The sequence below is a fragment of the Notothenia rossii genome, assembly GCF_949606895.1.
Source record: "Notothenia rossii genome assembly, chromosome: 3".
Taxonomy (NCBI): Eukaryota; Metazoa; Chordata; class Actinopteri; order Perciformes; family Nototheniidae; genus Notothenia; species Notothenia rossii.
In genome coordinates this window covers 43,641,877-43,713,965 of record NC_136901.1, presented here as the reverse complement: position 1 = coordinate 43,713,965, position 72,089 = coordinate 43,641,877, and the positions used below count along the sequence as shown (strand labels likewise).

General features: G+C 40.0%; 3 protein-coding genes and 2 long non-coding RNA genes across 8 annotated transcripts; 1 reads left to right on the top strand and 4 right to left on the bottom strand.

Annotated features, from left to right (window-relative positions):
* Positions 1–23,248: 23,248 nt before the first annotated feature.
* Positions 23,249–30,359, bottom strand: LOC307033295 (low affinity immunoglobulin gamma Fc region receptor III-like). Its single transcript, XM_079671695.1, has 11 exons — positions 29,631–30,359; positions 29,007–29,045; positions 28,636–28,899; positions 27,871–28,119; positions 27,194–27,442; positions 26,619–26,735; positions 26,083–26,133; positions 25,733–25,807; positions 24,710–24,753; positions 24,254–24,305; positions 23,249–23,403 (listed from the first exon to the last, which is right to left on the bottom strand). Exons 1-10 carry the CDS (start codon positions 29,659–29,661, stop codon positions 24,288–24,290), a joined length of 1,137 nt encoding a protein of 378 aa, XP_079527821.1. The 5' UTR covers positions 29,662–30,359; the 3' UTR covers positions 23,249–23,403; positions 24,254–24,287.
* Positions 30,360–32,349: 1,990 nt separating this feature from the next.
* LOC307031051 (uncharacterized protein) lies at positions 32,350–52,550 on the bottom strand. 4 transcript variants are annotated; one of them, XM_079667784.1, is made up of 14 exons: positions 52,360–52,550; positions 51,544–51,646; positions 43,847–44,188; positions 39,592–39,885; positions 39,380–39,499; positions 39,151–39,284; positions 38,736–38,819; positions 38,549–38,653; positions 38,189–38,224; positions 37,789–37,881; positions 37,505–37,624; positions 34,984–35,130; positions 34,668–34,775; positions 32,350–33,303 (listed from the first exon to the last, which is right to left on the bottom strand). In XM_079667784.1, exons 1-14 carry the CDS (start codon positions 52,396–52,398, stop codon positions 33,145–33,147), a joined length of 1,884 nt encoding a protein of 627 aa, XP_079523910.1. In that variant the 5' UTR covers positions 52,399–52,550; the 3' UTR covers positions 32,350–33,144. The 4 variants fall into 4 exon arrangements, with proteins under 4 accessions (XP_079523910.1, XP_079523908.1, XP_079523909.1 ...); XM_079667782.1 differs by having other exon boundaries at positions 37,789–37,888; positions 38,190–38,224; XM_079667783.1 differs by having other exon boundaries at positions 37,789–37,884; positions 52,360–52,548.
* Positions 52,551–52,613: 63 nt separating this feature from the next.
* Positions 52,614–60,900, top strand: LOC307031053. The gene is made up of 4 exons (XR_013805859.1): positions 52,614–52,704; positions 57,872–58,008; positions 59,167–59,229; positions 59,712–60,900. It is a non-coding gene; the product is annotated as an uncharacterized lncRNA (long non-coding RNA).
* Positions 53,711–55,741, bottom strand: LOC307031054. Its single transcript, XR_013805860.1, has 2 exons — positions 54,448–55,741; positions 53,711–54,216 (listed from the first exon to the last, which is right to left on the bottom strand). It is a non-coding gene; the product is annotated as an uncharacterized lncRNA (long non-coding RNA).
* Positions 60,511–64,999, bottom strand: LOC307031052 (low affinity immunoglobulin gamma Fc region receptor II-like). Its single transcript, XM_079667786.1, has 7 exons — positions 64,698–64,999; positions 63,846–63,908; positions 63,220–63,258; positions 62,850–63,119; positions 61,907–62,155; positions 61,230–61,478; positions 60,511–61,145 (listed from the first exon to the last, which is right to left on the bottom strand). Exons 5-7 carry the CDS (start codon positions 62,115–62,117, stop codon positions 61,012–61,014), a joined length of 594 nt encoding a protein of 197 aa, XP_079523912.1. The 5' UTR covers positions 62,118–62,155; positions 62,850–63,119; positions 63,220–63,258; positions 63,846–63,908; positions 64,698–64,999; the 3' UTR covers positions 60,511–61,011.
* Positions 65,000–72,089: the final 7,090 nt, after the last annotated feature.

The window sequence follows — 72,089 nt, the reverse complement described above, 5'->3', positions numbered from 1 at the left end:
TGTACGGTTTCTCTCCAGTGTGAATATGACAATGTTTTTTGAGATCACCTGATGTAGCGAACGTTTTCCCACACACTTCCCAGCAGTAGGGTTCCTCTCCTGTATGAATGCGCTGATGAGATGAATGGCTGCGTTTCTGAGCAAAGGTTTTCCCATATTGCTCACAGCTGTATGCTTTCTCTCCGATGTGAATACGATAATGAGCCTTAAGTTCACCTGGAGTATGGAACATTTTCCCACACTGGTCACAGCTGTACGGTTTCTCTCCTGTGTGAACAGGATGATGGATTGTGAGTTCATTTGATGTAGTGAATGTTTTCCCACACTCTTCACACCAGTATGGTTTCTCTCCACTATGAATATGATGATGGATGTGAGATTACCTGATTGAGTAAACGTTTTCCCACACTCTTCACACCTGTATGGTTTCACCCCTGTGTGAATACGATGATGGCTCTTAAAATGACTTGATGTCGTGAATTACTTGTCACACTGGTCACAGCTGAACGGTTTCTCTCCTGTGTGAACAAGATGATGGATTGTGAGTTCATTTGATGTAGTGAATGTTTTCCCGCACTCTTCACACCAGTATGGTTTCTCTCCTGTGTGAATACGATGATGGCTCTAAAGATGACTTGATGTAGTGAATGACTAGTCACACTGGTCACATCTGAATGGTTTCTCTCCAGTGTGGATTTGCTGGTGGGTTTGAAGGTGATATTGTTGAGAAAACGTATTCCCACACAGGTCACAGCTGTATGGTTTCTCTCCAGTATGAATGCGCTGATGAGATGAAAGGTGAACTTTCCAAGCAAAGGTTTTCCCACACTGGTCACAGCTGTACGGTTTCTCTCCAGTGTGAATGCGCTGATGAATCTTTAAAGTATTAGATGTTGAGAACGATTTGTTACACTGGTCACAGGTGTGACATTTCTCTCCAGTGTGAATATGACAATGTTTTTTGAGATCACCTGATGTAGCGAACGTTTTCCCACAACCTTCACAGCAGTAGGGTTTCTCTCCTGTATGAATGCGCTGATGAGATGAATGGCTGCGTTTCTGAGCAAAGGTTTTCCCATATTGCTCACAGCTGTATGCTTTCTCTCCGGTGTGAATACGATAATGAGCCTTAAGTTCACCTGGAGTATGGAAAATGTTCCCACACTGGTCACAGCTGTACGGTTTCTCTCCAGTATGAATACGATGATGGACTGTGAGGTTACCTGATTTAGTGAAAGTTTTCCCACACTCTTCACAGCTGTGTGGTTTCTCTTCAGTATGAATATGTTGATGAGATGAAAGGTGAGCTTTCTGAGCAAAGGTTTTCCCACACTGGTCACAGCTGTACGGTTTCTCTCCAGTGTGAATGCGCTGATGAATCTTTAAAGTATTCGATGTTGAGAAGGATTTGTTACACTGGTCACAGATGTGAGGTTCGGTTTGCTTTCTTCTTCTCCGTTCCTAAACTATACAGCAAGAGACAAATAGTCAGTGAGACACCATCATGCAGAGATCTACAAAAATAAAACAAGTCTATTTCATTTCATATGACCAAATCATACTTAATCAAATTTGATTATGTTTTTTTTTATTTCAAATAAGAAATGTGACCTTGTTCCTTAATTTTGACTTTCTTAATATTTTTTTATTTATTAATTTATTTCTGAATTTAATTTAAATTGGACTTTTCTCCACATTTCCCTCAGATGTTTTTAATCTGATTTTTCACATTTTGCAGAAGTAATTGATTTTTTCCGGAATTCTGACTAATTCTTTTGACTTTTTTCGTAATATTGTATATTTTCTCATAATACTTGCTTCTCTCATGATTTTGACTTTTTCCCCATAACACATTTTGGTAAGACTTTATATTAATGCACACAAATTAACCATCAACTAGTTGTTAATTAACATGCATATTAGCAGTATATTGGCTCTTTATTAGTCATTATAAAACACTTATTAATGCCTTTTTCTGCATGACCATATTCTACAAGTAATAAGCCATTAGTTGAGTGTTTTTGCTCAATAACCCTCTAATTAGTGCTTATTTATTGCAAGTAAGGAAGTTGTTGTACATGAGTTGTGGTCTTAATATGCTCTGCCCAATATGGGCCTAATAAGGCAGTAGTACCACAAGAATAGGTTCATAATATGAAACTTTTCCTGATATCGTTGCAGCATTGAACGTTGATAGTGTTATTTATATAATATTTGTAGAAAATTATTAAAATCACATCAGAGACAGGAGAAAACCACAATTTGGTTTAGATTTTTCGAAACATATCTGCGTGCAATTGTATTACTTTAATCCAATAGTAGGCTTTGCTTAATGACTACGCTCAGCTTTGTGCACGCTGTTTGCTGTTATTGCACTTTCTTGATGAATTCTGTTCTTTATTTACAATATTGAGATATAAACATTTGTTTTCTTTGTCAGCATATTTTTGCCACATTGTACCCCTTGATATCTTACATAATAAAAGTGTCACATTCATGAAACCTGCTCCAACAGTTGTGCCGAATTATGCACCCCCCGCCGTAAACTGCACCCCTCCAAAATAGATGTTTCTATGAATCCCACCCTCAAGCATTTTTGAGGGTATAGTTGTAGTACCAATCAATGGAGCAAGTTTCATGTATTGCATTACATTACATGTCACTTGTTAGACGCTTTTATCCAAAGCGACTTACATACTCAATACTGTGGGCAATCCCCACAGGAGCCATTTGAGGTGAAGTGTCTTGCCCAGGGACACAACGACATGCTGACTGTAGTGGGGTTTGAACCTGTGACCTCCTGATCCGAACACCAAGGCTCTATCAACTGCGCCACACACCTCCCATGTATGTGACCCTTTTATTATGTAAGATAGCAAGGGGTGCATAACGTGACAAAAATATGCTGACAAAGACTATGTAACATTTTTAAACATATATTTTGATTATTATATGACAAATATGTAAAAATAAACAATACATTTTAAAGCACGTGTATACAGACAGGACGTCACAATTAAATAAAAACATTTATTAAATAAAAAGATAACTGAAAAATAAGTGACGAATGCAAAATCCAGGATTGGACACCCCATGTTTCAATATGTATTGTGTGTTATACTGATAATAACGACACACTTTGGCCGTTTCTCAATGTCGAGTATACCTGCTGCAGAGCCACTATTTCAAGTATACTGCATCATCGAGTGGCGCCGAATGCTGGGCATTTAACATGCATTTAAAGCTATAGTCCCTTTCTCAACAATTTATTTCAGTTAATGGAAAAAGTATTTGGATAATAATGAAATGATGGCAAACTATTTGTACCATGTCCACCCTGTCATGGGAAGGCTTGCTGACAGGGTGGACAATGGTAAATAGTTTGCCATAATTTCATTATTATCTGAAAGTTACGGCCGCCGCCTCCTCTCTGCCCATTAACCTTTCTGTGTGTGTGTGTGTGTGTGTGTGTCTGCGTCTATTATGTATAAAAAGAATAAAAAAGTATTATGTATATTCAGCTGTGCCGTTGCCCGGACGCCATTGGCTGCCGGCTTCCTGTCCCTCATGCAGGGCCCAACTCTCTGGCCGTTTCTCAAGTATACTACGTCATCGAGTGGCGCCGAAGGACTGTTTAAATGCCCAGCATTCGGCGCCACTCGATGATGCAGTATACTTGAAATAGTGGCTCTGCAGCAGCTTTACTCAACATTGGGAAACGGCCTCTGTGTATCTAAAACACAGAGAGTCGGCAGCCAATGGCGTCTTTGCAACGGTGTTACAGTATAACTTGAGTCATGACAACTGGTGTCATTCTATTATTTTAGACATGGGCATGGCCTTTGTCGAATAACCAAGAAATACACATTTCGATCGCTTATTCTGTTGTTTACATTCATCTTTTGGTATTTGGCTCCAAAGGAACCCTTTGATGCACATTCAGTCCCAGTGTGTGAGGTTGTGGTTGCGATGCCGATGTCCGGACGCGTACAGTGAGGACTACAAAAAGACACGTGAGGTGACTGGGGATGTCCGTTCAAAACATTGGAAGCTTGAATAAATCATTTAAACCAGTTATTTTTGCCAGACTTATTACTGAATATCATTCTTAATGTGATACCAAGTCCATCTGAGACCTGTTTACACCTTCAGACAGCCTCCAAGTGAAGCACACGTTGTTTAATCACAGTTTGGAAGCAGCGTGGAGAAGTCTTCAGCTGTGAAGAGCTCCGCCCAGGATAAATTGTGATACGACTTCTGTGGCTTGTTCGTGTTAGCAGTCTTATATTTTTGCCATATATCAATATCGTTATTAATATGATGTCGAGTCGATTTGAGACCACATCAGAGAGGCCAGTGATGAGCAACGTCCCTCTTGACTGAGCTGCAATGATTGTCGAGACATTTGAACCGGAGAACCCTCGTCCACGTCAGGGATACTCCAACCTCCAATCAGGGCCTTCATGGATGGGCTGACTGTCACCACCATCTCAGTGCATGGAAGCATGTGATTCCTGCAAGGAATAGGAACTGATTGGCTGTGGAAACATAAGGTTTAAGCCTGGAAGGTTAGGGTCGCTGGTGTTGAAGATGGGAGAAGTCATGGACAGGTTCTGTCTCAGCATTTAATGGATAAAACATGAGTCCAGGAAACCTGTAGGAGCACCAGCTGCACCTGAAGTCCCTGGTGGAGGAGTTGAATGTCACTCGGGCCAGAAAGGTTGTGCTTTACAGGGACTGTGGGGCAACCACTACAAAGCTCTTGTGCACTGGGCATGACTGGAATGAAGAGGAGGAGAGCCACCAAGAACATCACTGAGGCAGCAGAGAAAGAATCAAGAGGGCTCTGGGTCAGGAAAAAGGTCTATAGGAGAAGCAAGACGACTTGAACAAATCAAGTCGTCATCGATCAACAATGCTGTCGTCTGGGTGAGCGGGTCTTTTTTTTAAAGGCCCAGACTGCAGCGAGCCGTTTAGTGGAGAAAGTGAATACTGCTGAATACACATACTTTGCAGAGATGCTGTATGCGAAACCAATGTGAGTTTGGAAAATTGCACAGTATTTTTCTATTTTAGTAGACCTCAACAATGGAATTATGATCAGTGGAAATGGCGATGAAATGGGACCTTTAAAATAATCTTTATTTGTATACCTAGTGACCTGTGTATTCATTCTATGGTGCTCATACTCCAACCCAGTCTCACGGCATTTTGTGTAATAGTCACAACATTTAATCTATTGATCGTGTTCACCAACACAATTTTCCCTTTTTTTTCGTGTCACACAGAACGATTTGAAAAGCAATGTATTTCTATTGGTAGTATGTTTCGTGCCTACAGCACGTATTTTTGTCCGTTCGGGTCTTGGAAGACTCCGCTCTGGGGTTCATAAAAACATGTTCTTACTCAATATCAAGCCACGATTATTGTTTTTATTTTAAACCGTATAATGTCTGACTCTTTTTGTCGTCTGTGAGGAAAAGAAATGGGGCTCAGAGCCTCAAATTACTGAAATCTGTACTTTTTTAAATCTTTTTTTCCTTCTAATTTGTTATTTTTTTCTAAATAATACACTGTTATTTACTCAGCAATAACACACAATTATCCTTGTTTCTATTTATTTGTTTGATTCCATAATGTCGGGCTTTTTTGGCGTCCATCAGGAACTGAATTTCAAAATACAAATAACCGGAAACAGACGTAGGCCTATAAGCATGGATGTATAATAAGAACTGGATACAGCGTGGGAGGCGGGGCCTGATTCATTCCTATGAGAGCTGCTCATAGGTGCTGCTCACGAAGACCAGACACCAAAAGGTGTCTGGTCTTCGTCAAACTGAAAGAGACTTTTTGTTTCCGGGTTTCTTCTGCTGTGTCGCACTGATTGGGTGCGACAGGCCATGTGTTGGTCTCTCCCAATAAAATGACCTCTGGGGGAAAGCACGCACACACCTCCTTCTGTGTTTTTAATATGAAAGCCTGTGTTTTCCTTGGGTTCGATCTCTTTTTTCTTCAGGCTGACCAGAGAGTAAGACAGGAGAAAGAGCAGGAAGTACTTCCTTTGTATTTGTATTGTTACCTTGTATCATTAAAACAAGATGATTGTTTAACTTGTATTCTGGTGTTTCTTAATCCCTTCCTTTGTACAAATTTACCCAGCTTACCAAACGACACGCGGAGACGAGGTTGGTTTTAAACATCTTCCTAATCTCCAACAACATTAAGCACGTCAATTTGTAAACGTAACAGCACCGCGCGTTCATAACAGCATGGTACTGGATTGTTATATGATGGATTTTGATATTAACGAGGCGGCCGCTTCAGTTAGCTGCTAGCGGCTAGCTAGTAATTATGCTAATTTACACATACATCATTATGTACTTTTATATTACGCTGATGTAACAGGATTTAGTGATATCCAAGCAACAGACCTTAATTTAGCATGATACTTGTGTGGGTTGTACATTAAACCACTTATATATATATATATTAGGGATGTAACGATATATCGAATGTTGCGATATCGCGGTAAATAGATGTCTCAATACTGTCGTGAGACTCACAAAATATACCGCGAAAAAGAAAAAATGTATAATTTTTTTTTTAAACCTTTATTCAACCAGATGGTCCCATTGAGATCATCGATCTCTTTTTCAAGGGAGACCTGTCCAACATGTAGGTTACAACATGAACATAAAACAACAGATAACACAAAAGGACATCGTATTTACAGGGCTACGTGTACATACCTAGAGACATTGACAAGCACCAACAGTATAGTATATCTCGCCCTGTCAATAAGCCTCACCTTCTTGGCAAAAACTGTATTGTTTTTGAAGTGGTGGAGAGACAATGCACAGTTTTACCCACTGCTGTCACCCATGGCCAAAGCATATCTCTCTGTCCCACCAACATCAGTACCAAGCAAGAGAGTTTTTTCCACAGCAGGGGATATTGTAAACGCCCAAACATCCCAGCTTCTACCTGGAAATGTGGACATGCTCATATTCCTAAAAGATAACCTTGATGATGCTGAGTGAGTGAGTTAGAGTTGAGTTAATTGAAAAACTAAAGTGAAACTTGATTTATTCTATTGCAGGGTCTGATTATTATATTGTTGACACTTTAAAATACTACTATCCTACTAAAATACTGTAAAAATCAGATGTATTATTTAATTAAAAAATTAAAAAATTCACATTTTTTTCCTTTATTTTTCAATATCGCGATAAATATCGTACCGTGGACTTTTTATCGCGATATTATCGTACCGTGAGTTTTTGGTATCGTTACATCCCTAATATATATATATGTATGTATATATATATAGATGTATGTATATATATGTATATACATATATATACCTATATATATATATATAGATATATATATATATATATTAGGGCTGCCAAGTTAACGCAAAAAAAAATTAACGCCACTAATTATTTTAACGCGATTAACGCATGTGTATTTTTTTTCCTCGGCCGCAACGTAGTTTCAGAGCGCATCGAGTTTAAAATACCCTCTACAAGCTGATGCTGACAGCCCCGCTCCTGCCGCCCGCTTGTGGCAGACCACACTTCCACGCTCACCGGCAGGCACCGACTGGCCATTGGGAGGACCGGGAGGGTGTGTGTATGTGTGGCGCGAGAGAGAGACCTTACGTGTATTGTTGTTGTTGTTAGCATCTGGTGCTAGCTAGCTGCGCTAACGGATATAAGGAGCTGTTTAAATGAAAACAGAGGAGCGACATTTCGCCACAACTGCGCCGAGCACTTGACTTTATGCAGGTGGCCAGACAGTGGGACATTGTACGAAAAGTCAGCACACTCAGCACGGATAGTGCGCGCAACATGATTGCAGCGTCCAGGCAGCTCCCGTTCGAGCATATGCCTTGAGTTTCACATAGCTCCAACGATCCATCACACACACACACACACACACACACACACACACACACACACACACACACACACACACACACACACACACACACACACACACACATACACACATACACACACACACACTAACACACACACACACACACACACACACACACACACACACACACACACACACACACACACACACACACACACACACCATTTGTATTGTATTATTGTATGATAGAGGTTCCAGGTTGAATTGAGGAGAATATTTGTAATGTTCAGAGGTTGTTGCGTTTAATATTCATGAGAATATTTGTAATTGTTCAAATGATAATAAGTATTAGCATAAAGCATATTTGTCCACTCATATGTTGATAAGAGTATTACAAACTTGAAAAATATTCCTCTTAGGTACATTTAGAACAGATCAAAAATGTGCGATTAATTTGCGATTAATCGCGATTAACTATGGACAATCATGCGATTAATCGCGATTAAATATTTTAATCGACTGACAGCCTAGGGCTGTCAAGCGATTTAAAATTTAAACCAGATTAATCACAGCTTAAAAATTTCTTAATCATGATTAATCACCATTTGAACTATGTCCAAAATATGTCATTTCTTTATGTATAGGCCTATTGTTGTGGGAATGGAAAGATAAATGAAAGAAGGCGGATATATCCATTTAACATGAAACAACAACGTAGTGCATTATTCTATGTTTTGGTTCATATTTGTTTCTGTTTTTGTATGTTTATTATAACATTGTTCTGTGTGTCAAAATGAAAGGCAGCCCACACACCTATCAATCATCAAACCGTGGGGTCTTATTTCAGTGTTGATTTCTATCGATGTATACAGAGATGTACTACAGCAAACGTATTTTCCGTCGGGACTTCCTGCAACAACACCACGCCGTTATCTTGATTCTGATTGGCCAGAAGACATTATCAAAGATGTTCTATTGAAAAGACGATCACTATGTGACAAAAGTTTTCAAAACCGTTTCTAGTCTTCGGTATTTTCAGACAAGTGGCTACTGAAATCAAGTTGAGAGACGCTCCGTCAGATTACCAAATTGTTCAGAAATTATTTTCAGTTCAACTCTGTTGAATATTCAACCCAAATCTTCCTAGAGCTGGATGTACATTTTGTATATTTATATTGTATTTTCTTCTGTTAACTCTGCTCTGAGTATTTGGTCTTATTTAACTTTTCATATCTGTGTAATTTTCCTAAAAGATAAAGGACTTTGTGTTATTTGTTTTCATTTATTTAGTGAAGTTTTACTTGAAAATATTTCCGTTGAACCTCCATAACTTTCTAAGCCATTAAAGTCCACACATTTATATTTATATATTTATTTGACAGGGACAGTGCACATTGATTGACATTTCTGTAAATGCGCCAGAGTTAGCCAACAGGATATTTTTCATCTGTAGTCCCTGGACAGATGTTGAAAGTCATCTTAAAAACAAAAATTCACTTCAAATAACAGGTAAATACAATCAGTAAAACAACATTCAACAGAGATGCTTATATTATGATAAAAGCATATATAAAAACATAAAAACTAAACTAAAATACATATTCACAAAGCACGCAGATAGCAACAGGTCAAGGCACATGTGCAACCAGAACGTTGTAAAGTGCAGATTGTGTCAGTGTTAACAGAGCTGATTTTCCACTAACCATGTTTTTAAGTTAGATTTAAATAAACTGCTGGTGTTTTGTTCTCTAATCTTTACTGGGATTGAGTTCCACTGTTGTGCAGCTTTAAAAGAAAAAGAAGATTGGCTGAATGAGCTCTTCCTTAATGGAACAACGCAGTCACCTCTTGTTGCAGCTCTTGTTGACCTAGTTACAGGTGTGCGTATGGTGATAAAATGTCTGAGCGGAGGTGAGGTAAGGCCGTGTATTATTTTGTACATGAGGCAAGCATTTGCATATCTCATTACATTTTCCCAGCACAAGTTATATTTTGTGAGTATTGGGCAATGATAAGAATGAACTGATTTCTTATCTACTATTTTAAGTGTTTGTTTGTACAATGATTCCAGGGGTTTAAGAGTGGTTGTACAGGCATGTGACCAGGTTGTTAAGCAGTAGGTGATATGAGATAGAACCATAGAGTGCATGTACATCAGAGCCGCCTCGGTTGATATGCAGTTCCTGGTAAACCTCAAATTGAATAGACTGAATTTGACCCTGTTGCAAACCTTTTTCACCTGAGCCTTAATAATTCAGTCTTGAATCAATTAAGACCCCCAGGTATTTGTACTGTGAGTCCACCTGTAGCCTCTCCCCGGACACAAACACATCTGGCTCAACGCAGGAGGACTTGGTTTTGGTGAAGAACATACATACAGTTTTACTGACATTTAATTGCGGACAGCATTGCTCAAACCAAGCTGTTACATGAACCATCTTGTTCGTCAGTTCATTAGCCACTTGTGTCAGACTTCCTCCGTGAACATAAATTACAGAATCATCAGCATACATTTGGATGTTTGTGTCAGGACATATCGATGGTAAGTCGTTTATATACAATGAAAATAACAATGGACCCAGAATTGACCCTTGTGGGACACCTGTGGACAGCTGGAGGTAAGATGATTGATTATTCTGTACTCTGACATACTGAGAACGGTTGAACAAATAAGATTCTATCCATTTAAGTGTTAGTGTGGAAAGTTAATGCTGGATAGCATATGAGTTTGTTGTGATTAACAGTGTCAAAGGCCTTCTTTAAGTCGAGAAACACTGCTCCTACAACACCACCTTTATCCATTTTGGATTTGATTTGTTCTGTGAAGAAACAGTTGGCTGTATCTGTAGAGTATTTGGAAACACGAGTTGTGTTTAAGATGCCCTATTGTGTTTTTTGGGAGGTTTTCACTTTCCTGATATATAGAAGTTATGGCATGTGAATGGTCTGCAAAGGTTAAAAAAAACTCCCTCCAGTGGCACACATTAACAGTGTGACAGGAAAGAGAGGAGTCGAGCTGGTTGTCACTACCCAATCTGCACCCTGCCCGATCTGCAGTGCACATGTGCGAGATGGTCCGCCATATTGGACAACTCCATACGGTGTGAGTGGGCCGTCTCCTATCAATGACGTCACGCATTGTACGCATTGTACGCATTGAGATTAGCTGTACGGTCATTTACCCAGGGGTGCTCGGGGGCAAATCACATCTACAGATCATGACGAACCGAATTGAAGTATTCCTATACTCCTAGCGTGTGGAAATGTTTGCGAAAAACATGTAAAAAAACATGAAAACGGAGCAATGGCTGTACGCCATTGGCTGTACGGCAACTCAAGAGGACCATCATACACGGTCAAATTCCGAACATTTAAACATAGCCTACACTTCATTCTTTACTTTGTCCGTTATTATATGTAGAAGATATTACTTTTTTCTCCGTCATGTTGTTTCCATAGCAACAACTTCAAACAAGAAGTTAACCTAAATTACATTTAAGATACTGTAACGAAAGTAACAAAAACAATGTAAAATCCTTTTCCGTTTCGCAGAACACAAATTGGGTTATTTACATAATTATGTATACACTGTCGATTGTTATTTTTGGGGGACACGCGACACATCAAATCACATCTATAGACCAAGACGAAGCGAATGGAAGTACTCCCTAGCGTGTGAAAATGTTTGTGAAAAACGTCTGCAAAGTCTCAGAAAACGGAGCAGTGGCTGCAATGCTAGCTTTGCGGCTAGCGGTTAGCATTTTCAATGAAAATATACATCGAAACATCATGTTTCATTAAAAACAAGGCCCCACTGATCATCTACTCTCTGAGACAATTCCAGGGATGCCTGACTTGAGTTTCTAGCACCAGGGAAAGTGGACAAAAGTGCTTGGCTTTTGGGCATGAAAATTCAGGAAACTCCCCTGAGTATTGTTAGAAATTAAAATCAATGTTTTAATGGGGAAATGTAGTTTAAACATGCCGTCAGTTTTAATGCTCTTTTATACTGAAAAACCAGAAATTCTTGTGCACAAGCAGTTAAGCTTTTATTCTGAAAATCCTTCATCTCCGGTTAGCATTTAGCATGTGGCTAATATACGATTTCCTGAAGAGGTGAATTTAGTAGCGAAATGAGAGAGTGGTGCAAACCGAAGCCTACTGACTTAACACTACAACTATAGATGTCGAGATACTACCATGCTGAATATTAAATGAAGGTACAGTTTATTTGAATACATTATTTACAGACGAGAGTAGCATGTGACAACATCCGGAATGACCGGAAACCAAACGAGCCGAGAAGTATTGTTTAGAGTATTGATTACAGCGTTTAGAATGTGTTAAATGAAAAGTGATGAAAGAGAATATGAGGAGAAACGGCGTGTTAAGCATATATTGAATGTGAAAAGAACCTATCCTCTGTTTAAATGCAATAACGGACATTGGAGACGAGGCGAGCCGGCTGGCGGGGAGGAGCCAGCAGAGGATATATAAACAGCACCGGAGGAGAGATCCAGTCTCTTCTCTTCCCTATCGAGGAGGGCCAGATCACAGCTGTTTGTCTGACTGAACAATATTCTGTCTGTAACACTACCGCGCCTTTTTTAATTAAAGTACCCAATTGAACTTTCACAGAGACTCCATTTAGTCTCCTATTTTAAAGCTTCTCTCCTGGACGGGAGAATAACGAGCACAGTTAACAATCTGGTGACCCTGACGTGATCTCGCTGACCGAGGAGAGAAAACCAACCGGCTGTTTCCTGGAGACGCTTGCAGCCATTCGACACACAAGAGCTCAAATCAATCGGTAAGAAGATGCCTGTTATGACAAAGATTCTTCACTAGTTAAACTAGGCAAAGTTAGATTTGTGTGTTTGACGGCAGCCGGCTGATCCCGAAAATAGCTGTGCATTTTAATGTTAAAACAACCCAAATTGATAAAATAATCACTCTAAAACCACGAGGCGTTGTTTTGTCACAAGCAGGGTGAGTTCACACTTTCTTTTGTTCCATTAACCCTGCATGCTATTAACCACGTGTGGGTGTTGAATTTTAAATATATAGTGTGTGGACATTGTACTTCGGATAGGTGCCTTGCTGCTTTCACATGGGTGTCTCTTGTTACGTTAATAGTTATTTAGCCTATGACGTAAGGGTATATAGCCCATTTAACGATTTTTTGTTAAGATCTGGAGACATAGCGAATCGGTTAAGGGCCGAGTAAGTGAAAACCAGCGGGGCATAGTGAATCAACTAAGGGTTAAGACCGAAGTCAGTGCTTTAAAGAAAGTCCTTTTCAAGAAAGGCTTGGTTAAGGTCTAAGCCTTAATCAGTGGTTAAAACTGTTCTGTTTAAAAAAAGATATTGCGGGTGGGTTACGGTAATCGGAGTTACAGCAGCAGTGCAGTAATAAGACGACGGTCTATTATCAGTGGCTGATAGGTCTCCATATTAGTCCCAGTTTGGCGTGTCCAAATAGCAACAGTTAACCATAGTCGACTATAAAGTCAAATATTACGTGAACAGGTTTATAGCTAGTGCGTAAGGGTTCCTAACTTTAAGTGATGATATTAATAAGATAAAGCCCATAGTCGACTATAAAGTCAAATATTACGTGAACAGGTTTATAGCTAGTGCGTAAGGGTTCCTAACTTGAAGTGATGATATCAATAAGATAAAGTCCATTTTTTTCATAGTAAGCTAGATAGAAATGTTGTTATTTTAAACTAAGTGTTTTTTTGGCTTGGATTTCAGGGTTTATAATACCACACCAGTGGTTTACTTTGTTACGGTTCCTTTAAAGATCACCTCGCCATTGTTTAAACTCCCACCTGAGAGCCGCATGGACAAATCTCTTTGTCTACAGGTCAGAGTGCGAAATAATCGGGTGCCATCTTGTTTACACCCCACATGTGGAAAAACAAAGACAGGGCAATCGCCATTTCGTGAAATGCAAATTCAATTTGCTCCTTTTGCTTTGAATTTGCATTTACACAGAGCATCCACCAATTAGAAGTAGCAGAGTAGAACATTTAGCAGACTATTTTTGTAATTATGAGAAGGATACAGATTACAAGTGATGTTGTTCCCCCACACAGAAAACTATTGTGTCCAAACAACTAGTGAGGTCAAGATGTGACGGAGCGACAGAGACTGGCCCAACATTTTCCAGCCAGTACATAGATAGACCCCGTCAGAAGACCGGGGCTGTGTTTAAAGGGGAACTTCATTTATTCTTAGCCAGAAGTGCAGTTTTTAATCAAACAATTATGTGATTTATGGAGTCAGATTACATTTTTCTCATAAACACAATTTTATAATCGGTCTGAAGTATCTGTTTTAAGGCATGAGCCGCAGATTAAATAACATAACACTGATGAAGAAGTTGTAGGGTTTTTACAACAGTTTCAAGAATCAGTCTTTATTTATTTATTCTTGAGTAACTTTACTGATTTATAGTGTAGTGCGTAAGGCAATATCTCATTATGAGTGAGGAGCACCAGCCCTTCATGCAGGTCACCCTCTGTGAGAATAGTTCATATTTTCCCTCCAGTTTGGAGACAGATTATTTTATCATATGTTAGTTCAGCAGTGTCAACCAATCCTCTAATCCTAGAGTTATTGAGACGCATTAGCGACACCAGGGGTATTGTTTTTCGCAGCAACGATGATGCATAATGCCATGACAAAAGCCATTATTGAAACAAAGCCATTATTGAAACAAGTAAACTATTAGAAGTGCTAATGGGAAATGTTTTGTGAATATGCATTTATGCCATCAGAAAGCCATACATCATATGATATTTTTGTACCCCTTGTGGGTACACGGGGAAGTTATATTTATTTAATGCAACGTTATGGGTTTTACATGTCCTGTTCAGAATAGGGTAATCATTGCAATATTAATTGAGCACTTTATGCTCAAAGGAGGGAGTGTCATGATTATACAGATATGTTGATTTCAGTGACGTAGTTAATAAATAATAACATGTAGTTGACAATAGGTCTCATAACAACAAGAGGTATGCCAAAGCTTGGGCCTTCTCCAAGGAGGGAGTGGTCCAGTTTTAGATATTAGACAAATAGAAGTGGATGAATATGTCAGAACTCTGAGTAATATTATGCAAGTTTTGTCTACACAGCAGGCTAGGAAAACTACAGAGATACCAGACGAGACACCAGAAGAGACTCCTGTTCGGCCAGGTGATTGGGTGAGGGTGAAAGTTCACAAAAGACAGTGGGCTCATCCCCGGTGGACGGAAGCGTGAAAGGTTGTAACAAACTTCACACACGCTCCGGTTTAAAGGTAAAGAAAAAGGAGCAAATTGACACCACCTCACACATTGTCACCCTTCACTGGCGACTTCCAGAACATTATTGGGAGTTAGGACTGATTTGGCAGAGCTGGAACAAAACAATAAATAGAAATAAGATAAAGATAGAAACAGCTCAAAAGACAAATTGTCTATAGATTTTTATAGATTGTACATTAATGTGAAAACCTATTTTTTTTGTTTTACATCTGAAAAAGAGTCCAATTTTTTGTATGTTATTTTTGGACTCATTATTTAAATTCTGTAACAGACACAACCAGGTTTAAAATAGAGATGATGACGAGAACAAAGCCAAACCAATTGTCGGGTCCCCTAGGGATAAGAGTCAGAATAGCATTGTTGATTGTGCTCATTACACTTGGCACCTTTCTGGTTGGATGGGGAGTACAATATCAAGTAAAACATGGAACCATTAGTTCACTCATAGGGAATGCCCACATCACTAACAAGACTCCAGCTGCGTTTCACAGACTTTCACTTATCCTCAGAGCCAAAAGATCAGCTGAGCAACAAGAGGAGGAGTTAGAAATACTCGTTCCCAAACAAGAGGCGGTTATAATCAAGATGATTCACCCCCCTATATGCAGTTCTTGTATCAAATAATGAGATGGGTTTAAGTGATCGGGATATGTAAGTGATGGGGATTTACAGATTAGGGGAATCACTAAATGCACTGGATCCATGTTTTAGTCTGTACCAGAAACACCCCCTGTTAAGTTTATGAACAACCGACCGGTGACCTGAGTAAAATTATTGAAAATGATTACAGTTGAAACAGGCTACTAACCCAAAAGTATAGCTTTGTACGTACAAACTCTATGAACAAAATTTCCTAGCAGACAGTGGCGACATTGCAGATATGTCCAGTTACTTATGTTCTAAATAACAGTGAGATTTAAAGTGATGGAGAAAATATGGAGACGTTCCTTTATAGTGTGTGAAATATGTGGTGCTTGAAGCAACTAGGTATTTAAATTTATGGAAGAAAGTGGTTTCCTGAAGAGTTAATTGGAGTAAACATGTTACAGTGGGTGAAAACAATGTTTAGTGATATGGTACAATTATTAGAAAACATTAACTGGGCTTAGATGACATTTAACATCAAAGAAAGATAGTATGGTTAGGAAAATAGAGTGGGAAAGATTGGATTTATTTTACCTCAGTGTGTTAACTATAGATAATGCGTCCCGAGATCTCTCTCTCTCTATCTCTCCGCCTGTCAGAACGCTACGACCCCAACTTCCAAGCAGACAAAAGACCTCACCACGGAAGACTCCTCCTCCTCCTCCTCCATCGAACAGACAGAGAAGCAGAGCTGAACTATCTCCACCTGAGGAATCCAGAACTACAGGTGACATAAAAAGGCACACTCTCATCGGTCCCCCACAGGACATGAAGTTCCAAGCTGAGCCACAAGATTTGGACATAAGAGCAGAGTGTGGGACATGAGAGCAGAATACGCCCTCCATGCAACAAAGTAGAGACTGTAAAGGAGGAGATGAAAAGCAAAGCAGTTGGGACACTGAAAAGAGTTACAGCGGAAGGATCCAAGAGTGGATGGACTGAGGAGAAGGTGGACAGGACGGAGGAGTTGGCATGGTCCGGCAGAACGTGAGGGGGTCGTGGCTTGACAACCAGAGTGGGAGAGAAGGAAAACGGGAGTGAGTGAGTTTACACATAAACACACTTATTCACCAACGAGAAATACGTAAAGAAAAAGGTTTATTAGCCATGAATTAATCAATTGGTGAATTTATAAAGAAAAAAGAGGAAACTATTAAATAACCCTAAAAACACACTAAGGGTAGAACATATTATTCAATCTTTTCATCATATGAACAAATTATTCTTTAAGAGTATTTTTTATTCATGTGTGAATTTGGGTAAGATTTAATTTGTTACTTTATTTGTATGGAAAATGTTAAAGGTAGAGCTAGTACCAAGCCAAAGATAGTATTCCAATCTAGAGTATTGATTTCTCCATTGTAGCATGGTTATTACCTCAGGAGGGAAGATTAGGGTGGAAATAACAGTTGTTTTTTGTCCAAGATGTAGAGTTTTAAAAAGACAAAAGAGAGATTGCACATTTTAATTAAAAAAAACTAATATAATTGGGAGTAATACATGGGGGGCCTTGGATCACTCATTGTGATGGTGCATATTTTACAACAAATATCGTTCAGGGAGAAGGGGTCGCTCGACCCACCCTGCAGATGTTTTAAATCTTACTTGCAGCTTCAGAGGGAGCGCACGGCACCAGAGTATGAGTTTTAAAAGACAAGCGCCACCAGCTCCTAAAGGTCATCCATTCAATCAGTGATGACCTGACTTTTAGAGATGTTATTTAAAAGGAGAAACATATCTGCCATAGGTGTAAATTCCTGAATTGAACTGCAAACCATTAATGAAATGACTTCTGTTTTAAAGTTCTTGTTAAAGGAGGGAGTAATTATCACATGCTCTAGCACCCAAGGTTCTGTTAAAGGGGTTAGCATAGCTATTTAAGTAGACCATAATTGAAAATAAATTAGTATAATGAGTTATTGATATTCCACTGGTTCTCACACCATTTCAGGGACTTTATCTCTGCATTAGAACAGACCACCTAAAGGTAATGAGAAGGAACTTTTAAGTGATGAAACTCTACAACTGTTGTAACTGACCAAAATCTTCTCCCAGAAATGACTGTCTAGCATGCCGTACCCCAGAGTAGAACGTACCGATTGATCACGACGGCCCCTTCTAGAGAACATATTACTTTCATACCTTAAATGGTATGAAAGGAGGGAGGGTACATTTCTCATGAGGAGATAATTACAAATGCTAGCAGAACAAGACGACCAACCCCCGTATTCAGATGTTGATGACAATGATGAGTTAGTTTAAATGATATGGATGTTCGGAGATGAGATTGATCAATGAATGTCCAGCTGATGTGATTCTTTACATTATGAAATCATGTGAAGAAGTGAGCAAAATAAAATGCTAAAATGGAGTGAATCCATTTCAATTTACTTTACACTATTCCAAGATAGTTTATTTTTATTTTTCAATTTACTAGGCCAATCCAAGATATTTTATTTTATTCTTTATTACTTTATACTATTCTAATATGGTGGATCTCATGTTGTAAAAATCATTGCTATTCTAAAATGGTTTGTTTCTTTTCACTTTGTAAAAACAAGTGCCTTAACACTGAGCGTGGTATGAGAACGGTTTCTGTGAAAGGAGGGAGGAAGAAATGTTCTGATACCAAGCCATTGCTGCTATTTTGAAGAATGATATTGAATGTAAACACTAGAAGTTATGCACAAGGGAAAACTTTTATGTTTGAACACAGACAAGAATTTATTTTGTATTTTTGTAAAGCTGGCTGTAAAACCATTCCATTTGATTGTATGTTTGTTAATATGTAATATGCAAATTTGAGATGAAGAACTCATTGATTTCAGTATTATACACACCTTTTAGGTGTGTAAGGAGGGACTGTTAGAAATTAAAATCAATGTTTTAATGGGGAAATGTAGTTTAAACATGCCGTCAGTTTTAATGCTCTTTTATACTGAAAAACCAGAAATTCTTGTGCACAAGCAGTTAAGCTTTTATTCTGAAAATCCTTCATCTCCGGTTAGCATTTAGCATGTGGCTAATATACGATTTCCTGAAGAGGTGAATTTAGTAGCGAAATGAGAGAGTGGTGCAAACCGAAGCCTACTGACTTAACACTACAACTATAGATGTCGAGATACTACCATGCTGAATATTAAATGAAGGTACAGTTTATTTGAATACATTATTTACAGAAGAGAGTAGCATGTGACAACATCCGGAATGACCGGAAACCAAACGAGCCGAGAAGTATTGTTTAGAGTATTGATTACAGCGTTTAGAATGTGTTAAATGAAAAGTGATGAAAGAGAATATGAGGAGAAACGGCGTGTTAAGCATATATTGAATGTGAAAAGAACCTATCCTCTGTTTAAATGCAATAACGGACATTGGAGACGAGGCGAGCCGGCTGGCGGGGAGGAGCCAGCAGAGGATATATAAACAGCACCGGAGGAGAGATCCAGTCTCTTCTCTTCCCTATCGAGGAGGGCCAGATCACAGCTGTTTGTCTGACTGAACAATATTCTGTCTGTAACACTACCGCGCCTTTTTTAATTAAAGTACCCAATTGAACTTTCACAGAGACTCCATTTAGTCTCCTATTTTAAAGCTTCTCTCCTGGACGGGAGAATAACGAGCACAGTTAACAGTATTTGATTACATATCTCAACTTTGGAGAGGAGTTGGGGGACAAACGACACATCAAATCACATCCCCACATCAAGCCGAAGCTAATTAGAACATTATTGACTGCCTAGCCTGCGGGGAAATTAATGTGCCCTATCACCATAAGAGTGAGAGTGAAAACAGCTTAACGGAAGGCTTTTTTCCGTTTAAAGCCGTAACGTTACACATTATGAGTAGCAGCGGTTCCAACGCCAATCACAATGTGTGACGTCATTGACGTCGTGACATCATTGGTAAGAGACGGACCCTGAACACATATGGTACCGACACCGGCAACTCTAATGGGATATTTGACGTCTAGACGGCTGCCCGATTTGCATCGTGTATGCGAGTCATAAATGTCTCAAATATCTATACAAATATCTTTTGTTATTTTATTTGAAATAAAATGAAGGACAATAAAAGGAGTTATTAAATAATAGTGAAGTCACGTTGTAATAACAATAAGTAATCTCTCTCGTTCAGATTAATATTGTCGGGTTTTTTGAGTGTTCTTTTTCTGCTTTTCCAAAACGCCACTGTGTCAAGTGTCCTATTAGAGTTGCCATATGCAGTTGTCAAATAAGGCGGACCATCTCGCACATGCACAGTGCAGATAGGGCAGGGATGCAGATCGGGTAGTGACACTGGGGTTGTGGTTGGATAATCCAAAAATCAGCTCCTAAATTCTAACACTATCGTCTATTCCTTGACTTCTGAGTGAAACGTCACGGGTTTAAGGGATAGTGGATAGGAGAATTCAAAAGGACTTAGGAGCAGAGACTGCGGTACTTTAGAGAATCCGACTGCACTTTCACTATCCAACGTGTTTATGATGCGCCAGCGGACGTCATGAATGTGCGTCTGCTGCTGTGGGGAAACTATGGAAACTACAGTTTTCTATACAGCGGACTACAACATGGATGTTTAATAAGAACGAAGGACTACTGTGAACTCATCTAGAGACTATGCACCGTGCTCTGATGTTGTTGTTTTATGCTTTATGAACGTGGACAACAGAGAAACATATTCTTCATGACCAAAGTTGGAATTTAATTAAAAAAGGAAAGTGGAAACGTCCGGTCCACATTAATACAAATGATCCCAATACGTATGATTGTATGAAAATATCTTAAAATCAGTACAAATGTATTTATTATAAATAACATCTATCACTTTGTATATCACCATTCAAACATCTTTTAAAAGTTGAACAAACCCCACACAGCTCAGTAAATGTGAAATGTTGACTTTATTTGATAATTTCAGTAAAAACTAACGTTCATGTTTCTCTTTTTTATTATAATACTGATGAACGTTAAAAAAAAAAGCACTTTGGCAACTTACCACATACGTTTTAAAATGCTTAATAAGCACCGTAACTTTCATGATATAATTTCTCCGTCATAATCGGTTGTTTCCGTGAACGGCCGACTGTTGTGTGACGGCAAATGCCGCGGCTGCAAGGTATTGTGGGGCAGCATTTTCTCCTCTCATTTCGGTAAGGGAGGTCCAGTGGTTCCTAAGCTAAAGGAGGTTATAAAGGAAGTTTGAAACCTCCTTTCCTATCATCTAGAGCAGTGGTTCTCAACCTTTTTCCACCAAGTACCACCTGAGAAAATAGTTGGCTCTCCAAGTACCACCATATGACCAATGTTAAAATACAGTCTATGCAAAGTTCATGCAGGACTCGGAGGCAAATGTATTCATAATAACATTATTTATTGTGCTCTCTCTCTCTCTCTCTCTCACTCACTCACACACCACAAATGAGAATATAAAGAACAAAATAATAACTTATTCTCACACAACAAATGTCAACTGTAGACAGACACATGTCATTTCCTGGACCTATACCAAAGTGTGAATGTAGGCCTCCTGCAACAACCCACATCGTAACAGAAAATGTCCTATTGGGAATTCAGTTCCACAATAATAATGAAGCCTCCAGGAGCAGATGAGCCTAAGGGCAAATAGCTCATCTTCAGTCTGCTGATGTTTGCTATTGCCATTTCTGTGGCGGCAAAGTAAAAATATAAAAAAATAAAAATAAGAAAAAAGATAACAATTAAGGACAAGTGTGCTTTTTCAGCTTTTGACCTCTCTCGAATTCTTTGAGCAAATGCCTTCTTCCTGAGTCACTTCTCTCCTCCATCACAGCGGCTGTGCAAATCACTTTTGCGTTGCTTGCGGAGCCTGCGCTTGTGCTCGGTTGATGACTGTCCTCCTCCTCATTCACTTGTTCACTTTCACTGGTAATATTCTCCTCTGTACCTCTCTTCCGAATACCTCCCGTTTTGAGTCACGGTTTTAACATCATTCAGCTTTCTTCTTTCTTTAGCTTGCTTGCAACGTTTGCTAATCGTTCACGGGTAGTATGGTCGTCATTAGCAACGCTAGAAATACACAAAAAAAATGTTTTCGTTTCTAAATAAAAAAATAACAATAGCCTATTAGAACTAATTTAAACCACAGTTTCAATTATCTCAAGCTTATTTTCATTCGTTGTAGTATTTTGATAGTATGATTTATTTTTTAATTAATGTTATTCAATCAAGCCTCAAACTGATGGCACTTGTACCTATAGCCTGTTTTAAATTGAAGTTGTCTGAGGTCCTTACCATCAGCTGCTCTTGCAGTAATAATAGTGCACCTTAATGTCCAAAATGTGCACAATGTAGTGACTGCTTTTCGTCTTTTTGTTTACTTAGTTGTGTTTCCTGTATTTTTTATGTCTGTGTAATGTGTAAAGGTTAAAGGTGGGGTAGGTAAGTTTGAGAAACCGGCTCGAGATACACTTTTTGTTATATTCCATGGAATGCTCTTAATATTCCGATAGCAATGAATATCTTCAGTGCTTTGACTAAAAATAGTCTGACGTCAGTGACGAGGAGCTCCGCCTATATGGCCAACTCTCCACCAATCATGGGAAGGAGAGGTTGCCTGGCATGGTAACAGCATGGTAACATGACGCTCGTAACTCGGCCCCCTCCTTTGCAGGGGGGCGTGGTCAGCTGCAGCGCATGTAAAGACAGGGTGGAGGAGAGGAAAATAGAGCGAAATGAGGAATGGCTAAAATGCATGATCTGTTTGGTATTTAAAAAAAAAAAGTATAAATATACCTTATATAGGTATGGCCCTACAATATATTATTCAAATATAGCATGATAGGTCTCCTTTAAGTAAAAAAAATATATATATATATTCTTTTTAAATATTTGTTTTTAAAATATTTGTTATATGTCAGATTCCTCCACGTACCACTAGCGGGAGCTGGCGTACCACCAGTGGTACGCGTACCACAGGTTGAGAACCACTGATCTAGATAATTTGAACGGAACTTATCATGGCTGCCACTGAGGGACTTCCGGGTCATTTCACTCCGTTAGGAAGGTTCTTAAGCTAAATGGACTATTCGACTTCAGCCTGGTTTTACTCTGCAGGCTGATGAGGGGAAGTGGAAACAGGTGAGCAGGTGAACCAGGGTCATGTGACTGCACTCTGAGAAGTTCAACATGACTGAGAGTGTGGAGACATCTGGTGGACAGAGGGAGGATAACAAATAATGCAGGTTTATTGTGTCATATTTAATATCCATATTCAGCTCCTCTGCAACCTGCAGTCAGTTAACAAACACTGCAGACAATAAATACACAAATTATGCAAATACAATAGATTGAAAACGGCTGAATTTACTATAATTACTATTATTATTGGACAACATTTGTCACAGTGACATACATCTGGTTTCTCTTTCAGGATGAAAAGAACAGAGTTTCTTTAATCAATGCAGATGCAGTTTAAGATAGAAGCCTTTATTGTAATTTCAATTACAAATACAATGAAATTACGAGTGCCCGTACGAGCAGTGCTTAAAATACGCACACATAAACAACACATTCACAAACTATTTAAAAAAGAGACAAGCAACAAAAGACAAAAACAAGAAAAAGAGGAAAAGACAGTTTAAGAACTTTAGTGAACGATTATGGCAGTTCAATAATATGATAAGATAAAAATAATATGTGGCAGTATAAAAGTAGATGTGTGAAAATGACCAGAGGTTTTGATTTCATGATGTGGGTTGCAGAGTCTGTGTGTGTGTGTGTGTGTGTGTGTGTGTGTGTGTGTGTGTGTGTGTGTGTGTGTGTGTGTGTGTGTGTGTGTGTGTGTGTGTGTGTGTGTGTGTGTGTGTGTGTGTGTGTGTGTGTGTGTGTGTGTGTGTGTGTGTGTGTGTGTGTGTGTGTGTGTGTGTGTGTGTGTGTGTGTGTGTTAAGCTCAGAGTGTGTATGGCTTTGGGAAAGAAACTGTTTAGTATGTGAATATGCTCTCTATGGCAGAGCGGTAAAACCTCGTTCAATTATGTGATGAGTTAAAGCAATATTTACAATTACAATGAATCTGAAAACAGTGACACAAAAATAGACTGTGACACGTTTTATAGTTCATGTGTCCTCACAGTCACCTTCACACTTTCACAGGACAGTAAATATAAAACATTTTTAACCACAGACTCAGCGCGATGCAGAAACACCTTTAACTCAGCAGTAAACGACAGCGAGAGTATTTAGAATCAGCCGTGTGTCTGAGAGATGGAACAAGTCGGTTTAACTGTGAAACCACAAGAAACTTTCATATCTTAAAACATAAATGAGCATTTCACTTTGACAACTAACCACTACATTTGTTCTTCTTCAAAGAAGGAACTATTTATTTATAATACTTTATAAACAAATATCAGTGCATTCTTAATTCACCTTTTCATTTAGGTACACCGTGTGAAACAGTTTTTCAAAACTCCATCTTCACCTGTAAAACAAATACAGAACAAATAGGATAGGGGTATTGTAGAGGTAGGCTTTGTTAAAATGTTATATATGTTTTTATATAATTTACGGTTAAGCACGATTATAAATATTTCTAAAGAATAATAATAATCAAGAATAATAATGAGGAATGGTACAAAATCAAATTTTAAGTTGAATGCATGACTCCAGTAAATGGTATGTATGTTAGAAGGTTACCCTTTTGTTCTATATATAATATATAGTTAAACCAACATGTATATAGTTTTATAAAGTCAAAGCACATTATTTTAAACCCTCGTACAACCAACCACACACCCATGTTGTCCAAAGTTGTAAATATTAGGATGTTTAAAATATCTACCATCCATCCAGTATGACTTATAATAATTTAATTTTCAGTCTTACCGGCTGGATTGTAGAATACAAGGCGTCCTCTGCTACGGATGGCTCTGCACTGAAAATAGAGGTTATGATTCTGGTAACTATCATCTAGCAGTCTGAATGTTTTATTGCCAACAAGCACATTGAACATCACAATAAAGCCTTTAAAGCTTTAAAATCAGTTATATTTCTAATCTCATTGAGTCTCACCCTGTTGTTGAGTTTCTTCCGGGCTCAAGGTGTTGTAAACGGCTGTTGGATATGATTGATCCACACCTGAGAGAGACACATAGTTAATCATCTGATAAATACATACAGTATATAAATATTACTAGAAAATCAGGCCAATTGTTTTTCCAATGTTCTGAAAAGGGCCAAAAACATACTTTGGACAAACAGTCCCAAGGTATTTAAAGGTGGGGTAGGTAATTTTGGAGAAACCAGCTCGAGTGCGCTAGAATTTGAAAATACACAACCGGAGAAAATATGCCACTTCCTTACAGAGCCCCTCCTCCAACACACACGAACGTGCACATGACCAATGAGGGCACCAGATAAGTTTGTGCACAGATGGAAGACTGACAGGCAGGTAGGCCACCGAGTTATTTTAGCCGTGCCGGGTAAAATGATTGGTCGTGCTTTTTACAGTACCACGGCTTCCACAGAGGATATCTTTTATGGATTTTTTGTCAAAGCACTTCAGATATTCATTGCTATCGGGATGTTAAGAGCATTCCATGGAATATAACAAAAAGTGTATCTCGAGCCGGTTTCTCAAACTTACCTACCCCGCCTTTAAAGAGGCCCAATTATGCTTTTGTGGTTTCCCCTCTCATGTAGTGTGTTTTGTAGGTTTTAGTGCGTGTAAATGGTCTCCAAAGGCTAACATTCCTGTGTTCCGGAGTTTCTCTCCCAAACCCTTTAACAATAATTGTCTAAAAAGTTTGCCTTTAGATTCCAATTAAATACAAAACTGTACTTGACGTAAATAAGAACAGCATGTAAGGTGAAATTAAAGTAGCACTAACACTGTCAGGTTTTAAGTACCTTTCTTCTTCCTGTTTTTTGATACCACAGCATACGTCATTTGGCCTGAATCCACTGCACTGGCCTCTACTGGAACTAGTACAAAATATATATAGTTTAGCTGACATGACAGATAAATGGACAGACAAATAATAAGACAGAAAAACAGCCAGCGTTTATTAAGAACAGAATATTGTTATGTTTTAATTAGATATGTAACATCCTTTAAACAATTGTTCGTATTTTAATACCACAAATAACTACACTCTAGTTATTGTGCACACTTCTATTTAAAGGTCCTAATATATTAAGTTAAGATCATTACTTTCTTGTGATCTTTATGAAGGATACAACCTGGTTTGTGTTCTCACCTGTGTGATGCTCAGCCGATCCAGGTGCTAACGTGGACTGGCAGAGAAACACTGCAGCATAGTAAAGGAAAAGCAACATTAAAACCAGAAACAGAAGAAGATTCAGACATGGCATAACGAGTATAGAAACTCTTTTCTTCCATGCCTCATTTTGTGACAGCAAACAGAAATGGATCTATTTTTAAGAGGTAGAAAAATCCATACATAAAATACAAATAAAATCTATAGGGAGGCAGACCTTCGCCAAGAAAGACCAAATACCCTCACAGCGTTGAGAAAGATAATTAATGTAATGGCTCAAAATAGAACTGAGTGTTTCCTTATTATCAACACCCAGAATCCTGAATGTCACAACATTTGTTTTTTCATTATTCTTAGGCTTGGGTGTGATGACGTTTAGTCGTCTCATTTAGACACTTGTTAGCAACCGCCATTTTGAAATCCACCAGTGGGATATTTACTGACGTATTTTAAGACTCATTCCTGCAGCTCTCCATAGCCTATAGTAGCAGATTGTTGGTGGATTGTAATCGTACCTCTGTGCCGATAACTTTTGCAAAATCGATGTGTTCCCACGGCCAGCAGCAGAACCATCAATGAAACAGAGACAAAGATCCACGGGGAGAGAGTGGAGGAAGAGTCTTCAGCTGAAACTGAAATAGGAATGATTAAATTAGGAGCAGACGGTAATCACATGTATTTCTTAACATCATTTTGACATGCATCATCAAAGTGATGAACACATTATAAATCAATACGTATAATACTATTAAATAATATATAATATTCTGCAATTTTTGTACTCTAAGTATATTTTGATGCCATTAGTTTTGTCCTATTACTTGTAAAATGTAGTACACGTAATACTGTAGGAGAAGTGGAAGAAATACCCAAGATCTGAGTATTTCTTCCACTTCTCATTCAATTCAAAGATGGAAAGATTCAAAAGGTTAAATGTCATATCATAGACACTACTACGGTATAGTTGTGTATATGATATGAACAACTGGGGTCACAGGTTCCTCAACAACGTAATTATAAGACATAACAAAAAAAAAGGTAACATTTGAATGCAAGTATGTTACTTGTATTAAAACATCAAATATCTCACCTCTGACAGCCAGCCAGCTCTCTGGAGATTCTCCACCATCAGGGATGCTGCACTTGTAGAGTCCTTCATCAGATTTAGAAACCCTGTGGATTGTGATGATTCCTGTAGAGCTGCTCCTGAGGAGGCGGCCATCTTTATAGAAGTCAGCTGAGAGGATGGAGGAAGTTGTCGTCTTGGTTCTGCAGCTCAGAGTCACAGATTCTCCCTCCATCACAGGAAGCACAGGACTCTCCAGGATCACAGAGCCTCCTGAACAACAAAGGTGTTAAAGCCTTTCATAACATTTGAAGAAACTGCATACGTTAATGGCAACAACGCTACAGTCAACAAATCATGAACGCAAAATCTGCCATGAAATGTTTTGGCCCGAATCAATAAAAAGCCCCATTACATGTTTGCCCCATGTTTGTTCAACACTTCACTTTGTTTAGTGTCAAATAGCCTCACATGGAGCACTGAACTCCCTCAGTATAACAGACAAGCCTGGCAGGAAGTAGATCACTCGGAGAGTCGGCGAGATAATCGAAACTCAGAAACGTATAAACAAAATGATGTCTGTCATTACAGTGATTGCTCACTTTGTGTGCACTAGTTTTGACTTATCTCTTCTTTTAGCTTTCTCTTAACGTCTTTTTCGTTTAATTCCCAGAGAAAATCTCTTACATTTCTGATCTCACCTCTGACAGCCAGCCGGCTCTCTGGAGATTCTCCACCATCAGGGATGCTGCACTTGTAGAGTCCTTCATCAGATTTAGAAACTCTGTGGATGTTCAGGTTCTCTGTAGAGCTGCTCCTGATGAGGCGGCCATCTTTATAGAAATCAGATGAGAGGATGGAGGAAGTGGTCGTCTTGTTTCTGCAGCTCAGAGTCACAGATTCTCCCTCCATCACAGGAAGCACAGGACTCTCCAGGATCACAGTGCCTCCTGAAAAACAAAGGTTTTAAAGCCTTTCATAACATTTGAAGAAACTGCATACCTACATATATCGTTGCAGCATTGAACGTTGAGTGTGTTATTTATATAATATTTGTAAAAAATTATTAAAATGACATCAGAGACAGGAGAAAAAACACAATTTGGTTTAGATTTGAAACAACTTGAAACATATCTGTTTGCAATTTTATGACTTTAATCCAATAGTAGGCTATGCTTAATGACTACGCTCAGCTTTGTGCACGCTGTTTGCTTTCATTGCACTTTCTTCATGAATTATGTTCTTTCTTAACAATATTAAGATATAAAAATGTTTCATGCTTAAAAAGTATATGTGTATTATATAGTATATATAACCTTGGCATCATTGCACTTTTTATGTTCTTCTAACAAACATTGTATAGAATCACGTTTATTGCCAAGTGTTTTTTCCACATACAGGGAACTTGTTTAATATTTCATAAATACACACAGAAAGAGATTGTTGCTGAGTTAATGTCAACGTACCGGTGATAATGACGTTCACATAGTTGCTTTTCTTCCCTCCAGCCTCACACCAGTAATCTCCACTGTCCTCTTTATAAGGAGATTTAATGTTGCAATTCAACTCATGAAACGAGCCCCATTTTGAACCATCACAAGTTTCCTTTCCTGCTTTGTTCCACCGTGAAATGTTCACATCAGTCAAACCATCGAAGCCCACACATCTTAAAGAGAAAGGCTCGTATTCAAAGACCTGAAGTCTGGATGGTTCGATCCAAACATCTGCATCTGAAACAGATAAATACATTTGTTGTTGATATTAATATATAGCACTTTAAATAAAGTTATGACCTTTATTTTTTTCCTCATTATTTTTTGGTAAACAAGCTTCTTACCAACGTTCTGTTCACAGAGCTGCAGAAACACCATCATCCCTGCAGAGACAACAGAGACAACCATCACACAGAGTTCTTATATTAGATTTTATTACATTGACTTTATTATTTAAATGTGTCTTTGATAGATACTACTTGAAAAACAACTCACCATTAAAACATAGAATTCACAATAGAGAACAGCACAAATGGCCATTTAGCAGCTATAAGTAATAGCATCTATATTTGCTCTTCTTTATTATACATATATTTAAATATTTAATAATAAGCATAAAATAAAAACAAGTTATTTTATAAGAGATCTCACCTAGAAGATCCTCTACATAAAAAAAATGTCTTCTCATGAATGAAAACATTTGAAACATATTGTCTTTATTCATATGGAGGCAGATTTCTCTCAATATGATGTGTTTGGACAGATCAATAACCCGTGTGTAAATGTTTAAAGACCTCCAAATATTCTAAAAAGGACTTGTAAAATCACAAACTATTCATGAAAGATGTGTTAAAAAACGTATAAAATCAAGCAATATTGACAGAAATCTACCTCCATATTTTCCTTTAGCTAATATAATCTAGTATAATCTTTATGTGAAAAACAGCAGGTAAAGACTCAGTACTCACACAGTGTGATGAAGAGCGCTGTGGCCTCCATGGCGTCTGGCTGCTGACTGAGTGAACCTCACACTGAAATATAAAAAGAAGAAGAGGGGTGCTCTCTTCCTGTGTGGCTCACTAATGAAATGCCTTGTAGCTCAGACGCGTGTCATGGAAGGAAATACGTGTCAGTGGTGGGGTTAATATTAGAGGCTGAGGCCAAAAACTCACATGTGAGAAAGACGACTTTACGTCTTGATGTGCAGAACAGACAAACAAAAAGCATTATGACAGAAAATACATTTTAAATACACACAACTAACATAACAGTGAGTATCACAAGGCTCATTTATTGCTAAAATGTTTGTTGTTTTCCCCGAGAAACATCATTGGCAGTTTTGATTTTGCTTTGTAATCCTTATTATGCACGTGATACCCACTCAATATATGTGTTTATTCATAATAATAATATTAACAATAACATTAAAAGGCAGTTTGAAAAGGTGATTTTAACATAAATAACATCTGGTCAATGACCTGGTCCTTTGTTTGATTTGGTCAGAATAAAGCAACATCTACAATAGACCTGCACATTAAAGTCAAATCTTTCATTTTAATTGAATTCACATACTTAAATAATAATATTTAACAAACTGCCGCCTCTATTACTTTCATCTGTTATGCAGGTGATTGTAGAACTAAATGAGAATAAAAAGGTCCAGATGTACTAATGCATGTGTCTTGTGATTAGCAGTCCCTTTGTTATTAACACAACCTTGATCAGCCCTTCACTTAACCACATGGTACATCAGGCTACCTTAAAGTACTCTGTGTCCAGATACATTTAGTTTTACTGCACGTGTTTGCCGGTTGGTTTTCAGACGCTGGCTGCACGTGAGCTGAGGGGCCCGTCTACCTGTTTCTGTCTGTGGGTTCCTCGTGTGGTATAATTCTGAGAGTGAAAGAAGAAGAAGCTGAAACTGTAACGAGGGGCTAAAGCTACAAGAGCAAGAACAGTGGCCCCCATGTTGGAAACAAGTCTGCTAAAAGTTCACTATCTGTCGGTGGCTGCTAAGGGAAATGACCCACATGCAAACAAGCCAGTGTTTGATTACAAAAAGCTTAAAGACAGACAGAGGCTGCAGGATACTTATACTCTGCAGGCTGATGAGGGGAAGTGGAAACAGGTGAGCAGGTGAACCAGGTCATGTGACTGTACTCTGAGAAGTGAGGAGTTCAACATGACTCTGAGAGTGTGGAGACATCTGGTGGACAGAGGGAGGAAACGCACTTCATCCATTTTTTATTCAGCTAGAAGCTGTAGGCTTAACATCAAAATGTAGTTATTCTACCTGAAAGCATGCAGATCTTTCCATTACAAATAAAGTAGGTTTATATTATGTAATATTCAAAGGAAGGTCACATGATCAGCAACTCTGTCTCCTGAATAGTCAGTTGACTAAAACACTGCAGATAATTAGATATAACAAAAATGATTAAAAAAAATCTTATTTTATCTTATCTTATAATAATAGAACTAAAAACAATTTCATAAGCTTCAGTGATACAAACACATAAAGTGTTTTTGGAGCCTGTCCTGCTAGCTTGTTAAGGACTGTGCTATGTTGGCCACCCTCTTATTAATTGGTGTGTTGGTACAGGGACACGGGCATATCTCAATTATACCTTGACACAGGGAGCTGATACTTGGACTGTGCGATGTTGGCCACCCTCTAATTAATTGGTGTGAAAATGGAGACCATTGGACAATATCAAATATTTAGCTTTTTTGAGGACCCTGTAATGTTGGTACAGGGACACGGGCATATCTCGATTATGCCTAGACACAGGGAGCTGATACTTGGACTGTGCGATGTTGGCCACCCTCTAATTAATTGGTAAGAAAATAGAGACAATTGGACAATGTCAAATATTTAGCTTTTTTGAGGACCCTGTAATGTTGGTACAGGGACAAGGGCATATCTCGACGATTCCTTCCCACAGGGAGCTGATACTTGGACTGTGCTATGTTGGCCACCCTCTAATTAATTGGTGTGAAAATTGTGACTATTAGAGAATGTCAAATATTAAGCTGAAGTGACCTTTAATCTTGGTACACGGGCATATCTCAATGATGCTTTGACACAAGGAGCTGATACTTCGACTGTGCCATGCTGGCTACCCTTTAATTAATTGATTTGAAAATTGAGACAATTGGACAATGTCAAGTATTTAGCTGTTTTGAGGACCCTGTAATGTTGGTTCAGGGACACGGGCATATCTCGACGATTCCTTCCCACAGGGAGTTGATACTTGGACTGTGCTATGTTGACCACACCGTGGTGCCCTTGAGCAAGGCACCGGACATCCCCCTTCGCTCCCATTGCTCCCTGGGCCCTGTACAATAGCTGCCCACTAGTACTAGGATTTGTTAAAAGCAGAGGCCACATTTCACTGTGTGTGCTGTGTGCTCTGCATGTGTGACCATTAAAGAGGGTTTCATACCTCCAATTCTATCTATCTAACAGAGTATTACACTCTGGTACTTCTACTTTTACTCAAGTACAAGATCTGAGTATTTCTACTTTTACTCTGGTACAATACCTGAGTACTTTTACTCGAGTACAAGGTCTGAGTACTTCTACTTTTACTCGAGTACAAGGTCTGAGTACTTCTGTTTTACTGAAGTATAAGATCTGAGTACTGTACGACTGACAAAAGTGATATTTGAGCAGAAAATACAAACTTATTTTAAGTGTTTATTCAAAGCTTATTAAAGAACGTGCACATATCACAAAAACAACTTTTATCTATCAACCAAGGTTGAAAATCACAGGAAATATGAAAAAGAAACACATTTTGAACTCGTATTTCCAAAAGCAAATCTCATCCGAACAGTACACGAGCATATGTCAAAATAAAACATATTTAAAACTGTTCATTGTCTTGATTACAGAAAATGGAGTAGAGGATAATATGTTTACAGAATACATTGATATAAAAAATATATATTTCAAATCCAGTAATCATGCAAAATAACAGTTCTTGAGACAATTACAAAATTTGATCTAAATTTGCATTAGCTCACTTTTTGTAATGGATTTATTTAACCTGTTGTCTTTTTATGAGTTTCATATTTGAGATGTCTTAATCATATAATGCGTACAATTGATAGGCATTCACACATTCAGTAAAACATAAAAGCAGTGGTTTGAAAAAGATCTGTTCACCAATAAATATGTTTTGAAAAGTTTAATATACCAGAATGATAAAGGTAAAGTGGGTGATTTTATATCTATACCATATACAATGTGATCTCTGAGTCATGCTGTTCCTCAATGTTCATAATCTGGTATCTTTGTCTCATGACTTCCTGTTGCTGATAAAGTACAGACTTGTTCAGGAGAAGAGTGGTATAGACTTTGCAATTCAATGCATTACTTTTCACGTTATATACTGTGCAGGAGTTTATTTGCAACTTGTGATGAAACCAGGATAAGATCAACTGAAGGAAAACAATATCAGAGCAGAACAAAAGCGGTTAGTCTTTATCTTTGGATAATAGATTTGTAACTACGATTTGATGGACCTCCCCAGTGTCACTGCAGAGGGAAAACTGCAGTTTGTCTCCAGGATTCCAGTACTTCAGATCCTCCCACAACAAGTCAGCAGGTCTTTGACTGAGACGTTCACGTGTTATCTGTAAAATACAAAGGTCACAGACAAGAACAATCATTAAGTTTTGTATTATTTAAATAGTGCATGTTCAGCCCCAGTATGTCACTGGCACTATTTGAATGTACTACTTTATTTATTTCATGTCTACAGTGTAGAGTAAGGTGACCAGATTTTCAAAATGAAAACCGGGGACAATTTGAGTTTTGAAGTCAATATCTCATTAACATATCCAATTTTCTTCACTGTTAAAGAAAAAAGGGGGACAATTCTGGTTTAATGTAATTCTAACATTTTAACTGTTGGATACAAACAGAAGGAAGACAGCTCATATATGAGACTTCAAAGGTCTTTTATTTTGAAACTCTAAATCAGATTGTCCAGATTCTCTCTGAGTGACTAGATGGGGTGTCCTGCTATCACCCTGGAGTGAAATAAGTCTTTGATTATTTGAAAGTTTTTTATTTATTCTTGTATAAAAACAGAAGGACGATAGCCCATATATGAGAATTAAAAAGTATTTTATTTTTTAATTCTACATCAGATTGTCCTGCTTTTCTCTGATTGACTAGATGGGGTCTCCTGCTGTCACCCTGAAGTGAAATAAGTATTTGATTGACTTCGAATGACTCTTTGATTATGGACAGTTTCCATTAAATAATAATCAAAATATCGATGGACAATAGATCTAAATTTGAGATTTTAAACAGCATACATTTTAAATTGTGCTTCAGAAAGTAATGTTATTTTAGGAGTGTTGTGAGATGGTGTCAAAATCAATTGAAATTAGTCACCCAGTGGAAATGTCAGATATGTCTTCATAACTGTATACTTACATTTGACATTCACTCAGTTATAATGTGGTAGTTATACTTAGTTTGTTTTAAATTATTATTGATCACATTATATAGTACATATTTCTTAATGTAAGCTCCAGTATATATATTTGATGTGTTTTTGTAGGTATATTTGTTATTGACCGAGTAATCGCTTTTGTTTTTACAGGCCTCTACCGTAATGCATAGGATGTTCGCGCACCGCAATACAACGTGCAGGCTGGCTTGACTGTGTTTTCCGAAGTGGGGGCTGGCTTGACCACAGTCTGTTTACCCAGTGTTTCCTGAAATGAAACGTTGTATTCCACGTTGCTATGTGTTTTTAACGTATATTAAAAAACGGGGACATTTCCGGGGACAGTTTCAACCGGGGACAGGCCAATACAAACGGGGACTGTCCCCGGAAAACGGGGACGTCTGGTCACCCTAGTGTAGAGGTATATTGTATGTAGTTGGAGGAGGATGGACAACAACTTCACTGTAGCTGTTCAAGCCTTTAAATCGTATATCATTATTGTTTTTATTTTTTAAAGATGCAAAAGTTGAAACTCACAGTGACATCTCCTCCAGCATTGAGTTTGAAAGAGTCCCCAAATGTGTACGTGAAGGTGGTTGACATGTTAATCTGCAGTTTTAACTCCCAACCTCCCAGCTGTTGGTCCTGCAGGAGGTACATTGGGAGGGTGAGAAACAGAATAGAGAAGTTATTAATGTTATAATGTTGAAGTTAAATCCACTGTGTTTATATAATACATTAAAACAAGGCTAAATGGATTATAGGTCGTTCTCTTTTTGAACCGCTCATTGGGATAGGGTTGAGTTACTGTTGTACATATTGTACCTAAAGTTATTCACACGATTACCGTTACCTCGTGGAACGTGTTTTTCAGACAGAAAGATTGGCGTGTGTTGACCTCAATGATAAATCCTGAATGTGAATCCTGAGTGTAACAGCTGGTCTGGTTTGGCTCCTTAGAGTGAGAAGTCTCAGGTTCTACATCTTTCGTTGTGTGTTCCTATGGGACAAATAAACACACATAAAATGCATTAAAGATGAACAGGTTCCCTAGAGTTTTAGACCTTCCCCTCCATGGATAAGCTTTCCTATGATCAGCGTGCAAACTAAACACGGATGATGGTGCAAGCTAACAAACATGGAGGTAACCAATGCTTGACCAACGGTGAAAGAAAATCGAATTTGCAAATACAATTTTAGCAAAGTAATGTGTATTGTTTTATACTTTTGACTTCAAGGCGGTGATTGGTTCACTGAACTGAAAACCACTTTGTTTAAAAGAAAGCTCCAAAGGGCAGCTTTCAGGACTCATTTATTCAACACTTAAAGTCTTAAATGGGTCATTACGAATGAGTGTTGGCATTTAACTGCAAATGAAATTAAAGCATTACATGTTCTGTTGCACATTATATTTTGCATATACAAATAAAGTGCTCATATTCAGTTAAGGCCCAGATACACCGGCCCGAAATCGGCAGTAAATGGGAGTCGGGCCGAACATGAGTGTGGGCACGCCCTATTCGGAGTGGTGTGCTCCGCACCGTCGGGTCTTTTCTTGCCGATTTAACATGTTGAATCGGCGTCGGGAACACCACCGGAAGTCGGACAAAGGGATAACACTGATTGGCTGTTCAGCTAGCGAATCAGTGCATGAGAAGCGTTAACGGGAGTGAGGGAGGTAAACAAATGATTTCAAATGGAAGATGGAACACACACGGACGGCTATTTCACCTCATCGGTTTATAGAGCTCCTGTTCGTTCATGTTTTCAATGGACGAGAGTGAAGATGGAAAGAAAAATGCTATTTGTTGATTGTTTATATCATGGACTCTGTTCTTCTTCTCTGTCTTCTGGTTGATCCGGTTGTTGCCTCTTTTGAATGATGAATACACACTACCGCCGCCTGCTGGTAAGGAGAGTTATTGCCACTCACGCATGCGCAGTTCATACGTGCTCGGCTCGGATTTGCGGTGTGTTCCAGTGCGCGAAGTCGGCAAATACGCAGGAGAGTCCGGCGACGCAACAGTCGGTGTCGGCGTCGGCGACTTCTCAGGTGACTGGCCGGTGTATCTGGGCCTTTACACCCCTAATCCGTGGTCTTTTGGTTTAAAGCTATTTTAAAACGTGACCACGAATTCAGCAGAATAATTTATGATTTACTCCTTGAATGAACCAGGACGCTCAAACTTTCACAGGTTCCTTCTTACTAAAACTAGACGGGAAATCTTAATGCAGTTCATGTTTGTTTGTATGTTTGTAGCCTTTATTTAACCAGAGGCCTCTACTACGAAACTGGATTTTCCTAACCTGGATATGTTTGAGTTAGCCGGTTGGCCTAATCCAAAACATACCCGCTCTCTCTAAACTGTACTACGATGCTGGTTATCAAGTGGATCGCTCAAGCCAGCCGTGTCCTATCTAGTTAGGTGCGCGCTCACATGAAAGGGGTGGTATCTGGAGCATTCGACCAATCACAAACATGGAGAAAAGTACTGACAGCGCAGCGTCATACTTCCTGAATGAAAAGTATAATATTAGACATATGAAGAAGTTAAACTTTAAACATCCATGACTTAAACTCTTTATCCAGGATCAAAGCCACATAGCTGCACCTGCAAGGTGAATACAGCTGGTAACAGAACAAGTGTTTGAATGCGTACATTAACAGGTTTATGATATCACTGCCCCGTCTAAGACACCATCTGACTTTAATTACATTTGACTCGAGTGTTTCCTCAACTTAATGTGTTGCTTAAAATAATACTTCTGCATACAGTATGTGACACTGTGAGTGTTGCACGGCCAGATACGGCTCAGCTGACTCAGATAAGGAGATATATGATACATTATGATGTGATATGCCGCGGACTGTACTTAATGTTACTCTGATCCGGTTATTTATGTTGTGGCAGATATCTAAGTAAGCTTTCTTAACGCTAATGCCATAATAGTCAGATTGCTCTGAAGATGGGAGGTGATATTCTATTAATGTTCACGTTCACACAGTCGGTGATTTTTGCCGGCCGTCTTTCCTGCAACGGCAGCTTTTCTGTATTTCCTTTCTCCTGTAATATGACTTGATCGCTTTAAACTCTGCACACTGAGCTCTGATTGGTCAGCAGGCAGTGCTTTCACTGAGTTGATCTCTTAGCCTGCAACCTAACCTGCTCCGGGGCAGGTTAGCCGCACAGCATAAGTTACCATGGAGATCTAGCCTGCTAAAAAGAGAACCAGCTTCGTAGGACCGGAAAGCCCAAGCTTTCCCTGAAGTTAGCCGGCTAAGGGAAAATCCAGCTTCGTAGTACAGGCCTCTGGTGAAAGCCCCTTGAGATCAAAAGATCTGTTTTTCAAGGGTGAAATGTAGCTAGATGAACCTCCATGTTGTTGGTCTGCAGATCCTCCATGTTGTTTGACTCCATCAGGGTCTGCAGGCTGGTCTCCATCCTCTGAACCTCCTCCTGCAGCTGCTGGACTTCAGCTTCTTTCACTACACACTGAGAGGAATTACAGGAAAGGTGTTATTAATATGAATGCATATTTAAATATATATTTTATATTACTTTACTTTACTCGTTGACTATAACCCAGACAGAAAGTTAAACTGAAAACAAACGAGAAGCCGGCTGAAACTCTCCTGAGTAGAATATCAAACAGAAACCTCTCTGGTGTTGGTGTCCGTTTCCTCCTGTTGGGTCTCCAGCTTCTTCTTCAGTGTCTCCACTTCCAGCTTAGCTTTCATCTTCTTCTCCTTCTTCTTCATTAAATCAGATTAGATATGCTGGATTACATCAAAACATTTGACTCCTTTTCTTGCAAAATAATGATTCATTGCAGAATGAAAAGGGAGAAACCTCAGCTCTTCATATAACAGACATTCTCATTAATTAATTTACATATTCATATTGTGTGATGCTCTTCTTCTGAAGTCTAATTATCTCTGAACAAGCCAATAGCTTTTTAAATGAACATATTGGACTTGCTTTTGCTGTTATCTTGTATATTAGTATCCCTTGTTTATTTTAAATAAATATAAAAAAAGAAATACTTAAATCACTTACCGACAGAGAGAAAGATGCATGTCTTATGTCCTCTAGCTGGGAACAGGGGGAGTAAACAAAGAGACACATGAGTACAACGATTTAACATTAAAGCAGTGATTCATATACAAACATAAATATACAGTTAGATGGCTCGCTGTGATACATGTGAGATGAAGTGAATGTAATAAAGTAAACGTGCTGATTGTCTGAGCATGATGTTACAAAGCAGGGGAGCTGATCTTAGACTGTCAGTATGTTGGTGTCCAGCCGGGGTCATGAACTCTAATTCAGTTTTTCATTCAATAAAAGTTAGTTTTGAACTTTTTAATGTTTTTCTGTTTCACAATAAATACATAAGGAAAAGATGAAGAGGTGAACCTCTCTGTTCTTGTTCTCCAGATCTCCCTTCAGGCTCTGCAGCTCCTTCTCGTTCCTCTGTTTCTCTGCACGGAGATCCTGCAGCTCAGACTCTTTAGATTCAACCTGAAAGAACAGCAGGAAGATTAAGAACCAAACAATGAGGAGGGATGCATATTTATGCATAAACATTTAAATGAAAATAAACCTCTCTTTTCTTGTTTTCCAGCTCCTCTTTCAGGGTCTGGACTTTCTTCTCAGATTCCTCCCTCCTCTGCTCCTCAAAGAGCTGCTGCTCAGATTTCCAAGAGAGAAAGAGAGACATTATAAGAAGTGACTTTTAGTGACGATACCAAACAAAAACTTGTTGTGATTGCATTTCTGTCAGATCCTGTATCTTGATGTTAAGATGTTCTGCCCCTTTACTCAGATCAGACTTTACCTTTCCTAAAAGGAGTGTCATTAGATGTTAGATGTTTGCTCCTGTCCCTCACTGTTTCCTTTAAAACCTCCTTTTGCATTATTTCATCTCTCACTATTCTTTTCCTCTTTCTTCTTCAGAGACAAACTAACTTTCAGTTTAGTTGAGTGTTTCTTTAGAGAGTTTCTGCTTATCCACTTACTTTAAAAACTATTTGCACAGTTTCAGCTTTCATCAGCTGTCCTCTTTCTTCTTCAATGGCACACTGATCTTCAGCTTTAGAAAGGTTCTTATTTATTTCTTTAACAGCTTCATCTGTATGGTTTATCTTTGTCTCTTTGAGAAATAAAATAGACATATTTAACATGTATGTTATAATATCACAAGCTTAATGCCGTATATACAAAATCTAATATATATGTTTTGCCCACCAATTGTGTTTTTTCTCCATTTCCAGACAAAAAGGACAACAGTGAGAACAAACATAAATCCAAACAACACGCTAACAGCAATAGAAGCAGAACAACTAGATGGGACCATGGAGAAATCATCTGAAATAATAAAAGAGAAAACAACATTTATATAGAACTAGACTTCATGTGAGACAGAATCATTGCAGGTGAAACTGTATTTTGATGTCTACCTGAAATGCTGAAGTGCGTCTGTGTGGTGCGGGTGGTGTTGTGGTGCTGGACTCTGCAGGTGAAGCTGCTGCTGGGTCTCTTCTCCACAGTCACTCTGCTGCTGACAGTATAGAGGTCATCAGGACCTCTGACTGTCTCTGGAGGTCCAGCAGAGAGGAGCTTTCCCTCAGCGTCCAGCCACAACACCTCAGGCTCCGGATACCAGCCTGCAGACTCACACTGCAGCACCACTCCTCCACTCTGACCGTCCAGCCCTGATAACGTTAAGACAGGTGGGCGAGCAGCAGCTGATACTAGTAAAGAAGAACAGAGTGTAACAATACTTGAGAATTATTGAGAATTATTACAGTAATCCTAACCAAGGAGTGCTGGAACAATCTCCTCATTGACTTCAGGACAGCAGCGAGTCTCTGTCCTCTCAGACACTGAAAACCCACCTGCTTTTACTGCACCTTAGACCTTTTTCACACCAAGGCTTTTCCTGTTCTAGCTCCGTGCTAGAGTTTCTGGTTCAGAACTGGTTCTTCGGTTTAGCTCCGGCTCTTTTCACACAGCCCAGAGTCCGACTGGTGCTGCGTCATTGCGTCATCGTTTGCATCATGACGTAACCATTTGCTTGCCTGCTTCATAAAGCCAAACCGCGCGGAACCCCCTCACATCGACAACAACAACAATGGCCGATTGTATTGAAGCGCTACTCGTTTTGCTCTGTCGAAACGAAATGGAAGAAATGGGACAACTTTACTAACAACTTTACAGTCGTTACATACAAAAGTTCTTTACAATCATCAACTTCAACGATGATTCCGTAGGAGAAAGAAGGTAAATATACGTCCTATTCGATGGCGTTAGAGCTAGCTGTTGTTAGCCTCTGCATGGGCCAAGCTCAAAATACCCAGCTTTGCAGCATTAATTACTATGGTATAACATTACAACTGATTCTCAATGTTATTTCCACCGATCAAGTTGAAGCTGGCGGAAAGGTGGATGTTGCGTGTTATTTGGACACAGCCCAGATCCGACGTGACATATGCGGTGCTTGCTTTCTAGACCGACAACTTTTTGGTGCTTGAAACGAACCGGATTCCGGAGCTTAGAGGCGGCTCCGCTGCGGTGTGAACAGGAAAAACCGGTGCTTTTCAAGCTCCAGCTCCGAACCGGCCCTGGAACCGTGTTGGTGTGAAAGGGGTATTAGACAATACAATCCAGAACGCACATAGAAGGTGTAGTTCTCTAAATGGTTTAGCTTATTTAAGGCTAATGCACTTGCAGGTATAATTTAGGTAAACACTGTTAAGTGTTTATGCAGATGACACCCAATTATATCTATCAATCAAGTTAGATGTAATTGGGTGGATTAACTTAACCAGGGTATATGCAGGAATCCTGAAGTCAAATTTAATACCTTTTAAGACCTTTTTTAAGACCCTTTCCATACATTTTAAGACCTCATCGCAACTTTGAGTTCTAACCGGTTACATTGGTGACACACTTTACCTCACATTTACTATATTGATTGTAAGATAGCACAACTAAACAGAATGCAGACAGACTACTGAAGCCTCCTCTCCACATGAACTTCAACCTCTCTGTGAAGGTCAGGTTTAATGCAGTATGCTGCTTTGTTGCTTCTGTACCCTGTGCTCTTTCATTCCAGTAAAACTCCTCAGAAACCATTAGAAACCATTATTTGACCAATAAACAAAACAATTGACAAAACTTTGAACTATGAAATGTATTAAACTTTGGTGAGCTTCAGCGGGGTAATGCCATATAGGAACTCCCTCACAAATACCCAGGGGTTAAATTGGGCTGGGGCTGTCCGGGGCTAAGCCCTGGCACATAGGACGATGCTCTGACGTCATCACCCTCACACATTTGTTTACAAAAAAGGATATATATGTTAAGACTTTTCTCGTTCTTAATATAGACTATATTTAGGGTCGATATGTGTTGACTTTACTTTAAAATAGCAGATCTCTGTGACCGGATATAGTTTGGCTTAGACCCCGGCCCCACAAGGACGCATACTGTAAAACACATACGGTAAAACGCATACGCAAAAAAGTATTCCGTTCACACACATTCGATTCATTAACATGTCCGTTCACACTAGACCGCTGGAAATGCTGGAAACGCTGTAGTACATATGCCAGGCCTGTAAGTGGCGCTGCTGCCGCCCGAAATACACCAAAAGCAGCGAAGAAGACCCCGGAGCATGGTTGCCATGGTTGCCCTTCTGTTTATTCTCCGCGGTGGACGGCGTGTTCTCCTGCTGTATCTCTCAGGTAGTCCACCAGCAGATGAAAAACACCCACCTCTCCGCCTCTTCCAAGGAACGAGGGGACCATGCGGCAGAGTTTCCGTTAAAAAAATGTTGCGCCGGTCAACATGTCCGTTAAAGTTTAAAACTTCCGTACAAAATTAGAAAAGTGCCGATCAGAGGTCTTCTTTGTTATTTATTGAGCTTTAAAACAAATTGATAACGACTCTGTTCTCTGTATAATAATATAATAATATTTAATAAACGGTGCCTGCCTCTCTTTTCCTAACCCTCTTCTGACAGCCCAGCAGCAGCAGGAGACATGGGGAGAGGGAGGCGGGGCTATTTCATCGTTATCAGAAAATGATCATATGATATAGGGCTTACACACGGAGCCGTTGGACCCCCAGAGCGTTGCGTATGCCGGTCTACCCACCTTGGGACCCGTTATCATTACCTTAGTCGTTTAGTGCCCCCCCACAGAGCGGAGCAAGGCAACGAAACTTAAAATAAGAAGCAGCATTTTACGGCGTGCTATACATGGGGCCGCCTTGGGGGGTTTCCCGACATGTCGTTTCAGTAAATTAAAGGGTGTTTCATGTTGTCGTTGCTGTGGGACTTCTTAATACCTTGGAAATTGCCGTTTAATACTTTTTAATACTTTTTAATAGCCTTAATTTTTCCCTAAATTGATTTATCAACTTTTAATACTTCTTAAGACCCCGCGGACACCCTGTTAACCTAAGCGTACCTTTAAGGACACTTGGAATACCAGCTACTATTGGATGTTAGACACAAAACTGAAGTTATTAAACTCTGCCTCAAACACCTTATTTAATCATATACTTTTCTTGATCCATTTTTCCAAAGAATCCAAAGAAACAACCAATGCAACTGCAGGAGTTTTGCAGGATTGCAGCTGTTGTAAGTTGGATGAAAGGATTTGCTTTGGACTACAACTACAGTTACAATCTGTGGAATAGCAGCCCCTGATGCTGTGCTTAAGGAAGCAATGGAAGTTAAAGCTCATATTTGCATCCCAAAAATGATCAGAATTAAGAAAATACACTAAAAGGTTTCTCATAAGACAAATATTGAGTTCTTAACTTTAAATAGCATTTACTTTCTGTGTTTAACCTATGTTCAACCCATTCTTAAAAGTTACTCTAACCCTAAGAAATATTATTTATCCTGAAATTGAATTGTTTCCCAGTTTTATGGCTTGTTGCTAGGTGAATAATCATGTTTTGTAAAAAGCGGTGAGTTACACCATGTCCATACAATCTGATACTCTCATCTTTGAGCTCTAGACTAGAGTATTACATTATCAGAGTATTTTGGAACACAGAGATATAAATACTAGAGATGTCCCGATCCGATTTTCAAAAGATCGGAAACGGGAGAAAAAAATCGGGGATCGGGATTCTTTTTTTTTTTTTTTTTTTTAATTCAATATTACAAAACAAAAATGACCATTTTCAAGTCTTAAAGTCATCCTGAGGCCTTAGTTTTGGTTTCAAATTACACAACATCATGTATGTGTTGCTTCTTTGGGGCTTGTTTTCATAGACCTGGTTGCTTATTTCTCTCAAATCTGGCAACAGAGTGGGCAGGGCGCATTGTCTAATTGTAGCAGTAAGCTAACGAGTACTGATAAGCTTTATTTTGTTTTGATCCAATGCTGCACAACTGAACTGATCCAATGCTGCTGTGAAAGAAATAAGCTATATCCATGTTGGATGGAATATCCAATTTAAATAAAAAAATAACCTTAAGGGACAACTTGAATGCTTTTTTTCCTCTTAATGCATTGCATAAAGATCGGATCGGGAAAAATCGGTATCGGCAAATTGTCAAAATCAAATGATCGGAATCGGATCGGGAGCAAAAAAAGGTGATCGGGACATCCCTAATAAATACAGCCCTTTTCTAGAGACAAAAGTCGGCACACAGCAAAACATGCACCCTGAACACATTGATTGTTAACTTACCACAAACCAGTTGAACAAAAGCTTGCCGGTCCAGTTCTGGAATGAAACATCTGTATTTCCCCTGATTGGAGAGTTGTACGTTGGAGAGTTTCAGAGAAATGTTTCCGTTCTTCAGCTCATCGGTGAACATTGAAGTTCTTCCCTTGAATAATTTGTGTTTTTTATCCACCAGTTCGTGACGAAGCCGCATCACATGGACGAATCTGGGGTCCATGTCGGGCCTCGTCCACTCCAACGTCAAATCGGCAACATTTATCGCCGGGACGAGATAACACGGCAAAATGATGTCACCGCCAAGATTTGCTACTATTGGCTGATATGAGCCAATCAGCTGAGACTGACCTGCGAATACAAAGGAATTACATTTTAATCTCTTCCAATTTAAACATGTTTGAAATAAACAAACTCGATTAAAGAACAGTTTTTTACACCAGGCTGTCAGGAGGCTGAACTCTCTCCCCTCTCTCCCCTCCCTCCCCTCCCTCCCCCTTCCCCCACTAGACAATAACTCCTCGCACACTCAGACACTCAATTCCAGCACCAGACACATTTTTACGCTGCTATAGACAATCTTGAAGTGACTGTTATTTGTATATATAACGGTTCACAAACATTTCGGTTCGGTACGTACCTCGGTTTTTACGTCACGGCTCGGTTCGGTACGTTTTCAGTACAGCAGAAAAGATTATCAAAAAACATAACATATATATATATTTTTTTATTAGGGGTGCACCGAATGGGAAATTCTTGGCCGAAACCGATACCGAAAATAGGAAACAGTTGGCCGAAAACCGAAAGCCGAAAGGCCGAAAATGATTAATAGAAATATATATATATAATGTATACATTTTTTACCAATGTTGTTCAGCTACCTGATTATGGAAAAAGACATGATTATGGCAAAACTTAACTTAAATAATAATCACTATTATGGGTCCATAAAACATTTATTCAGCACTTTTGAATGCATACAGTACATTAATTCCAAGTCAAGTGCATTTTTCCTTTTCTCTGTAGGATAACTACAACAAAGTGCATTCAGAACAAAGCCAAGGTGCTTTAAAACTGCATAAACATCTAGGCCAGTAGGCCTACAACAAAATAGTGTAAATAAAGACTAACAGCCAGGCCTTCAACAACAACAAATGCACCTATAAGTGCATGCATACAAATGTGCAAACTGGATAAATCCACATGAATGTAACTATTTACAAATGAAATTACAATTCAATTTCAAGAATCTGTAAATAAGGCTGTCTGTCCTCATAAGCAAAGTAGTAAACATTGTATAAAGATACATAAAGTGAAAACTGGATACAAGATCCACAATCAATTACAAATTAAATTACAATTTCAAGAATCTGCAAATAAGGTGGTCTGTCCTCATGAGCAATGTAAACAACATTGTATCATTTAGATACCGAAAGTACAATATATTGAACACTGTGCTGCTGTCATTTCCCCCTAATGATAACCTGAGATGGTGAATTATAACTCACAATGAAAATTGTTCAGGAAAGTGGGTATAGAGTAGACATGTAGAACTAGATAAGCTTATGATAAGCCAGCCTTGTCTACTTATTAAGGAAAAGTGGGAGGTTCTTTTTAATTAACATTAGCTTCTCTGCTTTATCAGCCATAAGTCTGTTCCTCTTCTCATCAAGCACATGAGAGGCAGCGCTGAACATTTGTTGTGGATATTTTAAACTCGTCAATACTGTAAAGATGTACAATGAGAGTAATCAATAATAAACTGGTGAAAGCAGGCAGCGTTGTCTTTTAAGTTCTTTATTCGAAGCGCCTCGAAGGTACATGTCTCACAGAGTATAGAGTAGTCTGCAGGAGTGCACACAGGGTATAATGTGTGTGTGTGTTTTATAGAGGACTGATTGCTGTGCAGGAAGTAAAAGATAAGACAACTACAGAAAACTATTATCTTACAATCCTCCCTTAGGGAGGGCCGGATTCTTTAGGTACGACCTTGGCGGGATGCTCCCTTGTGGTTCAACAGGTTGAGTTGCTCCAATACAATTTCTAAGCATAATATAATCATTTGGCTTTACCATATAAAGTAACATAAGAAATTGCCACTACACAGTCTCTCGCTGTCAGTGCTTGTGATTTGATCATAGTCCGCATATTTATCCGGGTGTTTTGATTTCAAGTGGTGGAGTAATCCCGAAGTGGTGAAAGTCTTTGCAGTTACACCCCCTCGAGAAATGTCAGCTGAACACGTTTTACAAATCGCAATCCGAGCCTCTTTCTCTGATATTTTTAAATATCTCCAAGCGCCAGACATGTTGGCTGTGAGCCAGCCGCGAGCATGGTCCCGCGCCGTGCTTGTCACCGCCTTTTGATTACGTCATCAGAACAACACGTTAGCTTACCAACGTAACCCTGTTCCCTGACATTCAGTGATATTTTTTCGGTGCTAAAACCCTTTCGGCCGAAAGCCGAAAGAGCCTTTTTAACCATTTTCGGCCGATAATTTTCGGCAGCCGAATATTCGGTGCATCCCTATTTTTTATTATTATTATTATTAAACTGTGAATAATGTATTCACTCAAATAAATACAAAATATAATAAAATAAACATTAAGGTGCAGCATTTCGATGAACTGAAATAATCTGTATTTGAACTGTACTGTACTAGTACCTAAGCAGCCAGTTTGACATTATGACTTGCTTGTCATTGTATTTTCATGTTTTTTTAAAGAAAAATGTACTTGTCCACATTGCTTGCCGAAACGGCAGATCTGCTGGCACTAACAATGTCTACTGCTGTGGAGAACACCCTCTCTAGGGACAGAGGTAGCAGATACAGCCAGGTAGCGCTTTGCTAACATGGCAACATAAGGATATTTGGCGTTTGTAACGGCTTTGGCTCGGTCTGAACTAGTTGCGAGTGGTGGAGGCTTAAATGCTAGCAGGAGTTGGGTTTGCACTTCAGTCTTTTTTCTTTTGGTACCGGTGATATTCACGTTCGGGTGATGCCTTTTCAAATGAGTGTGCAAGTTTGATGTATTGCCAGCCGCGTAACCAATTTTAGTTGAACAATGCCGACAAACAGTTTTGGTTCGGTCCACCTGTCTTTGTCCGTCATCCTTGTACGTAACTGCGAATCCAAAATGTTCCCAAACCGGAGACTTCAATGATGCTGGAGGATTTTCGAGCTCAACTTTATCTGCGTTCGTCATTTCGACAGTTCCTCAAATGACTGACTACATTTGAACGCATCCCTCTGACCAGCTCTCATAGTATGCCTCTCGTCCAATGAAATGACTTGCTCGCTCTGTTAGTTTCAAGCACCAAAAAATTGTCCGGCTAGAGCAAAAGCACCGCATACGTCACGCTTACGTCGAGGCGGGGGGCAGGGGCGGGATCAACTCCTGAACAACAACAAAAAGCCGGCGTTTTATCCAGTTTGTACACAACGATGGAGAAACTTAACCAGCAGCAGTGGTCCACGGTTCGGTACATACGTGTACAGCGTGTACCGAACCGAAGGGGGTTGTACCCAAATATTCGAATATCCGAATATTCGTTCGTTGATTTCTGATCTAAGATTGTATTATTCTCCAATGCAATAACGGTACTGAAATGAAGGCTATAAGGGCATTAATGGGAGCCCTTTTTTTAAGTAAGTAATCAGAACAGTAACTGAGTTACTTTTGAAATGAAGTAACTAGTAATGGTAACTAGTTACTGGTTTTCAGTAACTAGCACAACACTGCTTATAAGTGACATATCTTTGGCGTCTTTTGGAAAAGAATCCCACAACGACCAATATATTGGAATTCAAGGTTCCTGAAAGACTTTTTAACCTCTTGGCTCTGTATTCAGGATTTAGAAAGTCTTGGCAGTAGACAGTAGACTAATCAGAGAGGATTTAACAGAGAGAGTGGTAATGGGCTCATTGTGTCTGGTGCCAGGCCTACACATAGGGGTCTCACTACAGTATATCCCCTCAAAGCTGAGCTTAAGAGTCCAGGGCTCAACGCTAACTTTTAAAAGTGGTTGCCAGGCTGGCAACCAGGCATCAGCTTTTGGTTGCCAAAACTTAAAATACGGTTGCCATTTTTAGTCACCTTATATTTAGAATAATTAAGATACTAATACATTTCTAATGTTAAATAAATGAAAACCATTCACAGTTAAGAATTAGATATGAATTACTAATGCTGTAAATTACCTTTAATATGTCCAACTATATTTAAAATGTGTTACCTTTTTATAGAAGTGATTATATGTGTATTCCAATATTTTCCAATGGTAAAGTTTCGTTTAGCACTTTTATTTTGGTATTAATAAGATCGGGACTCTTATTTTGAAGGAACTTTTACCGGAAGTGAATGCACAACGGAGTAGAATGTACATATATATTTCGCCTCCCAAGACTTTACACATTTCCTCTTTGCTTTTCGTTCGGGTTCACCAGACTTTACACATTTCCTCTTTGCTTTTCGTTCGGGTTCACCATGCGCTTTATCAGTTGAATCACTTTGATCATTCATTTGAGATGTTGACGGATTGGCCAAACTTTTTACCCCACAGTCAAGCAACTTAATTTGCTTTGCAATTTTTTGTAAAACAAACTATGGAGTCAGATTTGGGTCAATATTCTAGCGCGCGAAACAAGCTACTCACGAGCGGAAAATGTGCTTTTACACGTGCATGAAATGACCCTCACACGCAGATTAAACCCCCGCGAGCAGAGACAGCCCTCTTGCTCGCTCGCGGGAGTGTCAGCCTCACTTGCTCGCGGAATCTGTCTGCGCACGGGTGAAAAGTTTCTGACACTTTGGGGCGGAGCCACTGGACTTTGATTGGCAGCTGCCAGGAAGCCCAGAGTTGCTAAGTTTGATAAATGCCTGAACTATCAATTAATTTGATATAAAAAAATGACACATTAATTCTAGGAGTGTAATGCTTTTACAAACACTATACTAATAATATGCATTCATTATGACAAAATCACACTATTAGTATAGGAGTGTTCTATAGTGTTAAAAAAACAACTACAGAAACACTATATTATACTATAGTAGTACTATTTAAAATAATATAGGAATACTACAAAGATCTAGATACATAGTATTACTATTGAAATATCATAGGGCTACTATAGCTAATAAAATGGCACTACAGAAAAAACTATAGTAATACGATAGCAGGTGAAAAATACTACAGAACACAAACTTACTATAGGACACTATACAACTCTTACAGTATACTATAGTTCATTTATAGTTCATTTCGTAAGAGGTGCGTACAGCAGACAGTAGCTAGCAGTTTTCCACAGATACAGCCCACTCAAAAATACATTGTTTTATAAAATTAATTTATATTAGCTGTACACTTTACGAATGTAATGTTTTTTTATGGACATCTTTACCATTCAATCTCGTCCAACTGATATTGCTGCTATCACTCCTCGGCTCTTGGTATTTCAGGCATTTATCAAACCTGGAAACTCCAGGCTTCCTGGCAGCTGTCAATCAAAGTCCAGTGGCTCCGCCCCAAAGTGTCAGAAACTTTTCACGCACGCAGACAGACTCCGCGAGCGAGTGAGGCTGACACTCCCGCGAGCGAGCAAGAGGGCAGTCTCTGCTCGCGGGGGTTTAATCGAGAAGGGTCTAGATGCGGCCGCGGACAGTACACAACACTACACGACACTACACGACACTACACGCCCACCTGACACGACACTACGGTGGCTGAGAGGCACTACCGTTAAAAGCGAATTGACGAGATTTACATCATACAGCCCATGTAGTATAATATTTTACGAATGATGAATTACAGCAAACATGTGTAATATATCCATTATTACAGCTCCGTGGGCTGGCAGTAAGGCGATATGGTCCGTTGTTATTGTCCATCCATGGGTAAAGAGAAACTCATTTAGTACTGAACATGTCACATGAACGTGCCGGGCGGCGCGGTCCCATGGGTTAGATGTGCGTTCATAATGCCGAGGGAAATAACTCTCAGAATAACGTTATTAGCACATTTTTACAATTTGAGTAACGAATGTTTTTAATAAGGGCTATACAAGTGTTCATACTGGGTAGTTTATTTAGTTTAAAAAAAATTATCCAACGATTTACAGACCACTCTTTCCCCATGTCAGTCAATGGGAAAAAGTGTTTCCGGGTCCAGCAACCTAAAAGAAGTGTAGTACCGCCGTTTGGCCACAACGAATATTCTCATCAGACTCCGGCGCACTTCCTGGGGGCTTGGTTCAACCTCCACTGTCCGCAGCCGCAGCTAGACCCTTCTCAGCCACGTAGTGTCGTGTCAGGTGGGCGTGTCGTGTAGTGTCGTGTAGTGCTGTGTACTGCCGCGGATGCAGCTAGACCATATTGGTTTAATCTGCGCGCGAGGGTAATTTCAAGCGTGTGTAAAAGCACATTTTCCGCTCGTGAGTAGCTTGTTTTGCGCGCTAGAATATTGACCCGAATCTGACTCCATACAAACACACGGCACACCGCGCACGCGAGTAAATGTGCATCGCTTTCTGGCTCCATAATCACACCAATGCACGTGCAACTTAAGTATCAGGTTCCGACTGGTCACAACAATAATTAAATATCACTCTTAATACAACAAATGATTAACATTTATCTATTTTGGGGTGCACATTTAGCTGTTTGCTGTCCTTATTTATTTATGTTAAAAACTGGTTCCCACTGATGGCAACCAAAGGCCACGAAGTGGTTGACATTTTTTCTGAATGGTTGCCAATGGCAACCTGGCAACCGTTACTGTCGAGCAATGGCTCATTGTGGCTGTTCTCTCGGCAGCATAAGGCTCTTAGTCCATTTAGTGTTGAGGGATCTTTAGTTAATTATCACTCCTGGTCCACTCACACTACATCACTATTTAAGAAGGCACAGCAGCGCCTACACTTCCTGTGCAGGTTGAGAAGAGTACAGCTCCCCCCTCCCATCCTCACCACGTTCTACAGAGGAACCATAGAGATCGTGCTGACCAGCGGCATCTCCACCTGGTCGAGAGACTGCAACGCCAAAGACTGGAAGTCTCTGCAGAGAGTGGTTAGGACAGCAGAGAAGATCATCTGAGTTTCTCTCCCTCCCATCAGAGACACCGCTCAGAAACGCTCCCTGACAAAAGCCAAGAACCTTTTTAAAGACCCCACTCATCCTCACCATACTCTGTTCTCCCTGCTGCCCTCCCGCAAGAGGTTCCGCAGCATTAAGAGCAGAACAGCCAGATTCTGCAATAGCTTTTCCCCCCATGCCATCAGACTGCTGGACAGCAAGTAGACCAGTAACATAAAGATTACATTACGCTGTGTAAAGAGCACATATTTTTATATAGTATGTCTATTTTATTTATATGTATAGTAAATCTTTATATTTTAAACGCACACTTTATCTTTAATTTTATCAGCACCACGTCACTATTATTTATTTCTATGTACAATTTCAGCAAGTTTTTATATTGTCCTGTTCCTGTAAGCCAATACAACGAAATTTTGTTTTAATAGTACACTCTGTGTCTTGTTGAAATTACAATAAAGTATGTCTATGTCTATCTATCTCCTCAATATTCATTGTGAAAAATATCAATTTGGGGGGGTGATCAGGACAGATGTTAATATACATTTAAATTCAACTTGCTCCTTCCACTATAACATTTAGTTTTAAAGCTTGGATTTGTGTGTGAATTACCTCTAGAGTGGTGTGTCAGGAGAAGAAAGGAAACCAAAACACTGAGAGCTCTGAGATGAGTTTTGAGGGGCTTCCCGTCAGTGTGGAGAAGCATCATGGAGCGCTGGAGATGAACAGAGAACAGATGACAGTGTGACTTCCAGGTGAAAACATATCTTACATAGTTTTTTATGTAAAACTTGGAAAAAAGGCTTGTCAGAAAGAAATCTGACAGTCATTTAAATATAAAGTGAAATTCACATTTGGACATTACTTGTACTGAAAGCTCCAATAGAGGAAAAGTAAAACTTTACTGCCATCTTCTGTGCTTTACTTATAATTACACACATTCAATGTTTCCTCATATTATGTCCTCTGTATCAAACACAACCTACTTAAGAGAGAACAGCTTCACTTTTCTGTCATTTTCACTTCTGTGTTGTCAAATATTCTATAAATATTAACAAAGAGTCATGTCATTTTGTGTCTGTCTCTACGCCGTTCAGGGAAAAAAAATCACATTATACTTTCACTTTAGTAGCATGAGACTTCAAGAGTGTTTTAAAGCTGCCATTATTGTTTAGATATTTTTACAATAATCTAAATAAAGACTCTCTGTACACAATTACCAGTTTATTCAATTGTATTGATCTGTACATATGGTTAAGATTGAACAATTAACCTGTTAAACCAAATGGGGGAGAAACCACCACATCTGCAAGCAACAGTGTCTGAGGGCTTCTTAAGATTTAATAAACTATGAATGAGCGACACGAGAAGCTAAAAAAGACATCACACCACGTAGCATTAGGTAGCCAACACGACAATATGTTTTACCTTTGTTGTTGTCTGATCAAAAATTGTCTTCAATGGCATTAAAACGATAAAAACGCTGCTGAAGGTTAATCCAATGTGTCTGTGTGACTTTGAAATTATTTCTGATTATTCATCAGCAATAAACCTAGTTTTAAGTTTTCAGATTTCAAAGCGTGAAATAAGTTTCGCTTTGGGCAAACTGCGTGAGAGGGGTCTGCCAGTGCCTGCAGGCCGGTTATGGCTAGAGAGGATCCGTCTCGTGTAAAACTCTCGCGAGAGTTTGTGAGTCACGTGGCTGAATGTTTGCGTTTGGCAGGCAGCCTTTCCGTTACGATCGTTAACATCAGTGGGCCACAGCAAATGATGGTGAGACCGTGAGAAGCTAGACTATCTATTCATTATGTCAATTACAGGGAGTGTGATTGTTGAAATAGGGTGTTAGCGGTCTTGCTGTTCAAAGAATAATAACAACACTGTAGATCACCAACACTATGGTTTATTTTGTGTTCGCAGGCAAGACAACGTTGTCGCAGTAAAAGTCCCAAGATAGCCCCTGGTGCAATATAATGTTCCCTTTCAGTGTTTTACTATTATGTTTGATGTTTCTCTATTAAGTTTGCTGCATTAATGTGTATGTTGCATGTTACTGCTGTAGATGTGTTTCCGAGCCACTCCGATTACAACGAGAGTTAGGCCCATTCCCAAATCACCCGCTACACCCTACATACTCCCCTTCGGTATGGAAAGCCAAAGGTGCCATAATACGCCCGTATGTTCGTCCGTAATTTCGCACCAATTTACGTAAATTGGTGCGAAATTATGTATTAATTTGCCTTTCAATATAATAAATATATCAATTAATATAACCTGCCTTCATTGTCTTTTAAAAATAAAATCGCCTTACCCTTTTCCTTAACTCTCTGGAGTGTGAAGTGAAGGTTATTTTCTCAATGTTTAGATGTCTCCTTAAATCAACTTTTAAATGTACTTCTTATAACATGGCATGGTGTCACATGTCAAAATGTTCAGTAGTCTCTGGTCTTGCTAGAAATGCAAAGTCTCTCACCTTATGAGATACTAAGCTTAGAAATCCGATTTTTGGAAAACTTCAAAACTGTTGTGAAACACAGATGTACTCATGTCATCCATTTCTTTTGGTGTTTCAGATTTGGTTCACCAAAGTAGTGAAATATATAAATTACACTATAGGCCTGCCCTATATACATGTGTTGTTCATGTCTAAAATGAAAATGTGTAAATTATAATTTAGAGTAAAATATTTCCATCCCTCTACTTTCACCACAGAAAAGTTACATCAGGACTGATTCATATTCCATACGAAGGTTCATGTGATGATGTGTACAAATACAAATTGAGCATTAAACATTTTTATTCAACCAACTATTTATGTTAACATAAGAAACTGTAAAATCTCAATATTTACAATATCAGAACTTTCTCAACCAACTATTCATTATAAATGTAAAGACAGGGGGAGCAGTGTAATGGTCTGTCTTCCAGGACAGTGGGTCTGGCTGCTGTGTAGGTGGGGGTGATGGTGCATGGGCTGCTGGTGGCTGTGTCGGAGGGAGGTAGGTGTGATTGTCCCAGGTTGATGCTGGCGGCTGTGTGGGAGGTACGTCTGCTAGGAGAGACTTCTTTGCTGGCTGGGTTGATCGTGATGGCTGTGGTGGAGGCCTTTGTACCGAGGTGTATCTTAATCTTGTGGCAGGCACAGATGGAGGTGGAGGCCGCTGTAGTGATGCTGGTCCTCTGGTCCTTGGTGATGGCTCTGGTGAAGGCCCTTGAGCCACGGTAGATCTTGACCTGGGTGCAGGGCAGGCACAGATGGAGGTTCATGCTGCTAGGCCCAGGCAGCTGTGAAATCGGAAAGAAATATAGGACAATAATTACTACTAAGTTCATTAAAATATAAAGTTCAAGTTAAATGTTTCTCAAGCACAAATAACAATGCACAACTCAAAATAAAATGGGGAGGTGGGACAGGAGTCTCTCTCTCTGTCTCTCTGTCTCTCTCTCTTACAACCTATTTAACTATGTTACACCCACACAATGAAAGTACACTATTACTGTAATATTTACATTTACCTATCTTCAAATGGATCTGTGTTGTTGTTGTTGTTGCTGCTGTATTCTCCAGGTTCTGATGCTCCATCTCCACTGCTGCTAGTGTTAGAAGTCCGCTGTGCAGAGCTGGTAATCAGATAATAAGCCTGTTGAATAGGAGAAAAGAATGAAGCAGAGGGAAAGTTGCTGCTGTTTGTGTGGTTGTCCTAGCCAGAATTTATTAAACACATTAATAAATTCACTTACAAATTATATCCGTTTTCTCTATTTATCTAATCATTCTCTGGTACACGCCAATTTTTACAATATTCCAAAATCCTATGGAGAAATCCAGTTGCTTTTTGTCAAGGGAACCAGCAGCTTACTTCAGGGTCGTCCTACAAAAATACGTCATCACTGCACCTCTCTATTTCAGGCTGATAACCAAAAACACATTCGAAAAACACATTAACTTCAGTGTAGTGCTTATTGACATTAACAGGACATTGAAGCAATGGTGAAATACATTAAGTACAGAGATATTTTACTTAAGTAAACCACTGCATGAAAGCTATTAGAAACAAATATTTAAACATTAACAACCTTTCTGTTCTTATGAATACATAACCGTTTCTTGGAATCGAAACTAAAATGGTGAAACAAAAACCTACCGCACCCACAACATTTTATTTTACATGTGCAATGTCTGATGTCAAGACGCCATTGTGCTAATACAGCACTAGGCCATGTTTTGGCTCAGAGGAGGAAAACATTGCTTTGTTTGTTGTTACTCTGAGCTTTGAAGTCTGCCATACAGACTTTGCACTTTGGCGGACATCTTGTGTTGGTCAAGCTGCATGATTATTTTCTGAAGTACTTCAAAAGTGAAATGAAGGGGTTTTGGATATGCTATGTTGAGTGCATATAGCAAACCCAGAAGGAGGGCACAAGCTGAGGCAACTGAAGGCAGTTCATTCAGCACCTCCACGCCCTCGATGATGATGCCGATGTCTGCTGGTGGCTCCTGCAGTCCTTCCTCCTCCTACCGTATCACAAACACACCCATTGTTAGCTCCTCCATCTCCTTTTGAAGATTATCTGTTCTGGAGTCCTAGAGTAGGAGTAAATGACAAAAAACATCACTGGCATCACTTTGCACTAATATGCACTTAATATGGGACAATAATATCACTGGCCGAAGTCCTACTCTGTGATTACTCACTGATTATTCTGACGACTCACATGATCAGAACCTAATATTTAATTCATTTATCTCATCTGATCCATCTGCATTATTGCGAATATGTTGAGAAGGATTCATATTAATATCATTCAATTGTTGTCAAATTGTGGATATGCTGTGTGGCTGTCTGTGGGGGGGGGGGGGGGGGGGGGATGTCATGCATTGTTCTGTGTTTTGTGTTAAAATGTGTAAAATTCAACAGAGTATTTTTTTCTTTTAAAACATGCTAGGACTACTTTTTACATATACATGTTGTGTTTCGCGATATACTTGGGAAAATTACTAAAAACCCAAATTCCGATGCTATGCTTTAGTTATTCCTGATGAGCAGGTGGCATGGTCCGTCCATCAGTGTATGAATGGGTGAATGTGAACGTGGTGTTCAAGTGCTATGAGGAGTTGGAAAACCACAAAGGTGCTTTAAACTTACATGATGTCAAATGTCCAAGATTATGAATATAATTAAACCGGACAGGTTTTATTTTAGTAGAAAAATGTCCCTTTTACAGCATTAATATCAATCTAATATGTATTAGCACGTGTGCCTTTGACAAGCCGTGCTGACATGCAAATTGCAGTTAAAACTTACTAGATATTCCTTGATCAGCTCATCTGGATCTAAAAAAGTATTTTTCCATGTCTTCTCCGAACTTCTCCCACACCCGCTGCTTTGCCTCGGCCACGGCTGAGGCTACTGCCCTTAGGGCCTGTCGGTGCCTTGCAACTGCCTCGGGAGTCTCCCGGGATAACAAATCCCTGAAGGCCTCCTTCTTCAGTCGGGCGGCTTCCCTGACCACCGGTGTCCACCAGGAGGTTTGAGGGTTACCGCCTCTTGAGGCACCTAAGACCTTGAGACCACAGATCCCCACCACGGCTTCGGCAATAGAGGCTTTGAACACCGACCACTCTGGTTCAATGTCCCCAACCTCCACAGGAATGCACGAAAAGCCCCGCCGGAGGTGTGAGTTGAAGGCCTCCTGAACTTGGGCCTCCTCCAGACTTTCCCAGTTCACCCGAACTACACGTTTGGGCTTACCAGGTCTATCCAGAGGCTTCCCCCGCCACTCGAGCCAACTCACCACCAAATGGTGATCAGTTGACAACTCCGCCCTCTCTTTACCCGAGTGTCCAAAACATATGGCCTCAGGTCCGATGATATGATAACGAAATTGATCATGGACTTTCTGCCTAGGTCGTTCTGGTACCACATACACTTATGAGCATCCTTATGTTCGAATATGGTGTTTGTTATGGCCAATCCTTGACTAGCACAGAAGTCCAAGTGTCTCCATCATTGCCCACATGTGCGTTGAAGTCTCCCAGCAAGATGAAAGAGTCCCCTTCAGGAGCCCCATACAGGACTCTTTCCAGGGTCTCCAAGAAGGCCGTATACTCCAAACTGCTGTTTGGTGCATAAGCACACACAACAGTCAGAGTTTTTCCCCCCATAACCCGCAGGCGTAGGGAGGCGACCCTCTGTCCACTGGGGTAAAATCCAACAACGAAGCACCCAACCGGGGACTTGTGAGTATCCCCAAACCCGCCCGGCGCCTCACACCTTGAGCCACTCCGGAGAAGAATATAGTCCAACCCCTATCCAGAAGTAAGGTTCCAGAGCCGATGCTGTGCGTAGAGGTGAGCCCAACCAGATACAACTGGTAACGCTCCACCTCCCGCACAAGCTCCGGCTCCTTCCCCCCAGAGAGGTCACGTTCCACGTCCCAAAAGCCAGCCTCTGTCGCCCGAAGCGCCGAAGGGTTGAGCTTTGTTGAGCCCCTTCTCCGTTAAAAACTTCATTTTTGATTATTTTAAGATATAATTGACCGTTTTCTTTACTTTTTCCTTCTTTCCACGGGTGGGGGCGCATGGCAGGCCGCCTATGAGCTCCCAAATTCGGCCTGGAACCTCCAGGATTTGTGGGATAAACTCCATAAACTGACAAAGTCACCCAGAAATGTCACTTTTATAGCCCAAACATATATAATACAAATACATTTAAATAGTAAAAGGTACAATTATGCTCCGAATTACCCGAAATTTGATTTATATAGCCCCATGATAGTGAATAAAAATCATTTTCATGGAAAAAAGTGTTAAAACGCCTGATTAAAGCATATGCAGGACCCCAGTGAGCTCCAGACTATGTGCATTGTGTTAGGGAACCATATTAATGATAAATTAAATCATTTATATGCAACAATAATTATTACAAATCATTTTTAGGGGGACGACTGTGGAGAGGAGCCTGAAAATGACTCTCCAGCACCCCGGAGAAGCAGGCTGCGAGACCCACAGAGCGCAACCAGAGGACAGGCTGCTTCATTTCACTTTATTACCCATGAAAGGAGCTCGAATTCTGGGTACATGAGTGTTAAAAGTGCATTAAACTGTTTTAATTCAACAGCCGCTGATATTGACAGAAATCTGTCCATTTCGTCCACATTTGACTCACAAAATGTACAAGAAGGTAAAAACAGCAGAGTCACTGCTGTTAGGGTCTCAGACTCAAAGGCACACATGCAGAGATCCAGGGTGATGCACATGGCTTTTCTACCCAGCAATAAGTCTCTGAAACCTGGGGGAAAGTGGTGTGAAGAGAGGCAGAGCGCAGCCAGAGAGGAGTGGGCTGCGAGACCCACAGAGCGCACCGAGAGAGCTCCTCGCAGCACATGGCTCTTGCACCCAGACTGCACCCAGAGAACAGGCTGCTTCACAGCACTTTACAAGCCAGGAAAAGTGATTGAATCCTGGGTATACATGTTTTAAATAGTCTGATACCTCCAGGGCGCATCACCACATTTTACAAGCCAGGGAAGGTGCCTGAATCCTGGGTAAACATTGTTTAATTGTTTAAGTGTTTTTAAATGTGTGGAACAGTGTTTTGTCACTTTCAAAACTCTCCCGTCATTGGCCGGAGAAATTGGGTCGATGTTGTATTCAATCTGACCGTTAATATTCCAGTGAGACGAAGTACGTACAATGACCGGAGTGATCCCATGTTAATTTTGTCCCGAAACCGGAGCACTCCCTCACCCTAACCAAGTCTTCACCCTAAAATGAATGATTCCCCTTATGGGGACCACCATTTTGTCCCCATAAGGGAAGCCAGTCCTCACACGTGACTGTGTAAACAGATTTAGGTACCCACAAGGATAGTAATGCTAGGCCACACACACACAACGTAGATCCACACAATGTTTCATCTCGGTGAAACAAACAACTCGGAGATGAGAAGCAGACGGAAGAAGAAGCTGAAAACATGGACATCAATGAGGAGTTTCTTTTTGCTCCAATCATTTGTGTATCTTTATTTATGATTTGTTGCTGAGGCCAAAATGATTAAACTTACCTTGAAAAAAAAACTGAAAAACCCAACAAATGAAACTGAAACAGAAGAAGTATTTACTGTTCATCTGAGAAAATATAATCCAGATAAGGAACTAGTTTTTGTCCAGATCAGGATGTTATGTTCACTAAATAAAGTTCAAATGTCTTTATCTCTCTTTGGGTTTGAGAAGCAGCTCAAGGAGAAGACCAGAAGAGGGAAGGCTGAGAAGAAACTGAAGGACCTAAAGGAAGAGGTGGAGCGCAAGGCACACTTTTCACAAAATATTTAATCATCTTAATTTCTTTTATTGTTATTTTGAATTTGATGATATTGGACACACACACACACACACACACACACACACACACACACACACACACACACACACACACACACACACACACACACACACACACACACACACACACACACACACACACACACACACACACACACACACACACACACACACACACACACACACACACACACACACACACACACACACACACACACACACACACACATCTCATAAACACTTCCACTGAAGTAATGTTGTTTGTGTGAATGACCTCTGTATAAGTACTTTAAGTGTGAACAATATCTAAATGTACTTTTCTCTCCCTTGTTTTCATGTCCTCCATTAACATGGATTTTTCCTCTATATTAAAATATTCCAAGTGTAAAAAAATAGTAATTTATTCCGTCTGATGAGTTTGAACTTGTATTTTACAGATCTGGGTACCAATGTGTGATCCCAGTTATCCTGAAACGGACCTGGTGTGGAAGTATCTGAAGCCCTGGAGCTCTGGAGACATGCTGTAGTTCACCCTCTACAACAAAAATGGCCTGATCCAACATCGAATCTGTATACAATTCACTGAAAGACAATAACTAACCCCTTCTTTTCTGCTCGTATTATTTTCCTTCAGCTGATCTTACACTGTTTTTATTAAAGGTTGCAAATAAGCTCGTGCTCATCGTCTGCATAGCAACACAAGTAGATTTGCAACTTTTGATGCTCTTGTCCGCTTCCTCATGAAAAAGATGTGCAACATCTCTGAACAGATGTATCACCAACAGGAAAGAGTCATAAGAGAAGTTACCACGTTATAAACAATATACACACCATACATCAGGAACAGCATGACAGTCGTGATGCTCAAACAAACATTTTACTTTTATTATTCTGGTATTTCAACCATTCAAAAAATATTTTTCTTAAAATGTGTTGAACATATCTTTATTTTATATATTGTTATAAAAAAATATTTTTCTTCAGTCAAAACATTCTTATGAAAGGTGAGAATATGGAAATTAACAAAATAAAAGGTTTTGAGTTTACTGGATTTGAAATGTATATACGATCATTACAGAACTTATGAATCATATATTGTTGCCATTGTGTACGTTAAAACTATAATACAGCACTATATTTTCTGCTATGAAGATATAATCAATTTCAAATTGTATTTTAATTTGAAAAGTTCAGATGCTGATGAACAGTTTTGATATTTTCTTTTGGACATACCAACTTCCAAATATGTTTTTGTATACATGCCCCGTCAGTTAAATTAACAATATATTAAAACCACAATTTTGTATTTGTAAATTGATTTGTGAGTTGTTGACCCCTTCAGTTACCCAATAAAACCATACACGTTTTGCTGTTTCTACAAAGCCTCTTCTACTCCCATTTACATACAAAATGTTCTGTGGGTTGTGTCTGAGAAGCTGAAAGTATCACCAGTATCTGTGGAATCTAAAATAAAACTCAGAACAACATACCCTCAGCTCGCCTTTAAAAATAAATGCATGTGTCAGTCAGTACCTCTGTGGTTTTTAACTTTGTCTTGAGTGTGAGAAAGTCTAAAAAACCACTGCACGTACGACCCTGTGACACAGAGAAGTTACATACCTTACACTCAACCTGAGAAAAAGAAGAGATCGAAAAACGGTGAAGAAAGTGATAATGTCCTCGGCTCGTGGTGTTCATTGTGTTGATGACCAAACTATCTCTAATCTTTTTACTGAGTTATTTCTGTGTGACCCTGAGTTTCCCACAATGCAGCAGTCCCACCACCAGCAGCAGCAGAGCCACCATCACTACGGTGAACACAGTCCTTAAAACGAGGAGGACGTGAAGGGAGTGATCCGAGGAGGGAACAGCTGCAAACACAACACAACATGAATATATATAATCCAGAAGCTCCAGATATATCCCCAAATGTTAGCTTTAATGCATTATCTCACCTCTGACAATCAGCCAGCTCTCTGGTGATTCTCCACCTTCAGAGATGCTGCACTTGTAGAGTCCTTCATCAGATTTAGAAACCTTGTGGATGGTGATGTTCCCTGTAGAGCTGCTCCTGAGGAGGCGGCCATCTTTATAGAAGTCAGCTGAGAGGATGGAGGAAGTTGTCGTCTTGGTTCTGCAGCTCAGAGTCACAGATTCTCCCTCCATCACAGGAAGCACAGGACTCTCCAGGATCACAGAGCCACCTGAACAACAAAGGTTTTAAAGCCTTTCATAACATTTGAAGAAACTGCATACGTTAATGGCAACAACGCTACAGTCAACGAATCATGAATGCTAAATCTACCATAAAAGGTTTTGGCCCGAATCAATAAAAAGCCCCATTACATGTTTGCCCCATGTTTGTTCAACACTTCACTTTGTTGAGTGTCAAATAGCCTCACGTGGAGCACCGAACTCCCTCAGTATAACACACAAGCATGGCAGGAAGTAGATCACTCGGAAAGTTGGCGAGATAATCGAAACTCAGAAACGTATAAACAAAATGATGTCTGTCATTACAGTGATTGCTCACTTTGTTTGCACTAGTTTTGACTTATCTCTTCTTTTAGCTTTCTCTTAACATCTTTTTCGTTTCATTCCCAGAGAAAATCTCATACATTTCTAATCTCACCTCTGACAGACAGCCGGCTCTCTGGTGATTCTCCACCATCAGGGATGCTGCACTTGTAGAGTCCTTCATCAGATTTAGAAACTCTGCAGATGTTCAGGTTTTCTGTAGAGCTGCTCCCGATGAGGCGGCCATCTTTATAGAAGTCAGCTGAGAGGATGGAGGAAGTGGTCGTCTTGTTTCTGCAGCTCAGAGTCACAGATTCTCCCTCCATCACAGGAAGCACAGGACTCTCCAGGATCACAGAGCCACCTGAACAACATCGGGATCAAACATTCAGTTTGAGTTTTGTAGTAGGAGTTATTTACAATAGATTTAGACGAAGGCATTCTGAAGATACTGTGATGTAAAGTCAGGTTGTAACATGCCCAGAATAATTGAAAATATCAGAAATAAACAAAACACATTGATGAAGGAATCTGAAATGAAACAGTTATGAATAGTAGTGTATCGTCTGCATCGAGGTTCATAATATGAAACTTTTTTCGGATATCGTTGCAGCATTGAACGTTGAGTGTGTAATTTATATAATATTTGTAGAAAATTATTAAAATGACATCAGAGACAGAAGAAAAAACACAATTTGGTTTAGATTTGAAACAACTTGAAACATATCTGTTTGCAATTTTATGACTTTAATCCAATAGTAAGCTATCCTTAATGACTACGCTCAGCTTTGTGCACGCTGTTTGCTTTCATTGCACTTTCTTCATGAATTATGTTCTTTCTTAACAATATTAAGATATAAAAATGTTTTGTGCTTAAAAAGTATATTTGTATTATATAGTATATATACCTTGGCATCATTGCACTTTTTATGTTCTTCTAACAAACATTGTATAGAATCACGTTTATTGCTAATTGTTTTTTCCACATACAGGGAACTTGTTTAATATTTCATACATATACACAGAAAGAGATTGTTGCTGAGTTAATGTCAAAGTACCGGTGATAATGACGTTCACATAGTTGCTTTTCTTCCCTCCAGCCTCACACCAGTAATCTCCACTGTCCTCTTTATAAGGAGATTCAATGTTGCAATTCAACTCATGAAACGAGCCCCATTTTGAACCATCACAAGTTTCCTTTCCTGCTTTGTTCCACCGTGAAATGTTCACATCAGTCAAACCATCGAAGCCCACACATCTTAAAGAGACAGGATCCTATTCAAAGACTTGAAGTCTGGATGGTTCGATCCAAACATCTGCATCTGAAACTGATAAATACATTTGTTGTTGATATTAATATATAGCACATTAAATACAATTATGACCTTTATTTTTTTCCTCTTTCTTTTTGGTAAACAAGCTTCTTACCAACGTTCCGTTCACAGAGCTGCAGAAACACCATCATCCCTGCAGAGACAACAGAGACAAACATCACACAGAGTTCTTATATTAGATTTTATTACCTTGACTTTATTATTTAAATGTGTCTTTGATAGATAATACTTGAAAAACAACTCACCATTAACACATAGAATTCACAATAGAGAACAGCACAAATGGCCATTTAGCAGCAATAAGTAATAGCATCTATATGTGCTCTTCTTTATTATACATATATTTAAATATTTAATAATAAGCATAAAATAAATACAAGTTATTTTATAAGAGGTCTCACCTAGAATATCCTCTACATAAAAAAAATGTCTTCTCATGAATGAAAACATTTGAAACATCTTGTATTTATCCATATGGAGGAAGATTTATCTCAATATGATGTGTTTGGACGGATCAATAACCCGTGTCTAAATGTTTAAAGACCTCCAAAAATTCTAAAAACGACTTGTAAAATCACAAACTATTCATGAAAGATGTGTTAAAAAACTTATAAAATCAAGCAATATTGACAGAAATCTAGCTCCATATCTGTTCCTTTAGCTAATATAATCTAGTATAATCTTTATGTGAAAAACAGCAGGTAAAGACTCAGTACTCACACAGTGTGATGCAGAGCGCTGTGGCCTCCATGGCGTCTGGCTGCTGACTGAGTGAACCTCACACTGAAATACAAAAAGAAGAAGAGGGGTGGTCTCTTCCTGTTTGGCTCACTAATGAAACGCCTTGTAGCTCAGACGCGTGTCATGGAAGGAAATACGTGTCAGTGGTGGAGTTAATATTAGAGGCTGAGGCCAAAAACTCATATGTGAGAAACACAACTTTACGTCTTGATGTGTAGAACAGACAAACAGCATTATGACATGACGGAAAATACATTTTAAATACACACAACTACTGACACAGTGAGTACCACAAGGCTCATTTATTGCTAAAATGTTTGTTGTTTTCCCTGAAAAACATCATTGGCAGTTTTGATTTAGCTTTTAAATCCTTATTATGCATGTGATACCCACTCAATATATGTGTTTATTCATAATAATAATAATAATAATAATAATAATAATAATAATAATAATAATAATAATAATAATAATAATAATATTAACAATAACATTAAAAGGCACTTTGAAAAGGTGATTTCAACATAAATAACATCTGGTCAATGACCTGGTCCTTTGTTTGATTTGGTCAGAATAAAGCAACATCTACAATAGACCTGCATATTAAAGTCAAATATTTCATTTTAATTGAATTCACATCCTTAAATAATAATATTTAACAAACTGGCAGTTCGCCTCTATTACTTTCAACTGTTATGCAGGTGAATGTAGACTAAATGAGAATAAAAAGGTCCAGATGTACTAATGCATGTGTCTTGTGATTAGCAGTCCCTTTGTTAATAACACAACCTCGATCAGCCCTTCACTTAACCACACGGTACATCAGGCTACCTTAAAGTACTCTGTGTCCAGATACATTTAGTTTTACTGCACGTGTTTTCCGGGTGGTTTTCAGACGCTGGCTGCACGTGAGCTGAGGGGCCCGTCTACCTGTTTCTGTCTGTGGGTTCCTCGTGTGGTTTTTATTCTGAAAGTTAAAGAAGAAGAAGAAGCTGAAACTGTAACAAGGGGCTAAAGCTACAAGAGGAAGAACAGTGGCCCCCATGTTGGAGAAAAGTCTGCTAAAAGTTCACTATCTGTTGGTGGCTGCTAAGGGAAATGACCCACATGCAAACAAACTAGTTGCTTTTCAGTGTTTGATTACAAAAAGCTTAAAGACGGACAGAGGCTGCAGGATACTTATACTCTGCTGGCTGATGAGGGGAAGTGGAAACAGGTGAGCAGGTGAGCCAGGTCATGTGACTGGACTCTGAGAAGTGAGGAGTTCAACATGATTCTGAGAGTGTAGAGACATCTGGTGGACAGAGGGAGGAAATACACTGCATCCATTTTTTATTCAGCTAGAAGCTGTGAGGTTTAACATCAAAATGTAGTTATTATACCTGAAAGCATGCAGATGTTTCCAATAACAAATAAATTAGGTTTATTTATTAATATGTAATATTCAAAGGAAGGTCATATGATCAGTAAGTCTGTCTCCTTAATAGTCAGTTGACTAAAACACTGCAGATAATTAGATATCATAACAAAAATGATAAAAAAAATCTTATTTCATCTTATCTTATAATAATAGAAGTAAAAACAATTTCATAAGCTTCAGTGAAACAAAAACATAAAAGTTTTTTTCGGAGCCCGTCCAGCTCGCTTGCTAAGGACTGTGCTATGTAGGCCACCCTCTTATTAATTGGTATGAAAATGACAAGTGACAATTGGACAATGTAAAATATTTAGCTGTTGGTACAGGGACACAGTAATATCTCAATTATGCTTTGGCACAAGGAGCTGATACTTGGACTGTGATATTTTGGCCACCCTCTAATTGATTGGTGTGAAAATTGTGACGATTGGACATTGTCAAATATTTAGCTGTTGTCAGGACCCTGTAATGTTGGTACAGGGACACGGGTATATCTCAATTATGCCTTGACACAGGGAGCCGATACTTGGACTGTGCTATGTTGGCCACCCTCTAATTAATTGGTGTGAAAATTGAGACAATTGGACAATGTCAAATATTTAGCTGTTTTGAGGACCCTGTAATGTTTGTACAGTGACACGATCATATCTCAATGATTCCTTCCCACAGGGAGCTGATACTTGGATACTTAATTTGCATTAGCTCACATTTTTTAATGGATTTATTTAACCTGTTGTCTTTATATCAGTTCCCAACCCAGTCTCACATCTAAACGTGTAATAACTACGGTGGCCCACAACTTGGGACATAGTATTTCTAAAAAAATGCCTCTGAAATTGTAGGATCCCTACATTTTTATTCACCATTCATTTCCAATGGCTGGCTATGTCACGTTATTTTCAACTTTCTCTCCGCAGACAAAAAAAAACATGGCCGACCTTCGTTTTATTCTCGGTGGAAAATGCCTATTTTACGGTTAGTTTGGCCATTAAAATGCGTTTTGATGTAATTTGATGCGAAAAATATGAGTTGTTATTTCAGATTATTTGTGCAGTGGATGTACATAATCTTTAGTTTGCTAGTTATTAGGAAGATTACTACAGGAAATTGTACACATTCAACGTTTTCATCGTTGCTAAGGTGGTTGCCATGGACACTGCTATCGAGTACAGTTACGTTTGTTATGAACGTATCTTAAATACGTTTATTTTCTAAATATCTTTGCCATTTATTGTTTTGCTTATTATAAGGATAATAGTCATTTATAAATATCATTTTTAGAGCACACATTTGAAATCAACGATCGGAATCGATATATGGTTAATTAAAATCAGTAGGCGGGGCTGAAATTTTGCCAGCTGTTACTCTCATGAGCGAGGCAGAAAATAATAGTTTTAACATGCCAAAAAGCTGCTGTGTCGTTTATTGCACCTCAACAATTAAAACAAATCCAGAGTTACATGTTTCTGTACTTCCTCTAAGAAGAAAGGACAGTAACAGAAGATCTCTGTGGCTTCAGGCTTGATCGCCGTTCAAATGACAGCGTTGGTTTCCCCAAAAGTGGGCGGTGCTGTAAAGTGACGTAGATTTTATTCTCATCTATTATTCAAAAACATTCTATTTATTCTAAAGTAAATTACATGCCAGTGTTTTATCTTTTTATTTAGCTATTTGTTTTTGCATGTTTAACTGGGAATGTTTTCATGTTCGCTGATTGGATGTGTTAGCCGCAATGCACGTTGGGATATGGTGTTAATTCGATATGATATCCGGAAAAGAATTCATGTAATTACTAAATGGGTGAAAATCGGTTGTATCCATAATAGGCAATATGTGGGCAATATGTGTGTATGTATACACACGTATTGATAGACATGAACCTGTATACACACATATTGATAGACATGAACCTCTCTGTTCTTGTTCCACAGATCTTTCTTCAGGCTCTGCAGCTCGTTCTCGTTCCTCTGTTTCTCTGGATGGAGATCCTGCAGCTCAGAGTATTTAGATTCAAACTGAAGCAAACTGACAACATTAAGAACCAAACAATGAGGAGAGAGTCAGGTATATTTATGAACAATTTAAATGAAAATAAACCTTGCTCTTCTTGTTTTCCAGGTCATCATTCAGGGTCTGGACATTCTTATCAGATTCCTCCCTCCTCTGCTCCTCAAAGAGCTGCTGCTCAGATTTGCAAGAGAGGAAGAGAGAAACATGATCAGAAGTGACTTTTAATGTGCCAAACAAAAACGTGTTGTCATTGCATTTATGGCAGATCCTGTATCTTGATATTAAGATTGTTTTTAAAAGTTGTGTCATTCCTCACTTAGATGTTTGCGCTTGTCCTTCACTGCTTCCTTTAAAACAATAGTTACGGCTGTAACTACAGTTCTATGAGTCCCGGATGACCGCCAGAGGCGGTGATTTAGCACTGGATATTTCCATCACACGGATGCGCAGTTAGAGTAAAAATAACAACAAAGTCACCTGTGACCCACGAGACACCGGCTACATAGGCCGGCGTCATCAGTGGATCTGTTCCCAGAATCTTCTCGCGAGCACACAAGAATTCTGAGTGACAGGAAACTCTGGCGGTCATCCGGGACTCATAGAACCGTAGTTACAGCCGTAACTATCGTTCTATTTCGTCCCTACTGACCGCCAGAGGTGTGCTTTAGAACTGGATGACTTATACCAACCATGTCATGAAGAATCCAAGTCCTTGCTCACTACTGGAAGGAGCGGAGCTCGGCAAAAGGATCACGCCCAAAGAATGGGGAGTGGCGACATTAACCCGATAAAAACTGGAGAATGTGCCAGAAGACGCCCAGGACGCCGCGGCACAAATGGTTTCCAGGGGCACCACTCTCAGGGCAGCCCAAGATGTTGAGATGATCCTTGTAGAGTGGCATCTCAGCCTTGATGGTAGGGGGCGGCCACTGGCCCCGTAGGCATGTGAGATGGTATCGACAACCCAGTGGGGCAGCCGCTTGTTAGAGGGCACAACCTCCTTTAGTGCCGCCATGGCAAACGAAGAGCTGCTCCGACTGTCGTATACAGGCAGTAGCCTAGATATACGCCCTTTGGGCACCCACAGGGCAACTTTGACGTGCCGTTCTTCTGAATGTCAAAGTGTGCCAGCTGGGCAGGCTGATTGAAGTGGGCTTGTTGAAGCTCCCTGGGCAGGAATTGCCACATTTGCCCAAAGGGAAACACCTGAGAGTCCCACCTCGGGCATGTGTCGTTTATTGAGAGGACATGAAACTCCCCAACTCGCTTCCCTGAGGCTATGGCAAGCAGAAACGCTGCCTTCATGGGCAGCCACCTAAGCCCCACCTGTGCAAGGGGCTCAAAGGGAGGAGATGATAGGGCATCCGGCAGCAGGGGCAGGTTCCAAGCCGGAGCCCTCGGGGTGCTCGGGGGATGCTGCCGTAAAGCCCCTCTCAGGAACAGGGACACCGACCTGTGGCACCCCGCCGTGGCGCCGTCATGTTGGGCAGAAATAGCAGCCACATAAACTCTCAGAGTGGAGAGAGAACGTCCACTATCTAGAAGGGACTGCTGTCTGGGCAACAGTGTACATGCTGTCCCAAGGAACACGCACATGCTTGCCCCCCAGTTGGGGTAGAAAGTGCGTGAGTGCAAGCTGCACAGCCTGAAGTTCTAGCAGGTTGACATGGTGTGCACCCTCCTGGGCAGACCACTGACCCTGAACGGTCCTGACCTGCCGCACCACACCCCACCCTGAGAGACATGCACCCATGGTGACGGTCTCCTGGCTGGATGGGATGGGACCCATGGGCATGCCCATCAGGAGATAGGCCCTGCCCCTCCAGCGTGACAGAGAGTGGAGGCAATGCTGCGACACCCTGACTTTCCTGTGCCTGTGCCACTTGGCGTCCAAGTGAAGGCTGTTCAGCCACATGGGGCGCAACGACAGCGGGCCTAAAGGCCCAACGTCCGAGGCAGACGTCAGTCTGCCCAAGGGCCGGAGGAACTGACTATAAGACACCATCTTGCCCGGCCCACGTGGAAGTAGGCATCCCTCAAGTCCACGGTTGCGAACCACACCCCCTGTGCATGTGCTGTGGTCATTATATGGAATGGCAGCACCTTGAGGAATCTGTTGATTCCTCTGATGTCCAAGATCAGGCGAAATCCGCGTAGAACCCCCTGGGCTGAGCAGAGTGTCTACTGGCTCGATTGCGTCCTTGGCCAGAAGGATGGAAAGCTCTTGGGCCAGAGCTAGGGCCTCGGCCAGATCACTCACGACTGTCATTTTTTCCCGGCCGAAGGCTAGGGCCCAGACCTGCGGTTTGTACCCCTGGGTTAAGGTGAAAACCACCCAACGGCCGGAAGTACAGACAGCCCAGTAACTGTGCTGCTGCTGTGAAAGCAGCCGACGACAGGCCCCGACCTGCCTCCGTAGCCCCCTGAGGCACAGACCGGATGAGTGGGCCGCTGGGACCTGCGCAGACCACCACTGTAAGCTGGTGGCTGAGTGCGGCTGCTAGAGGGGCCCCTGGGCTTGCTGGGCTTGTCTGCCTAGCTTGGTCAGCAGGCTCCAGTGCCTACAGGGCAGCTGCCCCAAACAGCTCCAAAAGCAGGCCAAACCTGGCGACGAGTCTGCACCAATAAGGACATAACTCGTCCCAATTCCCTAAACATTAGGGCAAGGCTTACAGTGATGCATCACTGAGGCCCAGAGAAAGAAGAAGGCTCAACCGGAGGCTGCTGCAGAGAGGTAGAGACAGCCAGCATCAGATGGGAGAGGGAGTTTCCGTTACGACCCGTGTGTGCCGCTGTGTCGTAGGCCTTACAGAGCAGCTCGTCTGTGACCCTGCACTGATGCCGAGGGCACCTGGCATCAGGATCAAGAATCGGGGAGGCGATGGCAGGCTCAATGGATGGCAAGCGACCCAGCCCCACCCTCGCCGGATCCTGCATGGCAGCGGAGTGGGAGAGGGCCCTGGTGTCTCTCCAGCATGCATGGAGCTCCCTCAGGTACTCCTCTGAAGGATGAACAGTGGGAGTGACAGGGTGAGGGAATGCTCCTGTTTCGGGACAACATTAACATGGGATCACTCCAGTCATTGTACGTACTTCGTCTCACTGGAATATTAACGGTCAGATTGAATACAACATCGACCCAATTTCTCCGGTCAATGACGGGAGAGTTTTGAAAGTGACAAAACACTGTTCCACACATTTAAAAACACTTAAACAATTAAACAATGTTTACCCAGGATTCAGGCACCTTCCCTGGCTTGTAAAATGCGGTGATGAGCCCTGGAGGTATCATAATATTTAAAACATGTATACCCAGGATACAATCACTTTTCCTGGCTTGTAAAGTGTTGTGAAGCAGCCTGTTCTCTGGGTGCAGTCTGGGTGCAAGAGTCATGTGCTGCAAGGATCTCTCCGGGTGTGCTCTTTGAGTCTCACACCCCACTTCTCTCTGGCTGCTCTCTCCCTCTATTCACAACACTTTCCCCCAGCTTTCAAAGACTTATTGCTGGGTGGAATAGCCATGTGCATCACCCTGGTTCTCTGCCTGTGTGCCTGTGAATGTGAGACCCTGCTAACAGCAGTGACTCTGCTGTACTTATCTTCTTGTACATTGAGTCAAATGTGGAAGAAATTGACAGTTTCCTGTCCATATGACCGGCTGTTTATGCTGTCAAATGCGCATTGGAATTAAAGCAGTTTAATCCACTTTTAACACTCATGTACCCACGATTCAAGCTGCTTTCCTTGGTTAAAAAGTGCTGTGAAGCAGCCTGTCCTCTGGGTGCATTCTGGGTGGGAGAGCCATGTGCTGCAAGGAGCTCTCTGTGTCTCTGTGTGAGTCTCACACCCCGCTTCTCTCTGGCTGTTCTCTCCCTGTATTCACAGCACTTTTCCCCAGCTTTCAAAGACTCATTGCTGGGTAGAAAAGCCTTGTGCATCACCCTGGATCTCTCCATAGGTGCCTGTGAGTGTGAGACCCTGCTAACAGCAGTGAACCTGCTGCCAGCCTTACGAACATATTAATCAGGCGTTTTTAGCTCATAGGCGGCCTGCCATGGGCCCCCACCCATGGAAAGAAGAAAAAAGTAAAGAAAACAGTCAATTATATTTTAAAATAATCGAAAATGAAGTTAAAAAAGATTCTCGAAAAAACGACTAATGCCCCTTTCACACCAACGCGTTTTCAGCTCCGGCTCAGAGCTGGAGCCTGAAAAGTACAGTTTTTTACTGTTCACACCGCAGCGGCGCCGCCTCTTAGCTCCGGAATCCGGTTCACTTCCAGCTCCAAAAAATTGTCGGCCTAGAGGCAAGAGCTTCGGAGCTAAGAGGCGGTGTCGCTTACGTCTCTCTTACGTCGAGGCGTGCAGGAAACTAAACCCACCTCCCCTGAACATGGGTCGACTGAAGAGTCTCGTCATGCCTGCCTACAAGCAGTATTGCTTATAAACACACTTTATAAAGTCAGGCAACACTAACCATGCTTTGTGTGATTCTGTTTATTTGTACCTTACTTTGACCATCCGTGCACTGTCATTGATCATTGTGGAGAGCAGGCAGACGTTTTGTTTTGTATTATAGCAGCTATCGGATGGAATCAATACAGGACTGTCTCAGAAAATTAGAATATTTTGATAAAGTTCTTTATTTTCTGTAATGCAATTAAAAAAACAAAAATGTCATACATTCTGGATTCATTACAAATCAACTGAAATATTGCAAGCCTTTTATTATTTTAATATTGCTGATTATGGCATACAGCTTAAGAAAACTCAAATATCCTATCTCTAAATATTAGA

Excerpts from the sequence above, each read along its gene's own strand:
- LOC307031052 (XM_079667786.1), bottom strand. The coding sequence starts at position 62,117 with ATGGAGGGAGAATCTGTGACTCTGAGCTGCAGAAACAAGACGACCACT. Across the intron at positions 61,479-61,906 it reads GAGCCGGCTGTCTGTCAGAG|GTGGCTCTGTGATCCTGGAG; the intron begins GTGAGATTAGAA and ends TTTGTTGTTCAG. Across the intron at positions 61,146-61,229 it reads GAGCTGGCTGATTGTCAGAG|CTGTTCCCTCCTCGGATCAC; the intron begins GTGAGATAATGC and ends TTGTGTTTGCAG.
- LOC307031051 (XM_079667782.1), bottom strand. The coding sequence starts at position 52,398 with ATGCCATTGAAGACAATTTTTGATCAGACAACAACAAAG. Across the intron at positions 39,285-39,379 it reads ATGGAGAAAAAACACAATTG|AGACAAAGATAAACCATACA; the intron begins GTGGGCAAAACA and ends TATTTCTCAAAG. Across the intron at positions 34,776-34,983 it reads TGAAAAACACGTTCCACGAG|GACCAACAGCTGGGAGGTTG; the intron begins GTAACGGTAATC and ends TACCTCCTGCAG.
- LOC307033295 (XM_079671695.1), bottom strand. The coding sequence starts at position 29,661 with ATGGAGGCCACAGCGCTCTTCATCACACTGT. Across the intron at positions 27,443-27,870 it reads GAGCCGGCTGGCTGTCAGAG|GAGGCTCTGTGATCCTGGAG; the intron begins GTGAGATCAGAA and ends TTTGTTGTTCAG. Across the intron at positions 26,134-26,618 it reads CAAAAGTTATCGGCACAGAG|TGTTTCTCTGCCAGTCCACG; the intron begins GTACGATTACAA and ends ACTATGCTGCAG.